Source organism: Heterodontus francisci, chromosome 49 (assembly GCF_036365525.1).
Source record: "Heterodontus francisci isolate sHetFra1 chromosome 49, sHetFra1.hap1, whole genome shotgun sequence".
Taxonomy (NCBI): domain Eukaryota; kingdom Metazoa; phylum Chordata; class Chondrichthyes; order Heterodontiformes; family Heterodontidae; genus Heterodontus; species Heterodontus francisci.
The window spans coordinates 5426176-5498264 of record NC_090419.1 but is presented as its reverse complement, the minus strand read 5'-3'; the positions used below and the strand labels follow the sequence as shown (position 1 = coordinate 5498264).

The window sequence follows — 72089 nt, the reverse complement described above, 5'->3', positions numbered from 1 at the left end:
GATCAGGGGTTTAGTGTGGGTGTTTTGGGGGTAAGTGTTGGATCAGTGATTGATATTTTCAAACTGAAGTGACATTTAATATTATTGAAAAAAATAGTATTAAACACTGACAAACTTTAGAAGCAGGGGAAATGGGATACAGTGTGTGAGGGGACTTTGACAGAATCTCAGTAACAATCCCCATTATCTGCACAGTCCTGTATTGGGGGTTTAGTTTGAGAGTTTAGGCGGCGAGTGTTGAACAGTGTTTTGTATTTTCAAACTGCAGTGACGTTCCAAGCAAGGGCAAGATTTACAGGTTCAAAATTAACCAAGAAATGAATAAAAACATTTCTGTCCAAGGAGAGAGAGATGGTGTTAGAGACAGGGTCATGGAAAGAGGCAGAGAAAGAGGGAGAGGACGAGGGAGAGAGAGAGAGGGAGAAAGATGGGAAGAAACAGACATGAGAGGGAGAGACAGAGAGAGGATGAGACAAGTTGTAACAATCATTAACAATCCTCATTATCTGCCCAGTCCTCTTTTTGGAGGTTAGTGTGAGTGTTTTAGCGGTGAATGTTGGATCAGTGTTTCATATTTACAAACTACAGTGACATTCCCAACAAGACTGTTAAAGTATATAAGAGCAGGGAGGTTATGCTGGAACTGTATAACTCATTGCTTAAGCACCATAATGAGACCTCCCAGGGCAGGTACAGTGTGAGTTTATATACAGAGTAAAGCAGTGGATTTAGAGCAGGAGGGAGAGACGGGCAGAAAGAGTGAGGAGATACGGGGAGGCAGGCAGATTGTAGGAGAAACTTTACATCTCACCACGTTAAAAAAAATAAATATTTAAAAATTTAAATGGATTGCGCACTGAAAATACTGTCCACACAACAACTAAAGTCACACACCATCCTAACTTGAAACTATATCGCCGTTCCTTCACTGTCACTGGGTCAAAATCCTGGATCTCCCTTCCTAACAGCACTGTGGGTGTACCTACCCCACATGGACTGCAGCGGTTCAAGAAGGAGGCTCAACACCACCTTCTCAAGGGCAATTAGGAATGGGCAATAAATGCTGGCCTGGCCAGTAACCCACACATCCAACAAATAAATACGGCAAATAAAAAGTTGACACCAAGTCACTTAAGGAGCTATTAGACGAGACGAACAAAAAATTGGTCAAAGAGGTCGGTTTGAGGGAGCGTCTTCAAAGAGGAAAGAGAGTTAGTGAGACGGAGAAGTTTAGGAAAGGAATTCCAGAGTTAGGGTCTTGGCAACTTGAAGGCACGGCCACCAATGTTGGAACGATTCAAATTGGGGATGTTCAAGAGGCTAGAATTAGAGGATCACAGATATTGGTGGATTGTGGAGCTGGAGGAGATTGCGGAGATGGGGAGGGGTCATTTGTGGAAGACAGTTCCAAACTTCTACCACCCTTTGTATGTAGAAGTGTTTATAAATTTCATCTTTGAAAGGGCTTTCGATTAATTTTTGATTTTTAGACAGTCCCCCCGGTCCGAGACTGCCCCCATCGAATACTCACAGGGCAGGTACGCACAGGGTTAGATACAGAGTAAAGATCCATCTACCAATGCCAGACTCACTGTTCCTCTGTCTCTTTCTCCTCATCTCTCACTGCCTGCAACACCCTTTCTCTGCCTCTCTTTCTCCCTCTTCCCATCCTGAGAGCAAGAGGGAGAGATTGAGATAGTGTGCAGAGGGAGATAGAGAGAGAAAATGGAGAGATAGACTTGGAAAGTGAGTAACAGAGAGAAGAAATAGGGTTTCAGAGAGTAGAAGAGATGGGAAGAGAGAGATAGAGATGGAGAGAGATTACCAGCAAGAGAGTTTACCAGAGAATACCTCTCTCTCAGTCCCCGTCACTCCTTTCCAATTTGTTACCATCTCCATCTATCTTTCTCCCTCTACCCCGATGTTTCACACTCCATGCGTCTCACTCGTATGTCTGTGTATACTTCAGTGAAGGATTACATCAAATTATTATGTTTTACATTTGCTCTTTCAATCTAACTGAACAATCTCTCAGATTGTGAACAGAGGGGCCTTGGAGTGAGGGTAGCAGGGAAAATCCAGGTAATTATAGACCGGTGAGCCTGACGTCAGTGGTAGGGAAGCTGCTGGAGAAGATACTGAGGGATAGGATCTATTCCCATTTGGAAGAAAATGGGCCTTTCAGTGATAGGCAACATGGTTTTCTGCAGGGAAGGTCATGTCTCACCAACTTAATAGAATTCTTTGAGGAAGTGACAAAGTTGATTGATGAGGGACGGGCTGTAGATGTCATATACATGGACTTCAGTAAGGCATTTGATAAGGTTCCCCATGGTAGGCTGATGGAGAACGTGAAGGCGCATGGGGTCCAGGGTGTACCAGCTAGATGGATAAAGAACTGGCTGGGCAACATGAGACAGAGAGTAGCAGTGGAAGGGAGTTTCTCAAAATGGAGACGTGTGACCAGTGGTGTTCCACAGGGACAAAAACAAGAAATGCTGGAATCACTCAGCAGGTCTGGCAGCATCTGTGGAAAGAGAAGCAGAGTTAACGTTTCGGGTCAGTGACCCTTCTTCGGAACTGACAAATATTAGAAAAGTCACAGATTATAACAAAGGAGAAGGTGCAGATTGGACCAGGCCACATAGCTGACCAAAAGGTCACGGAGCAAAGGCAAACAATATGTTAATGGTGTGTTGAAAGACAAAGCATTAGTACAGATTAGGTGTGAATACACTGAATATTGAACAGCAGCAAGTGCAAACCTGAAGAAAAACAACCTGAAAAAAACAGTGGGTAAGCAAACTGAACAAACTAAGATGAAATGAAATAAATGCAAAAAAAGATTGTAAAAAATGTAAAAAGGAATGTAAAAAAAGGAAGAAAAAATAACTAAAAATGAAAGTAAAATGGGGGCTGTCATGCTCTGAAATTATTGAACTCAATGTTCAGTCCGGCAGGCTGTAGTGTGCCTAATCGGTAGATGAGATGCTGTTCCTCGAGCTTGCGTTGATGTTCACTGGAACACTGCAGCAATCCCAGGACAGAGATGTGAGCATGAGAACAGGGGGGAGTGTTGAAATGGCAAGCAACCGGAAGCTCAGGGTCCTGCTTGCGGACTGAGCGGAGATGTTCCGCAAAGCGGTCACCCAGTCTGCGCTTGGTCTCCCCAATGTAGAGGAGACCACACTGTGAGCAGCGAATACAGTATACTACATTGAAAGAAGTACAAGTAAATCGCTGCTTCACCTGAAAGGAGTGCTTGGGGCCTGGGATAGTGAGGAGAGAGGAGGTAAATGGGCAGGTATTACACCTCCTGCGATTGCAGGGGAAGGTGCCCTGGGACGGGGACGAGGTGGTGGGGGTAATGGAGGAGTAGACCAGGGTGTCGCGGAGGGAACGATCCCTTCGGAAACTAGGACCCATGCGGGTACCCATAGCGACACCTTTTACTTGAAGGAAGTGCGTGAACGGAGTGCCTCAAGTTCAGAGTGGGACAGGTTAGAGTGAGTGAGGGGGGCAGAGAAATTGTGATGACCAATGTCTCGCCGACAGTTTTCAATGAAGAGATCAAGAGCGGGTAAGACGCCAGGGGGAGGGGTACAGGTAGAGGGAGAATGCTGGAGGCGGGTGAATGGGTCTGCTGGTCGGGGGGAGGACTCCTGGTCAAAGAAGTGAGCCCGGAGGCGGAGGCGACGGAAGAAGAGCTCAACGTCATGCTGAGCGCGAAATTCATTGAGGTGGGGACGTAAGGGGATAAAATTGAGACCTTTGCTGAGTACAGAACTGCGGAGTAGAACAGCTTTGAGATAAGGTGAGACGGTGCTGCTGGAGAGAGAGGTCCAGTGTGTACATGTGGCGGCGCATAGCACTGAGTGTGGATCTCAGGATGCGGCGAGAGTAGCAGTCCGAGGAACGTTGTATTTCTCGGAGATACCTGTGATCCTGGGTGGTTTCAAAGCATGATGGGTGAAACTGCAGTTGGAATCCACGTGGAATTAGTCGGAGCCGGAGACAGTCACTGAGGAAGGAGATGTGGTTGTGAAAACGAGTTTTGGTAGATACCTTATCAAACGCCAGGAGGGAAATAGAAAGCAATGAAGGTGAACAAGGTAAAAGAGACAAACGAAAATCCCGTCGGAGAGAAGAGCAGAACTTCTTCAAGTTAGGCATTCCTGGAAGAGAAGTGGCAGTGAATTAAACACTAAAATAAAAGCAAAATACTGCGGATGCTGGAAATTAGATTAGATTAGAGATACAGCACTGAAACAGGCCCTTCGGCCCACCGAGTCTGTGCCGAACATCAACCACCCATTTATACTAATCCTACACTAATCCCATATTCCCAACAAACATCCCCACCTGTCCTTATATTTCCCTACCACCTACCTATACTGGTGACAATTTATAATGGCCAATTTACCTATCAACCTGCAAGTCTTTTGGCTTGTGAGAGGAAACCGGAGCACCCGGAGGAAACCCACGCAGACACAGGGAGAACTTGCAAACTCCACACAGGCAGTACCCGGAATCGAACCCGGGTCCCTGGAGCTGTGAGGCTGCGGTGCTAACCACTGCGCCACTGTGAAATGTGAAATAAAAACAAGAAATGCTGGAACCACTCAGCAGGTCTGGCAGCATCTGTGAAAAGAGAAGCAGAGTTAACGTTTCGGGTCAGTGACCCTTCTTCGGGGTCTTCTTCATTTCATCTTAGTTTGTTCAGTTTGCTGACCCACTGTTTTTTTTTCAGGATAGCACTTGCTGCTGTTCAATATTCAGTGTATTAACACCTAATCTGTACTCCTGCTTTGTCTTTCAACACACCATTAACATATTGTTTGCCTTTGCTCCGTGACCTTCTGGTTAGCTATGTGGCCTGTTCCAATCTCGACCTCCTTTGTTATCTCTTGCCCCACCCCCACCTCACCTACTTATAACCTGTGACATTTCTAATATTTGTCAGTTCCGAAGAAGGGTCACTGACCCGAAACGTTAACTCTGCTTCTCTTTCCACAGATGCTGCCAGACCTGCTGAGTGAATCCAGCATTTCTTGTTTTTGTTGCTGTCTATTCTGTTGCTTATCCCATAACACAACTATTTCTGAGTGTAGTCATGAGTCTGCTGTGTGGCATACTTATCGAAGACCTTTAGAAAATTAATGAAAATTGCATGGACTGTTTCACACTTCTCTACACTTTCTTATATTATTCAAGTACGTTGATAAGGTTGGCCACTACCATGTTTCTAGATATATTTTCTGCTAAATCTTTCAATAAATATTCCATAATCTTTCCTGCCACTAACGTTATGCTTTATTGTCTATTGTTCCTTCAACATATTCTATCTTCTATCTCTGGCACTATTCCCACCTCTGATCATCATTAATGAACAGATAATCATGACTCTGTTATCGCTTCCCTATCTTCCAAAGTATGTGTGGATGAAATCCATCTGAGCCAGCCAGTTTGCCCTTTCTTCGATTACATTTATCAAATATCTCCCCACTTTCTACCTTAAATGTCATGAAGTTATTTTTCGAATGTATTCACCATTAACTGACATTAATTCTTCCCCTCAGAGGTCTCTCGCCTTTCTTCGGGAACCGAATCCTAATCCACTGGGTCTTTCTGCCCCAATTGTCCCACAGTGCAGGACACTTTCTTCTTCCCTTCAGAGCTCGGAGCTATGCCTCAGAAGAGCATTTACATTTCTGTACATGTCAGACTTCCCCCCTCTGGTCCAAAGTCCAGTAAAGCCGAGCTGCCCTTCAAATCCCAGTAAAGGAATCTTGCCTGGCAGACACCATGAAGCCTTTTCCCGGACAGTATGCATCCACCATCTCCTGCTGGATCGTTCTGAGAGCCCCACTTCGAACTTATTTGTGCTGTTTCATTCATTCGCCATTCCCCACTGAACTCCTCTCTTCCTCAGCAGTTCTGCTCTTTGAATGAGAATCTTCACAGTATCCTGATCCTGACCCCTGTGCAGGGAGACTGTTGTACATATTAGGTATGTGGACATGTGGTGTAAACATTGGATTATTTAACGCTCAAATGTTGATGCCATGGCAGCATGTACTAGAAATGCTGTCTTTTGTATCTGATACATGGACTATACTTTTCTCAGAACAGTTGTGATGAAAGGTCACAGACCTGAAATGTTAATTTTGCTTCGATCTCTATAGATTTTTCCCGACCTACTGAGTATTCCCAGAACGTTCTGCTTTTATTTCTATTTTGGGCGGCACAATGATGCAGTGGTTAGCACCGCAGCCTCACAGCTCCAGCGACTCGGGTTCAATTCTGAGTACTGCCTGTGCGGAGTTTGCAAGTTCTCCCTGTGAACTGCGTGGGTTTTCTCCGGGTGCTCCGGTTTCCTCCCACAGCCAAAGACTTGCAGGTTGGTAGGTAAATTGGCCATTATCAATTGCCCCTAGTATAGGTAGGGGGAAGGTGGGAATGTGGGAGGAATATGGGATTAGTATCAATGGGTGGTTGATGGTCAGCACAGACTCGGTGGGCCGAAGGGCCTGTTTCAGTGCTGTATCACTAAATAAAAAATACATTTCCAACTTCTGTAGCATTTTGCTACTATCCTGGAGCGTGGGCTCTGTCTCTCCTTATTGTCTGGGTTAAACAATTCGAGCATTTGTTCAGTTACTTCCAGTCTCTTTTCCATTCTCTCTCTTACAGTTAATTTACTGGCGATTGTGATCCTGGCCCGGGGAAAGTGCGGCCTCTCTACCTGCACCACTCGCTACCTGGTGGCCATGGCAATGGCGGATCTACTGGTCATTATCACTGAGGTCATACTGTTCAGGATCAACTATTATTATTTCCCTGAAGTTTTAATTTACATCACGCCTGTGTGTAGTGTTATCATTGTCCTGATTCATGCAGCCACAGATTGTTCTGTCTGGTTCACCGTCACTTTCACCTTTGATCGATTTGTGGCCATTTGTTGCCAGAAGCTGAAAACAAAATATTGCACTGAGAAAACTGCAGTTGTTGTTCTAGCAACAACCGGCATTCTGCTCTGCTTAAAAAACGTCCCATTTTACTTTGCATATGAACCTGCAGAGATCATCGGCAAAGTACCATGGTTCTCGAAAGCCAAGCTATTATACTGATCCCGGATGGTTGGGGTTTGAATGGTTTGATAAGTTTTTAAACCCATTGCTCCCAATCGCTTTAATTCTGTTGCTCAATGCTTTAACTGTCAGACACATTTTGGTGGCCAGTCGAGTTCGCAAGGGACTGAAGGGTCATAGAAAGGGAGAGAATTGCAGTGACCCAGAGATGGAGAGCAGAAGGAAGTCTGTGATTTTACTCTTCACCATATCTGGCAGCTTCATACTTCTGTGGTTGGTATTTGTTATAGAATTCTTATATTATACCATATCAGGAACGGATCACAGGGATTACAGTGATTCGGAATATATATTTCGACAAGTCGGATTGATGATGATGAATTTAAGTTGCTGCACAAACACATTTATTTATGGGGCGACTCAGTCCAAGTTCAGAGAGCAGGTCAAGAGTGCGGTGAAATATCCGGTTAGATCAATTATTCAATTAACCGATAAACAAAAATGACTGCATTCCAGAAGCAAGTCCCAGTGTTTGCAGCCCATGAATCTAATATTCATCCCTGATGTGCAAGAGGTAACCGACAGCTGGATGATCTGAAATACCTTGGCAGCCGGGGGCAGGTGGGGTGGGTCGGTGGGGTGTGATCACACACGCCACCTGCATCGGAGCAGTGGACAAGAGGTGACCCACAGCCAGATGACCAGAAATACAATAGCGGGGGCAAGGGCGTCACACATGTCTAAAGGCTGTATCGCAGAGGCAATGAGGGGACCTTTGGAGGAGCGGAGAGAAAGGGGACAGGAGGAGAGTCAGAGCGTCCCGACGTGGAATCAGCAGCTACTGTCTCTCCAGCACCCCAACTGGGTCAATGGCTGAAAACAAAAGTTATTCTTACAAAATCAAAATGCTGCAGATGCTGGAAATCTACAATTGCCAGTTGATTTTTATTACTTGTTTTAATTTTCGAAAGATATTATTTAGTCCATCTCCCTTAAATTCCCACAACTTGGTCACTGCCAACTCTGTCTCTCTGTCTCTCTCTCTCACTGAGTAAGATGGTGGTCGTTTGTGGTTCGCAAGCCACATGAATTAGAAGAACACAGAGGTCTCAGTGGGTTGTAGGGGCTGTTGGTGTTTACAGATATAGGGTGGGTGCTGGGGCTGAAGGAGGTTACAGAGATAGAGAGGGCAGTCTGTGCTGGAGTAGATTAGAGATAAGAAGGATTGTAGGAGCTGGAGGAGGTTACATGGGTATGAATAACTGTAGGGTCTGCAGGATGTTACATATATATGAAGGGTTGTACAGGCTGCAGGAGTTTACAGAGATGTGGAGGTTGTGGAGGCTGGAGGAGGTTTCATAGATAGGGAGGGTTGTAGGAGCTGCAGGAGGTTACAGTGATATGGAGAGTTGAAGGGAAAGAGGTTACAGTGATATGTACGGTTGTAGTGGCTTCATCGAGTTACGTAGACTATCATGATCCTGTCTTTTCTTTCCCTGGGAAACATGTGGTGTGTCTTTAAGACAGTCAAGGAAAAATACTGCTTTAAGAACAAGCAGGACTCAGGAGTTACCAAAGAGGTGCATTCTCGTGACCTTGGAGACAGCCGCTCGGACTGAGCATCGAGAGACACATTTGTTACAATTTAATTTTGAACTGTCTTATCGTGCAAACAGACTATTCGAACAGAGGAAACAGACACTCATCTATGTGTTAGCACCTGAAAAAATATCAGCCCATTTTAAATTGAAGGAAGAGAATTTAGCCTGTTTATTTATCATTATCTTTCAAAATTTAAAAAAATCAGGCGTAAACATATATCTCTGATAATTTAAACAGAAGGAAGTGAAGCTAGACTTTTATGACTCAAAAACTCTAAAACTAGATTAATTCTATTGAAAGTGGTTATGAGTTGTTGACCTACTGTGGTCATGGCTGGAGAAGGAAAACATCACTTACTGCTGGAATTAGAGGACGGACTGTTCTACTGTTGAAGAATCTATTTTGTCCCCATCCGACGTCTGTGAGGACTTCAAGGAACATTGGACAGCAAAGTTATCTATTTAAAATTTTTATATCTTAGTAATGTTTAAGAATTTTTTTTTTCTTATTGAACTCTTATTTTGTTGATTTAAAGGCACTTGCTTTGGTTAGCTTCATTGGGGGGTGAACAGATGGTACAATTTGGTAGGGTCTTTCTTTAATTTGGAAGCATTAAAATGATATGTTAGGCGATCTGTGGAGGGACGGGACTGAATTTACAGTGCGTTTCTCCCAACACAATCAGAATCATATATTTAGACAGGGGCACTTGTACCGGAACCATTGGTCGTAACAATATATAAAGGGTGAAAGAGGCTGGAGGATGTTACAGAGATATTGATAGCTGTAGGGGCTGCAGGGGGTTTACATAGATAGGGAGGTTTGTAGGACCTGGAGCTGGTTACATATATATGGAGTGTTACACGGGCTGGAGGAGGTTACAGAGATATGGAAAGTTGTAGCGGCTGCAGGACGGTTACATAAATAGGGAGGGTTGTAAGGTCTGCAGGAGGCTACCTATATATGGAGGGCTATAGGGACTGGATGGGTTTAGAGAGATATAGAGTGGTGTATGAGCTGGAGGAGGTCCCGTAGAGTCGGAGGGTTGCAGGAGTTGGAGGAGTTTGCAGTGGTACAGAGGTTTGTCTGGGCTGCAGTGGGTTACATAGATAGAGAGGGTTGTAGGATATGGAGGGGGTTACAGAGATATGAAGGGTTATAGGTGTTGCAGTTGGTTACATAGATAGGGATAGTTGTACGTACTGCAGGAGGTTCCAAATATATAGAGGGTTATAGGGGCTCATAGAGTCATAGAGTCATCGAGTTACACAGCACAGAAACAGGCCCTTCGGCCCACACTGTGCCGGCCATCAAGCACCTAACTATTCTAGCCCCATTTTCGAGCATTTGGCCCGCAGCCTTGTACGCTATGCAGTTTCAAGTGCTGATCTAAATACTTCTTAAATATTGTGAGGGTTCCTGCCTCTACCACCACTTCAGGCAGTGTCTTCCAGATTCTAACCATCCTCTGAGTGAAAAAAATATTTCCTCAAATCCCCTCTAAGCCTCCTTCCACTTACCTTAAATGTATGCCCCCTGGTTATTGACTCCTCCGCTAAGAAAAAAGTATCTTCCAATTTAACCTATCAATGCCCCTCATAATTTTGTATACCTCAACCATGTCCACCCTGATCATTCTCTGTTCTAAGGAAAACAACACTAGCCTTTTCAGTCTCTCTTCATAGATGAAATGCTCCAGCTGAGGCAACATCCTGGTGAATCTCCTCTGCATCCTTTCCAGTTCAATCACATCCTTCCTATAATGTGGTGCCCAGAACTGTACACAGTAATCCAACTGTGGCCTAACTAGCGTTTTATATAGCTCCATCATAACCTCCCTGCTCTTATATTCTATGCCTCGGATAATGAAGGCAAGTATCCTATATGCCTTCATAACCACCGTATCTACCTGTGCTGCTGCCTTCAGTGATCTATGGACAAGTATACCAACGTCCCTCCGACCTTCTGTACTTCCTAGGGTCCTACCATCCATTGTATATTCCCTTGCCTCGTTAGTCATCACCAAATGCATCACCTCACACTTCTCAGAATTAAATTCCATTTGCCACAGCTCCGCCCATTTTACCAGCCCATCTATATCGTCATGTAATCTTTCCCCCTCATTATTTACAGCACCAACCATTTTCGTGTCATCTGCGAGCTTACTTATCCTACCTCTTATATTCACGTCTAAATCATTAATGTACACTACAAACAGCAAGGGTCCCAGCACCGATCCCTGTGGTACACCACTGGTCACAGGCTTCCACTTGCAAAAACAACCCTCGACCATTACCCTCTGTTTCCTGCCACCAAGTCAAATTGCCCTGGATCCCATGTGCTCTTACCTTCTTCACCAATCTCCCATGCGGGACCTTATAAAAAGCCTCCCTGAAGTCCATGTAGACTACATCAACTGCTTTACCCTCATCTACACATGTAGTCACCTCCAGAAAAAATTAAATCACGTTAGTTAGACTCTATCTCCCCTGACAAAGCCGTGCTAACTATTCCTAATTATTCCCTGCCTCTCCAAATCGAGATTAAGCCTGTCCCTCAGAATATTTTCCAAGTATTTTCCCAACCACTAATGTTAGACTCACCAGCCTGTAATTACCTGCTTTATCCCTGCTTTATCCCAGCTACCCTTCTTGAATACTGATACCGCATTCGCTGTCCTCCAGGTCTCTGACACCTCTCCTGTGGCCAGAGAGGATCTGAAAATTTGTGTTACAGCCCCTGTTATCACATCCCTTGCCTCACATAACAGCCTGGGATACGTCTCATCTTGGCCTTGGGATTTAACCACTTTTAAGCCCGCTAAAAAATCTAAAACGTTTTCCCTTTCAATGTCTGGTCGCCACATTACCAAAAGGATGTGGATGCTTTGGAGAGGGTGCAGAGGAGGTTCACCAGGATGTTGCCTGGTATGGAGGGCGCTAGCTATGAAGTGAGGTTGAGTAGATTTGGATCATTTTCAGTAGAAAGACGGAGGTTGAGGGGGGACCTGATTGAGGTGTACAAAATCATGAGACACCTATTCCTGCTGGGGGACTTTAATGCCAGGGTTGGTGCCGACCATGACTCATGGCCCTCCGGCCTTGGGCGCTATGGCGTTGGAAGGATGAATGAGAATGGGCAGAGACTGCTTGAGTTGTGTACCTATCATAACCTCTTCATCACCAACTCGTTCTTTCACACTAAACCCTGTCACCAGGTTTCATGGAGGCACCCAAGATCGCGTCGTTGGCACCAGCTAGACCTCATTGTCACAAGGCGAGCCTTAAACAGTGTTCAAATCACACGCAGCTTCCACAGTGCGGACTGTCACACCGACCACTCCCTGGTGTGCAGCAAGGTTAGACTCAGACCAAAGAAGTTGCATCATTCCAAGCAGAAGGGCCATCCGCGCATCAACACGAGCAGAATTTCTCACCCACAGCTGTTACAAAAATTTCTAAATTCACTTGTAACAGCCCTTCAAAACACTCCCACAGGGGATGCTGAGACCAAGTGGGCCCACATCAGAGACGCCATCTATGAGTCAGCTTTGACCACCTACAGCAAAAGTGCAAAGAGAAAAGCAGACTGGTTTCAATCTCATAATGAAGAGCTGGAACCTGTCATAGCCGCTAAGCGCATTGCACTGTTGAACTACAAGAAAGCCCCCAGCGATTTAACATCCGCAGCACTTAAAGCAGCCAGAAGTACTGCACAAAGAACAGCTAGGCGTTGCGCAAACGACTACTGGCAACACCTATGCAGTCATATTCAGCTGGCCTCAGACACTGGAAACATCAGAGGAATGTATGATGGCATGAAGAGAGCTCTTGGGCCAACCATCAAGAAGATCGCCCCCCTCAAATCTAAATCGGGGACATAATCACTGACCAACGCAAACAGACGGACTGCTGGGTTGAGCACTACCTAGAACTGTACTCCAGGGAGAATGCTGTCACTGAGACTGCCCTCAATGCAGCCCAGCCACTACCAGTCATGGATGAGCTGGACAAACAGCCAACCGAATCGGAACTCAGTGCTGCCATTGATTCTCTAGCCAGCGGAAAATCCCCTGGGAAGAACAGCATTACCCCTGAAATAATCAAGAGTGCCAAGCCTGCTATACTCACAGCACTACATGAACTGCTATGCCTGTGCTGGGACGAGGGAGCAGTACCCCAGGACATGCGCGATGCCAATATCATCACCCTCTATAAAAACAGAGGTGACCGCGGTGACTGCAACAACTACCGTGGAATCTCCCTGCTCAGCATAGTGGGGAAAGTCTTTGCTCGAGTCGCTCTGAACAGGCTCCAGAAGCTGGCCGAGCGCGTCTACCCTGAGGCACAGTGTGGCTTTCGTGCAGAGAGATCGACCATTGACATGCTGTTCTCCCTTCGTCAGATACAGGAGAAATGCCGTGAACAACAGATGCCCCTCTACATTGCTTTCATCGATCTCACCAAAGCCTTTTACCTCGTCAGCAGACGTGGTCTCTTCAGACTACTGGAAAAGATCGGATGTCCACCAAAGCTACTAAGTATCATCACCTCATTCCATGACAATATGAAAGGCACAATTCAACATGGTGGCTCCTCATCAGAGCCCTTTCCTATCCTGAGTGGTGTGAAACAGGGCTGTGTTCTCACACCCACACTTTTTGGGATTTTCTTCTCCCTGCTGCTTTCACATGCATTCAAATCCTCTGAAGAAGGAATTTTCCTCCACACAAGATCAGGGGGCAGGTTGTTCAACCTTGCCCGTCTAAGAGCGAAGTCCAAAGTACGGAAAGTCCTCATCAGAGAACTCCTCTTTGCTGACGATGCTGCTTTAACATCTCACACTGAAGAGTGCCTGCAGAGTCTCATCGACAGGTTTGCGGCTGCCTGCAATGAATTTGGCCTAACCATCAGCCTCAAGAAAACGAACATCATGGGGCAGGACGTCAGAAATGCTCCATCCATCAATATTGGCGACCATGCTCTGGAAGTGGTTCAAGAGTTCACCTACCTAGGCTCAACTATCACCAGTAACCTGTCTCTGGATGCAGAAATCAACAAGCGCATGGGTAAGGCTTCCACTGCTATGTCCAGACTGGCCAAGAGAGTGTGGGAAAATGGCGCACTGACACGGAACACAAAAGTCTGAGTGTATCAGGCCTGTGTCCTCAGTACCTTGCTCTACGGCAGCGAGGCCTGGACAACGTATGCCAGCCAAGAGCGACGTCTCAATTCATTCCATCTTCGCTGCCTCCGGAGAATACTTGGCATCAGGTGGCAGGACTATATCTCCAACACAGAAGTCCTTGAAGCGGCCAACGCCCCCAGCTTATTCACACTACTGAGTCAGCGGCGCTTGAGATGGCTTGGCCATGTGAGCCGCATGGAAGATGGCAGGAACCCCAAAGACTTGTACAGCGAGCTCGCCACTGGTATCAGACCCACCGGCCGTCCATGTCTCCGCTATAAAGACGTCTGCAGACGCGACATGAAATCGTGTGACATTGATCACAAGTCGTGGGAGTCAGTTGCCAGCATCTGCCAGAGCTGGCGGACAGCCATAAAGACAGGGCTAAATTGTGGCGATTCGAAGAGACTTAGTATTTGGCAGGAAAAAAGACAGAGGCGCAAGGGGAGAGCCAACTGTGCAACAGCCCCGACAAACAAATTTCTCTGCAGCACCTGTGGAAGAGCCTGTCACTCCAGAATTGGCCTTTATAGCCACTCCAGGCGCTGCTTCACAAACCACTGACCACCTCCAGGCGCGTATCCATTGTCTCTCGAGATAAGGAGGCCCAAAAGAAGACCTCTATTTATTAATCTTCGGATCCAGTCGGCATTTTTGATCAGCACTCTCAACCCATCCCACTACTTGCAAAGTCTTGTGAACAAAGCTCCCCCTTTTCAGATTTACTGAGAGTACCAGTACTGTGGGAATGCTGCACTGTCCGATGATCAGTACTGAGGGAATGTGCTGTCGGAAGTCAGTATTCAGTGAATGTGGCACTGCTGGAGGGTCAGTACTGAGGGAGTGCCACATTAAGGGAGACTAGCACTGATGGAGGTGCAACAAGCAAGTGATGCTGTGTCAGAAGGGAACGAATGTGGGAGCACTGCGTTGTCAGACTGTAAGTACTGAAGAAACGCTGCACTGTCTGAAGCTTAGTACAAAGGGAGTGCTGCACGGTCAGAGTCAGTATTGATGGAGTGCTGCCGTGTCGGAGGGGAGGTAATGAGGGAGTGCAGCAGTGTTAAGATGCTGTTTAGGATGAGACCTTATAATGATATCCCTTTTCCCCTCTCAGTTGTATGCAAACAAATCCACGCCCATCTCCCTACCAAGCAGCCCTCTGTTGCGTTAAAGCTCTCATCTTTTTATTTTGAGACACAGCACTGAAACAGGCCCTTCGGCCTACCGAGTCTGTGCTGACCAACAACCACCCATTTATACTAATCCTACAGTAATTCAATATTCCCTGCGACCTACCTACACTTGGGGCAATTTACAATGGCCAATTAACCTATCACCTGCAAGTCTTTTGGCTGTGGGAGGAAACCGGAGCACCCAGCGAAAACCCACACGATCACAGGGAGAACTTGCAAACTCCGCACAGGCAGTACCCAGAATTGAACCCGCGTCCCTGGAGCTGTGATGGTAACCACTGCGGCACTGTGGCGCCCCAACTATGCCCCAACTTCCTTCTTTCCCGTGAAACGTCCATGAAAAGACAGAATCGGCTCGAGGTAATGAATGACCTCCTCCTGTTCCTGCATAATACACTCAAGGGTGTATTGTCTCGTCCTGTTTCTGTGCAAAAGCCTCGAGAGGACTGAATGGCTTCCTCTTATTTCCTGTGTAACAGGCTTGAGAGGGTGCACGGTCTCCTCCTGTTCCGATGGAATCGGCTTGAGGGGCTGATTGGAACCCTGCTGTTTCTGTGCTTGCTATGATATTCTGTGGCAGTGAACTTTCCTCTCTGGTTAACCCTCTGCCTGACCTTTGTCTCCTCCTACATCTCCTCTCCCCAGGAATAGTTGAAGGCAGCTGCCAATGAGATGGTGAAGGACTCCCCGAAATTTTAGCCATAGCAGTCAGACTTCTCCCCATTTTTACAGTGAGGAAGGTCCAGATGGATGATGGCTGCTACCTGCCCTTCACCACCCGAACCACAATTGAGTGAAGGACAGCATTGAAACAACATGCGATCTAGAGGTGTGACAGATGGTGTTTGAAAGAACAACCTTGCTGCTCAGAGAATACAACATCAAACTTTCATTAGTTATATGATGTGATGAGAATTTTCCAGTCTTTGAGGTTTGCCAATACAATCTCCAAAATAATTATATTCTATCACAACACAGACTGACCTTGACGTCGTAATCTGTTTGTTCAATTTAAAAACAAACGGTTTGAACAAACTGGCAACATCAATAATCCATGGAGATCCCACAGACTATAAATAACAGGCTCTGCGAAAGTATTGCCTGACAGTTTAATACAGAGCGATTACCTGTAGCAAGAAGGAACAGATCACTTCACAAAGAAAATGATTAAAACATTTTATAGTATCTTGAAAATATATTACTTGATCCTTGGCATCATTGGTGTTCCTGGTAAGTTGTAAATCTGAGTGTGAGCTGGCCTATGATTTTACTCTTTGTCAGATAATATTACATACTGATCTAGTGGTCACCGATATACAGACATCTGATATGCAATATAAGTTTCTTCTGTCAAATATCCGAAATTATCCCTCTAGTTTTATTTCATTGTCTGAGCTGACAATAAACCTCTGTTTCTAACTGACAGGCTCTCTCAGTCATCATATTATTGTATTTATGGAATATTGTGCAATGTTGACTTGGAGCTCAGTAAAAACAACTCTAAGAGTGAAGGTACTAGTGGGAGTATCACTTGGTGTAAAATCGAAATGAGTGTAGGTCACTGATTGTAGTTGAAAACAAGACCCAGTGGCCAATTCTTACTGGGAGTAACCGTCATTGTAGAATTTTACTGAGTGTGGGTTACTAACTGGAGTGGAGCACCTGATCCCAGTGCTGATGTATTACTGGGAGTAACTGTCACTGGAGAATTGTACTGAGTGTGGGTTACCAACTGGAGTGGAACACCTGACCCCAGTGATAATGTATTACTGGGAGTAACTGTCACTGTAGAATTGTACTGAGTCTGGGTTACTAACTGGAGTGGAGCACCTGATCCCAGTGATAATGTATTACTGGGAGTAACTATCACTGTAGAATTGTACTGAGTGTGGGTTACTAACTGGAGTGGAGCACCTGATCCCAGTGATAATGTATTACTGGGAGTAACTGTCACTGCAGAATTGTACTGAGTGTGCGTTACTAACTGGAGTGGAGCACCTGACCCCAGTGATAATGTATTACAGGGGGTAACTTTCAGTGTAGTAGTGTACTGAGTGTGGTCACTAACTGGAGTGGAATACCTGACCCCAGTGACCATGTATTACCGGGAGCATCTTTCAGTGTTGTTTTGTATTGAGTACAATTGTACAATCCGATTCTGTGTTGAAATCATTGTTTCCGGTGACTGATCTCTCCTTTCCTTGGAGTTGTCTGTGTGATTGACGCAAGTCATTGATAGCAATGGGGACGATTTTCGCGGATGTCTGCTAATAAGTGTATACATTGAAATGTATCAGTATTGCTCTGTCTTCCATTGAACTGCCCCAACAGAATCAGATATTAACTACTTCCTTACAGTTACACAGCAGAGAAGCATTATTAAAGCATTCTAATCCTCTGTAAAATTACGTTTCGTATTCTGATTATATTTATTGTGAACACTTAAGTATTTTTAGTGTTGATTAATGCATTGCCCCAAAACGGTTCTGAGAATCTGTATGTCAAAAGTGTTGCTTTTTACGATCGTGCTAATACACAGAATGAATATCGAAATCCAGTTATTCAAACATGCACTTTTGCAAATGACTAAGGTTCTTTCAATCAGTTCTTATGCCTGGTTTAGCGTCTCGACACATGTAAACTGTAACAATTGCTTCCCTGAGCTCAATGAGGTGTGTCCCAGTGAGGAGAGACAGCAATATCGAAGTATCTCACATATCAGATTTTCATGACAGATATCAGACCAGGGGCATTGAGTAATAATATTAGTGAACTGTTAATGATGAAACGAATAGTACACTTCTCTCTGTCTTACTATCGTCCTGGTTAAAAAAAATTGCACCTTCTCGGATAAATCAAGAGCCTTTTTGTCACATGGAGTCCAGGATTGTACATAGAACGCTAATTGTGGAATGAAAAAAACTTTCTATATGAGTTTAATATCAGTGCTCGGCTGTTACAACTTCTTTCTCAGGAAATGAACTCAAATGCTTTGTTAGTATTTTATGGCCGTGTTAACCCAGGATATGATTTCTGAATCTAAACCCCTGAACCCCTTTTCCCTTCGAAACCATTTGGACTCTTATCTTCCAAAGATTATTTGGGAAGCTTATTTTTCTGACCAAAATCCAACACCTCAGACTTAGCTGCAGTGAAAACATTTGCTATTTAAATTCCCATTGTGCAAATCTGTTAACTGTTATTAATGATGTTTTCAGTTATTTTGTTGCATTCTTCCTCTGCATTAACTGTCCTCTCAATTTGGATTTTTCTGCGGATTTTGTAATTGTGCTACTGCTTCCCGAGTTGATATCATTTCTGTAACTGTTGAATGACAGTATTCCTAGGACTGATCCTTGTGGAAACCACTTCCCAACTTCTGCCAATCTGACGAACTACCTTTAACCCATATTCCATGTTTCCTATTTTTGGAGTCAGCTTGCTCTCCATTCTGCTGCTTGTCCCATAACATAACTATTTTTGACAGTAGGCATGAGTCTGCTGTGTGGTTGCTTATCAAAGGCCTTTGGAAAATTAATGTCAATTGTATGGACTGTTTAACACTTCTCTACTCTTTCTGATATTATTCAAACACGTTTATAATAATAATAATTAATAATAATACGACACTGCTAGGTGTTTCTGGATGTTTCACTGTTAAATCTTTGAATAAGTATTCCATGATTATTCCTACGACTAACGTTATGCTTAATTGTCTATCGTTCCTTCAACAAGTTATATCTTCCGTCTTAAATACAAGAATCACATTAGCTGTCCGTCAGCTCTCAGGCACTATTCCCCACTCTGATGAACATTAATGAACAGATAATCGTGTCTCTCTTATCGCTTCCCCATCTTTCAAAGTATGTGTGGATGTAATCCATCTGAACTAGACAGTTTGCCCTTTCTTTGATAAATTTATCAAATATCTCCCCACTTTCTACCTTAAATATCATGAAGGTTTTTTCGAATGTATTCACCATTAACTGACATTAATTACTCCCCTCAGAGGTCCCTCTCCTTTCTTCAGGCACCGAATCCTAATCCACTGGGTCTTTCTGCCCCAATTGTCCCACAGTGCACGACACGTTCTTCCAGAGCTGTGCCTCAGAGGTTCTTTTACATTTCTGTACATGTCAAAGTCCAGTCAAGCCGAGCTGTCCCTCAACTCCCAATGAATGAGATCTTGCCTGGCAGACACCATGAAGCCGTTTCCGAGACATTATCCACTGACCATCTCCTGCTGGATCGTTCTGAGAGCCCTCACTTCTAATTTATTTGTGCTGTTTCATTCACTCACCATTCCCCATGTTTCTCCTTTCTTCCTCAGCAGCTCTGCTCTTGGAATGAAAATCCTCAGAGTATCCTGATCCTGACCCCTGTGCAGGGACACTATTGTATATGCTAGGCATGTGGACATGTGGTGTAAACATTGGAATATTTCACACTCAAATGTTGATGCTGTGGACGCATGTACTAAATATCCAGCCTTTGTATCGGATACATGGACTATTCTTTGCTCAGAACAGTTGTGATGAAACGTCACAGACCGGAAACGTTAATTCTGCTTCCAGCTCTACAGATTCTGCCCGACCTGCTGAGTATTTCCAGCACTTTCTGCTTATATTTCAGATTTCCAGCATCTGCAGCATTTTTCTCCGATACCGGAGCATGGTCTGTGTCTGTGCTTACTGTCTGGGTCAGACAATTCGAGCGTTTGATTGGTTACTTCCACTCACTTTCTCATTCTCTCACTGACAGTTAATTTACTGGCGATTGTGATCCTGTCCCGGGGAAAGTGCGGCCTCTCCACCTGCACCACTCGCTACCTGGTGGCCATGGCAATGGCGGATCTACTGGTCATTATCACTGCGGTCATACTGTTCAGGATCAATTTTTATTATTTCCCAGAAGTTTTAATTTACATCACGCCTGTGTGTCGTGTTATCATTGTCCTGATTCATGCAGCCACAGATTGTTCTGTCTGGTTCACCGTCACTTTCACCTTTGATCGATTTGTGGCCATTTGTTGCCAGAAGCTGAAAACAAAATATTGCGCTGAGAAAACTGCAGTTTCTGTTCTAGCAACAACCGGAATTCTGCTCTGCTTAAAAAACGTCCCTTTTTACTTTGCATATGAACCTCCAGAGATCATCGGCAAAGTACCATGGTTCTGTTATCAAAAGCCAAGCTATGATACTGATCCCGGATGGTTGGGGTTTGACTGGTTTGATAAGTTTTTAAACCCATTGCTCCCAATCGCTTTAATTCTGTTACTCAATGCTTTAACTGTCAGACACATTTTGGTGGCCAGTCGAGTTCGCAAGGGACTGAGGGGTCAAAGAAAGGGAGAGAATTGCAGTGACCCAGAGATGGAGAGCAGAAGGAAGTCTGTGATCTTACTCTTCACCATATCTGGCAGCTTCATACTTCTGTGGTTGGTGTTTGTTATCGAATACTTATATTATACCATATCAGGAACGGGTCACAGGGATTACAATGATACGGAATATATATTTCGACAAGTCGGATTGATGATACGGGATATAAGTTGCTGCACAAATACATTTATTTATGGGGTGACTCAGTCCAAGTTCAGAGAGCAGGTCAAGAGTGCGGTGAGAGGTCCGGTTAGATCAATTATTCAATTAATCAGTAAACAAAACTGACTGCAGACCAGGGGCAAGTCCCAGTGTTTGCAGCCCATGAATCTAATATTCATCCCCGATGTGCAGGAGGTGACCGACAGCTGGATGACCAGAAATACAATAGCAGGGGGGCAGGGGCGTCACACATGTCGAAAAGCAGCAGCTCAGAGGCAATGAGGTGACCTTTGGAGGAGTGGAGAGAAAGGGGACAGGAGGAGAGTCAGAGCGTCCCCCGCCGGAGAGACGTGGAATCAGCAGCTACTGTCTCTCCAGCACCCCAACTGGGTCCATCGCTGAAAACAAAAGTTACTGTTCCAAAATCAAAATGCTGCAGATGCTGGAAATCTACACTGGTCTGTTCATCACTAATATTTGCTTTCATTTCCGAGAAATACTACTTAGTCCATCTCCCTTACTTTCCCACAGCTTGGTCACTGCCAACTCTCTCTTTCACTCTCTCACTGAGTCAGATGGTGGGCTGGTGGAGGTCATTTGGGGTTTGCAAGAAGCATGAATTAGAGGATCGCAGAGGTTTTAGCGGGTTGCAGAGGCTGTTGGTGTTTACAGGTGGAGGGTGGGTGCTGGGGCTGGAGGAGGTCGCAGAGATAGGGAGGGTGGTCTGGGCTGGAGTAGGTTAGAGATAAGAAGGATTGTTGGGGCTGGAGGAGGTTACATGGACAGGGAGGGTTGTAGGAGCTGCAGGAGGTTACGGAGACTGTCATGATCCTTTTTATTCTCTCGGGGAAATATGTGGTGTGTCCTTAAGACAGCAAAGGAGCAATACTGCTTTAAGAACAAGCAGGCCTTCGGAGTTACTGAAAAAGTGCATTCGCTTGACTTTCAAACAGCCATTCATACTGAGCATCGAGAGACACGTTTGTTACAACTTAATTTTGAACTGTCTTAGAGTGCAAACAGAGTATTCTAACAGAGGAAACAGACAGACATCGACGTGTTAGCACCTGAAAGAAGAGTCTTAGCCCATTTTAGAGAGGAGGAAGAGAATTTAGTCTGTTTATTTATTATTATCTCTCAAAATTTAAAAAAAAAATCAGGCCTAAACAGATATCTCTGATAATTTAAACAGTAGGAAGGGAAGTTAAACTGTGACAATCTTTTATCCCTCAAGCACTCTAAAGCCAGATTGATTCTATTGAAAGTGGTTGTGAGTTGTTGATCTACTGTGGTTACCGCTGGAGAAGGAAAACATCACTTACTAATGGATTTCGACGACAGACTGTTTTACTGTTGAATAACCTATTTTGTCCCCATCCAACGGCTGTGAGGACTTCAAGCAACATTGGGCTGCAAATTTGCAACGACTATACTTTTTCTATTTTAAATGTTGTTTATGTCTTCGTGCTGTTTACGAATTTACATTTTCTAATTAAACTATTATTTTGTTGATTTACAGACATGGAGGTTTGCAGCAGCTGCAGGAGGTTAGGTAGATAGGTCGGGTTGTAGGAGCTGGAGGAGATAACAGAGATATGGAAGGTTGTAAGAAATGGAGCTGGTTACAGAGATGTGGCAGGATGTCCGAGCTAGACGGGTTTACATAGATAGGAATGGTTGGAGGAGTGGTCACATATAGATGGAGGGTTTTTACGGCTGGATGAAATTAGAGAGATATGGATGTTTGTATGAGCTGCAGGAGGTCCCTGAGAGTGGGAGGTTTGTAAGAGCTGGGGGACATTGCAGAGATAAGGAAGGCTGTAAGGGCTGCAGGAAGTCACATTGATGGGTGCGGGGTTTATGAGCTGGAGAAGGTTTCAGAGATATACAGAGCTGCAGGGGATGCAGGGGGATGCATAGATAGGGAGCGATGTAGGAGCTGGAAGATGTTACAGCGATTTGGACGATTGTCGGGTGCAGGGTGTTACATATATATGGAGGATTACAAAGTTTGCATGAGGTAAGAGAGATATGGAGGGTTGTATGAGTTGCAGGAGGACCCTTGAAGTAGGAGGGTTGTAGGAGCTGGAGGAGGTTGCAGTGAAAGGGGGGTGTGTCAGGGCTGCAGTGGGTTACATAGATCGAGAGGGTTATAGGAGATGGAGGGCATAACAGAGATATGGAGGGTTCTAGGGTCTATCGGTGCTGACATAGATAAGGGAGGGTTATAGGGGCTGGAGGAGGTTACAGAGATATGGATGGCTGAAGGGCGGCACAGTGGTGCAGTGCTTAGCACTGCAGCCTCACAGCTCCAGCGACCCGGGTTCAATCCTGGGTACTGCCTGTGTGGAGTTTGCAAGTTCTCCCTGTCTGCGTGGGTTTCCTCCGGGTGCTCCGGTTTCCTCCCACATGCCAAAGACTTGCAGGTTGATAGGTAAATTGGCCATTATAAATTGTCCCCAGTATAGGTAGGTGGTAGGGAAGTATAGGGATAGGTGGGGATGTGGTAGGAATATGGGATTAGTATAGGATTAGTATAAATGGGTGGTTGATGGTCGGCACAGACTCGGTGGGCCGAAGGGCCTGTTTCAGTGCTGTATCTCTAATCTAATCAAATAATCAAGGGGAAGCAGAGGGTTGCATAGATAGGGAGGGTTGCAGGAGCTGGAGGAAGTTACAGCGATATGGATGGTCATAGGGGCTGCAGGAGGTTGCACAGAAAGGGATGGTCGTAGGAGGTGGAGGGGGTTAGATCGATATGGAGGGTTATAGGGGCTGGTGGACGTTACAGAGACATGGAGGGTTGTACAGCTGCTGCACGTCCCACAGATTGCGAGAGATGCAGGAGGTTGTAGTGATATGGATGTTTGTAGGGGCTGCAGGACTTTACATATATATGGAGGGTTATAGGGTCTGGAGAATGTTAAAGAGTTATGGAGGGTTGTAGGAGATGCAGGAGGTCACTTAGATGGCTGGCACGTTGTAGGAGCTGTAGAAGGTTTCATAGATATGGAGGGCTGCAGGGAGTTACACAGATAGGGAGGATTGTAGGAGCTGGCGGATTTTACAGAGATCTGGACGCTTGTAGGGGCTGCAGGGGGTTACATACATATGAAGGATGAGAAAGGTTGGAGGAGGTTGCAGAGGTAGAGAGTGTTGTAGGAGCTGAAGGAGATTACAGAGTTATGGAGGGACCTAAGGGCTGCAGGGGCTTGCATAGATAAGGAAGTCTATAGGAGCTGGAGCAGGTTACAGTGATGTGGAGCATTGTTGGGCTGCAGGGTGTTACATAGATAGAGGGAGCTGTAGAAGCTGTCGGAGGTTACAGAGATAGGGAGAGTTGTAAGTGCTGCCGGAGGTTACATATATATGTGGACAATTATAGGGGTTGGATGACATTACAGAGATATGCAGGGTTTTATGCGCTGCAGGAGGTCCCATTGATTGTGAGGGTTGTAGGAGCAGGAGGCGGTTGCAGTAATGTGTAGGTCTGCATGGGCTGCCGTCGTTTTCATAAGTAGGGAGGGCAGTAGGAGCTGGAGGAGATAACCGAGATATGGAGGGTTTTAGTCGCTGCTGGGGTTTACATAGATAGGGAGGGTTGTAGGAGCAGGAGGAAGTTGCACAAACATGAAGGGTTCTGGAGGTTGCAGGGGGCTACATAGATAGGGAGGGTTCTAAGATTTGGATGGGTTTGAGAAATATGCAGGGTTGCAACATCTGCAGAAGGTCACAGAGATGGGCAGGGTTGTAGGATCTGGACGAGCTTGCAGTGATATGGAGGGTTGTATGGGTTCCAGAGTGTTACATAGTTATGGAAGGTTGCAGGATCAACAGCACGTTACATATATGTGGGTGGCTATAGAGGCTCTGTGAGGTTTGAGAGATTTGGAGGGTTGTATGATCTGCAGGAGTTCCCACAGATTGGGAGGCTTGTGGGTGCTGGAGGAGATGGAAGGAATATGGAGGTTTGTAGGGCTGCAGGGGGTTACATAGATAGGGAGGTTTATAGGAGCTAGAGGAGGTTACAATGATATGAAAAGTTGCAGGGCCTGCAAGGGTTTACACAGATAGGGAAGGTTGTAGTGGCTGCAGGAGGTTACATATATATGGAGGGTTATATGGGCTGGATGAGCTTAGAGAGATATGGAGAGTTGAATGAGCTGCAGGAGGTCCCTTATAGTGAGAGAGTTGGAGGAGATGGAGGAGGTTACAGAGACATGGACAGTTATGGGGCTGTAGTGTATTACATAGATAGGGAGGGTTGTAGGATCTGCTGGACGTCAAATAGATGGGCGGGGTTTCAGGAGCTGGAGAACGTTTCAGAGATATGGAGGGCCGCAGGGGCTGCAGGTGGCACATAGATTGGAGGGTTGTTGGAGCTGGAGGAGGTTACAGAGATTTGGACTGTTGTAGGAGTGCAGGCTTATACACAGATATGGAATGTTATAGGGGCTGGATGAGGTTAGATATATATGGTTGTATGAGCTGCAGGAGGTCCTTTAGAGTGGGAGGGTTGTAGGAGCTGGAGGAGGTTGCAGTGATATTGAAGTTTGGAGGGGCTGCAGAGTGCTACATAGATTGGGAGGGTTATCGCAGATGGAGAAGAGAACGGAGATGTGGAGGTTTCCAGGGATTGCTGGGGTTTGCATAAATAGGGAGGGTTGCAGGTGCTGAAGTGGCTATATAGATCGGAGGGTTGTAGGGGCAGGAGGAGATTCCATGTATATGTGGAATTATAGGGACCGGATGAGCTTAGAGAAATATGGATGGTTGTAGGGTCTGGATGAAGTTTAAACGATAGGGAGGGTTATAATGGCTGGAACAGGTTACAAGGCTATCGAAGGTTGTAGGAGCTGCAGATGTCATACAGATACTGGGGTTGTAGGAGCTGGAGAAGGCTGCAGAAATATGGAAGGTTCTAGGGGCTGCAGGGTCTAACATGGATAAGGAGGGTTGTAGGAGCTGGAGGAAGTTACAGAGAAACGGAGGGTTGCAGGGGCTGAAGGAGGTCGCATAGATGGCGGGTTGTAGTAGCTGGAGAAGGTTTCAGAGATATGGACGGCAGCAGGGGCTGCAGGGTGTTGCATAGATAGGGAGGGTTTTAGGAGCTGGAGGAAATTATAGAGTTACATAAATAGCGAGTGTTGTAGGAGCTGGAGTAGGTTACAGAGAAACGGAGGGTTGCAGGGGCTGAAGGAGGTCGCATAGATGGCGGGTTGTAGTAGCTGGAGAAGGTTTCAGAGATATGGATGGCAGCAGGGGCTGCAGGGTGTTGCATAGATAGGGAGGGTTATAGGAGCTGGAGGAAATTACAGAGATATGGATGGTTGAAGGGCCGCAGGGGTGGCATAGATAGCGAGGGTTTTAGGAAGTGGTTGAGGTCACAGTGATTTGGATGATTATAGGGGTTCAGGGGTTTACATATATATGGACGATTATAGAGGCTAGTTGCGGTTACAGAGATGTGGAGGCTCTTATGAGCTACAGGAAATCCCTTAAAGTAGGAGGGTTTTATAAGCGGGAGAAGGTTGCCGTGATATGAAACATTGTTGGGGCTGCAGAGGGTTACAGGAGATGGAGGAGATAAGAGAGAAATGGAGGGTTCCAGAGGTTGCAGGGCTTACATAAACAGCGAGGGTTGTAGGAGCTGGAGTAGGTTACAGAGATAAGGAGGGCTGTAGGGGCTGCTGGAGTGCATAGATAGGGAGGGTTGTAGATCTGGAGAGGTTACATGTGTATGGAGTGTTATAGGGGCTGGATGAGATTAGAGATATCTGGAGGTTTGTATGGACTGGAGGAAGTTAAAGAGATAGGGAGGGTTATAGGGTTGGAGGAGGTTCCAGGGTTATGGAGTGTTGTAGGAGCTGCAGGTGGTCACAATGTTTGTGGGGAGGGATGGTGCGGTGCTCTCAAAGCTGGAGAGGTTTGCCTTGTTACGGAGGGCTGCAGGGGTTGCCGAGGGTTACATAGATGGGGAGGTTTATAGGAGCTGGAGGGCATGACAGAGATATGGAGGATTGTCGGGGCTGCAGGGGGTTCCAAAGATTGGGAGGGTTGCAGGAGCTGGAGGGCCTTACAGAGATACGGAGGATTGTAGGGGCTGCAGGGGGTTACATAGTTAGGGATGTTTGTAGAATCTGGAGGTGGTTATAGAGATAAGGAGGGTTGTAGGAGCTGGACGACGTTCCAGCGATACAAAGGATTGTAGGGGCTGCAGGGGGGTCCAAAGATAGGGTGAGTTGTGGGAGCGGGAGAAGGGTACAGAGATATGGATGATCGTGGGGGCTGCAGGAGGTTGAATAGCTAGGGATGTTCGTAGGAGCTGGAGGTGGTTAGATCTAAATGGAGGGTTATTGGGGCTGGTGGATGTTATAGATACACGGAGTGTTGTACAGCTGCAGGAGGTCCCGTAGATTGGGAGTGCTGCAGGAGATGGAGGAGGTTGTATTGATATGGAGGTTTGTAGGGGCTGCAGGGGTTTAGATATATATGGATGGTTATCGGGTCTTGAGAAGGCTGAAGAGTTATGGAGGGGCTTTGGAGCTGCAGTAGGTCACAGGGATTGGGGCGGGTTGTAGGAGCTGGAGAAGGTTGCATAGATATAGAGGGTTGCAGGGGCTGTGGGGATTTACATAGATAGGGAATGTTGTCGGAGCTGCAAGAGGTTACAGAGATATGGACGCTTGTAAGGCTGCAGGGGGTTACATATATTTGGAGGATTATAAAGGCTGGAGGAGGTTACAGATGTAGAGAGGGTTGTAGGAGCTGGAGGAGGATGCAGAGATATGGAGGATTGTAAGGGCTTCAGGAGTTTACATAGATAGGGTGTGTCGTGGGAGTTGGTGGAGTTTGCTGTGATTTGGAGGGTCCTGCGGGCTGCACGTGGATACATTCATCGGGATGGTTATAGGTGTTTACATTTAAATGGGGTTTTATAGGGACTGGAGGATGTTACAGAGATATGGAGGGTGGCAGAATCTGCGGGAGGTCCCATAGATTGGGAGAGTTGTAGGAGCTGGAGGAGGTTGCATATATATGAAGAGTTGTAGAGGCCAGATGAGATTACGGAGATATACAGGGTTATATGAGCTGCAGGAGGTCTCATAGATAGGGAGGGTTGTAAGAGCAGGGGGAGGTTGCAATAATGTGGAGTTTTGTCAGCGCTGCAGCGGGTTACATAGATTGGGAGGTTTGTCGGAGCTGGAGGAGGTTACAGGGATATGGAGGTCTGTAGGCGTTGCAGGGGGTTACATAGACAGGGAGGGTTGTAAGAGCTCTCGTGGGTTAGGAAATATGGAGCGTTGTTGGCGCTGGATGGGGTCTGAGAGATATCCAGGGTTGCAGAAGCTGCAGGAGGTCACTGAGATTGGGAGGGTTGTAGGGGCTAGAGGACTTTACAGAGATATGGAGAGTTGTCGGACTCCAGGGAGTAAAACAGATAGTGAGGGCTGTCGCAGCTGGAGAAGATTATAGATTTATGGAGGGTTGTAGCGGCTGCATGAGGTTACATATATGTGATGGTTGTTGGAGCTCGAGGGGGTTACAAATATATGGAGTATTATAGGGACTGGAGGAGGATAGAGAGTTATGGTAGGTTGCAAGAGATGCAGGAGGTATCAGAGATTGGGACGGTTGTAGGAGCTGGAGAATTTTACAGAGACATGGACGATTGCAGGGTATTTCATAGATAGGGAGGGTTGTAGGACCTGGAGTAAGTTACAGAGAGTTGTAGAGGCTTCAGGAGGTAAAATAGATAGGGATGTTTGATCGAGCTGCAGGTGGCTATATATATCAGAGGGTTACAGGGTCTTGAAGCGGTTAAAGAGATATGGTGGGTTGTCAGGGCTGGATGAGGATACTCAGATAGGGGGTGCTGTAGGTGCTGGAGACAATTGCAGCGATATGGAGGTTTGCAGGAGCTGCACATGCAACACTCACACGCATATATACATTTAAAGTATGTAGATACAATCCCTCAGCACCCCATTGGAACTGGAAAAGGCCATTCAGCCCACTCTAGCCTGTTAAATAGCAACAGCAGGAGGTCATTCAAACCCCTTGAGCTTGTTACACACGAAGAGGAGCGGATCAGTCAGTACCTCACACGGCGAGATCGGATAACTCAATATAGGCTGGCGGGATGAAGCCTGGGATCTTCCTGCTCTATGCATGCGGGGCTCAGTACACACCTCACAGCCCCAAGTAAGCAACGGTTAACACACGGAAAGGAAAAAATAAATGAGAGATTTCTGGTGAGCAATCAATAAACCAAAACTCATTCAGAGACTGATTATTTTACTTTATTTTCGTATCGAAGCAGGAGGGTTTATTCCAGGCCCGTAACTCCTCTCACTAACACACCAGCTCTCAATCTGTTTGGTCACCGGTAGATTCATTCAGTATCACCCCGTCATTTACTTTGCAGAGCAGACTCGCTGGACCTACCATTATAGAGAGTTTGGGGTTGGTGCAGAATGAACCGATCATCTCTCCGACTCGAGGGGGTTGAATGGCATTCAGGAGAAGCTTCCTTACCCAGTGAATGTTGAGAATTTCGGATTCAATAGCGCGGGCAGTGGTTGAAGTAAATGGTGTAGATGTATTTTGGGGGAAGCTGGATAAACACATGAGGCAGAAAGGAATAGAAGGATATGTCGAACGGGTGAGATGAGGAGCGGGTGGGGTGAATGCTGGGTATTTCCTGCTCTGTGCTACCCCTTAACACTGCCAACAGTTGCGGCCGGACCATGTGGTTTGTTCTTCTTGCTCGGAGCAGACAATCCAGGTTCCACAAATTGTGGTTGATGAACTAGGCTGCAACCATTCCATTTTCTGTCTTTTTGGGATTTTGCGCTGGTTAAGATAATTGGAACTGGCCTGAGGCAAAGCACAAACCTCCAGATGAGAATCAGAGTGAAAGCGAGGGAGAGAGAGAGAATTGGCCATTAGAAGGAAATCCATCAATGGCAGATCAAATCACAAAAATGATGCAATCGGACCATACCCATTAGGAATGGGATGCACCGGCGGGCACAGTCCTGGAGCCATTTACGGCATAGAAGGAAGACATTCGGCCCATCGAGTCTATGCCAGCTCTCCATGAGCAATCCAGTCAGTCCCACTCCCCTGGTTAATAACCGCAGCACTCCAAGTCTCTTTCGTTTAAGCGCCCATCCAATTTCTATAGAAAACTTCAATTGTGTCCACTTCTACCACGCTCAAGTGCAGCGAGTTCCAGGTTATTATCACTCACTGGGTAAATAAAAGTTATTCTCACATCCTCGGCATTTTTTGCGTTTGCTAGCTCTTATACCATTAGTTAATAGGAACAGCTTTTCCTTGTCTAACGTATCGAAGAATATCATAACCTTGTACACCTCTATCAATTCTCCCCTCAATCTCCTTTGCTCCAAGGAGAACAAAGAAAAGTTTTCCAACCTCACCTTGCAGCTAGCAATCCCCTCATCTGGAACCATTCTGGTAAATCTCCTCCGCACCCTCTCAGGGATCCTCATATCCTTCCGAAAGTGTGATGACCAGAAATGCATACACTAATCCAATTGGGGCATAACCAGATTGTTATAAAGTTTCAACATAACTTCCCTGACTGTTGCACAATGCGTCTATTTACGAAGTCAACAATGCCATATGTTTGGCTACCACTCCCTCAGTATGTCCTTCAACTTTCAAAGTTCGATGTACAAGCATCCCCAGGTCTCACTGTTCCTGCACACGTTTTGGAACCGTGCCATTCGGTCTATATTGCCTCTCCCTATTCCTTCTGCCAAAATGCATGACCGCTTACTTGTATTAAATTCCATCTGCCACCTGTCTTTCCATTTTTCTAGCACATCTATGTCCTGTTGTAGGCTGTTCATATCATCCTCACTGTTTGCCACACCTCCAAGGTTTGTGCCATCGACACATTTCGAGATTCTGTATTCCAAGATGTAAGACTTATATATGGCAAAAAATTGCTCCTCGCACTGACCCTTGGTGAAAACTATTATCTACCATCCACCAGTCTGCAGAAAAAAACAACCATTTAGCATGGCTCACTGTTTTCTGTCTTTTATATATTTTTTATCCAATTGGACTATAATTCCGGTGGGCATAGTCCTAGAGCCATTTACGGCATAGAATGTAGACATTCGGCCCATCGAGTCGATGCCAGCTCTCCATGGAGCAATCCAGTCCGTCCACTCCCCTGGTTGATAACCGTAGCCTGCAAGTCTATCTTCTTCAAGTGCCCATCCAATTTCCTTAGAAATCTTTATTTGTTTCCACTTCTTCCACACTCATTGCAGCGAGTTCCAGGTTATTTTCACTCACTGTGTAAAAAAAAAAGTTCTTTCTCACATCCCCCTGCATTTCTTGCTCGAATCTTTCACTTTGCACTCGCTAGCTCTTCTACATTTAGTTAATAGGAGCAGCTTTTCCCTGTCGAATTTATCTAAGAATATCATAACGTTGTACACCTCTATCAATTATCCCTTCAATCTCCTTTGCTCCAAGGAGAACAAAGAAAAGTTTTCCAACCTAACCTTGCAGCTGGGAGCCCCCTTATCTGGAACCATTCTGGTAAATCTCCTCTGCACCGTCTCAGGGACCCTCATACCCTTCCTAATGTGTGATGACCAGAAATGCATGCAAAAATCCAATTGGGGCATAACCAGATTGTTAGACAGTTTCAGCATATCTTCCCTGACTCTTTGCTCAATACATCTATTTACGAAGCTGACAATGCCATATGTTTTGCTACCACTCTCTCAATATGTCCTCCAGTTTTCAAAGTTCGATGTACAAGCATCCCCAGGTCTCTCTGTTCCTGCACACGTTTTGGAACCGTGCTATTCGGTCTATATTGCCTCTCCCTATTCCTTCTGCCAAAATGCATGACCTCACACTTGTATTAATTCCCATCTGCCACTTGTCATTCCATTATGCTAACCCATCTATGTACTGTTGTAGGCTGTTCATATCATCCTCACTGTTTGTCACACCTCCAAGGTTTGTGCCATTGATAAATTTCGAGATTCTGCATTCCAAGATGTAAGACTTAAATATAGCAAAACAAAATGCTCCGTGCACTGACCCTGGGAGAAAATTACTATCTACCATCCGCCAGTCTGCAAAGAAAAACAACCATTTTGCATGGCTTGCTGTTTTCTGTCCTTTAGATAATTTTGTATCCAGTTGGACACTGGTTCTCCTTATTCCATAAGCCTCAATTTTGTTAAGCAGCTTATTATGTGGTACATTATCAAACTCATTCTTAAAATCCATATCAACAACATTCATTGCATTTCCTTCCTCAACCTCATCTGTTAAACATCATACAATTCAATCCAATTAGTCAAGCATGATCTGCCTTTTACAAATCCGTGCTGGCTATCACAAATTAACTGAAACCTCTCCAAGTGCTGGTTGATTTTTCCCTGATTCTTATTTCTAAACTTTTATCCACCACTGATGTTAGGCCAACTGCCTACAATTGCCAAAATTGTCCTTGCACCCTTTTTTGAATAAGGGATTCACTTTGCCACTCTCTAATCCTCTGTCACTTCCCTCATATCGAGGGAAGATTGCACGATTATGACACGCCCTTCTGCGATGTCTACCCCCACTTTGTTTAGTAACCTGTCATGCAGTCCATCTGGATCAGGTGACTTATCTACCCCTATCACAGCCAGCCTTTTCAGCACCTGCCTCTCTCAAATTTTACCGTATGCATTGGCTCAACTCTCCGCTTCTATTGATATTTTGTTAGATTCATCTTCCTTAGTAAACACTGATACTCATTATCTATTCTAGCCTTTATGTTACTGGAAACGCTACTTGCATCCTCCAATTCTGCTGAACACAAAGTATCCTTCAAGTGTGTCACCTGGAATTCTGTGCTTTCCAGTCGCTGCCCTGCATGCTTCGTGATGAACCCAGAGCACTCTCTCAATCTGAGTAATACACCTAAATTCACAATCATAAAGCACAGGAGGTCATTCAGACCGTTGTCCTTGTGCTGGCTCTTTAAGAGTGATCCACTTAGTCTCACACTCCACCGATCTTCCTCCATAGCTCTGTACATTCATTCCCTTCAAGTATTTATCCAATTCTCCTTTAAAAGTTACTCTTGAATTTTCTTCCAGCACCTTTTCAGGCAGTGCATCCCAGACCACAACAACTCACTGTGTAAAAACATTTCTCATTGCCCCCTCTGGTGCCATAGTCAATTATAATAAATCTTTGTCAATTGGTTACAGACCCTCCTGCCACTGGAAACATTTATGCATATTGACTCTATCAAAAAATTGTGTGACTTTGAAAGACTTGATTAAATATACTCTTAAGCTTCTGTGCTCTAAGGAAAACAATCCCAAATTCTCTCGTTTCTCCAAATTAACAGAACTCCCTCATACCTGTGGCTATTCTGGGAAATAACGTCTTGCACCCTGTCTAATACCTTGACATCTTTCTGAAACTGCGGTGCCCAGAACTGGAGAAAATATTCCATTTGGGATCTAATTAGCGTTTTATAAAGGTTTAGTGCAATGTCCATGTATTGTAGGCTGTGCCTCTCAGTATAGATCCCAGGATCCAGTATATGTTTTAATCAGCCCTCTCAAATTGCCCCGCCAGAATATCTTGTGAACAAGCATCCCCTGTTTCGGATTTATTGGCAGTACCAGCATTGAGGGAGTGCTTCACTGTGGGATGGGCAGCTCTGAGGGAGGGCGAGACTGTCAGAGGAGCAGTACTGATGGTGCACTGCAATGTCGGATGATCAGTACTGAGGGAGTGCTGTAACAGTCGGAGGAGCAGCATTGAGGGAGCCCTTCAATGTCGGAGGGGCAGCACTGAGGGAGCACTGCACTGTCCGAGGATCCGTACTGAGGGAGTGCTGAGACAATCAGAGGAGCAGCACTGAAGGAGTGCTACAATGATAATGGGGCAGTACTAAGGGAGCACTGCATGGTCGAAAGGTCAATACTAAGGTAATGCGGCACAATCGGATGGGCAGTACTGAGGCAGTGCTCCACTGTTGGAGGAGCATTACTGAGGGAATGCTGTCCTGTCGAAGAGGCGTTTTGAGGATGCACTGCAATGTTGGACGTGCTGTTTGTTTGGATGACAGGTTATGCCTCGGTCCCGTTGGCCCACTTAGGTGGAGATAAATACTTCCAGGACCCCGTCTCCTGCTGAGAGAGCCTCTGCTACGTTAAAGCAGTCAGCTATTGCCCAGTTACCACCTTCCGCACCACAACTGCCATCTAATGGCGGAAAGGCCCGAGGATGCCAAATGGACTCCTCCTGTTCCAGCATAACAGGCTCGAGGAGCTGAATGACCTCCTCTTGTCCCTGTGTAACATCCTCTCGGGGGCTTAATGGCCTCCTACTGTTCCTGTTTATCAGTCTCAAGAGGGTTTAATGGCATCTTCCTTTTCCTGCATTTCCTCTGATTGGTCAGTCATGGCGATGGACAGTAAATCTCTATGTCTGATTAAAACTGTCCTTGTATGTTGTCTCGTCCTCGCTCTCCCATCCCCAGGAATAGTTGAAGACTCTCGCCAATGAGACAGTGAATGACTCCTCAGAGTTTCACTGCCTGCCATTCCAATTCTCCATACATCGCAGTGAGATCCTGCAGCTCAAGGCCCAGATGGATGATGGACACAATCTGCTCTTCCCCGTCTGAACCACAATGGAGTGAAGGACCTCACTAAAACAACATGAGAGCGAGGGAGCGATCTCAGGGTGTTGGGAAGAACACCCTCATTGCTGGGAGAATGCAGCTCCGCATTTTCATTCGTTAATAAAACCTCTGTTTGCAACTGACAAGCTCTCTGAATTATGAAGTTATGGCATTTTGTGGCATTTCATGTAATGTTGAATTGGAGCTCAGTGAATATAACTCTTCGAGTAAGATTTTTAGTGGGAATACCAGTTAGTGCAAAATCATACTGAGTGTGGATCACTAACCAGAGTGGAACACCTGACTCCAAAGATCATGTATTACTGACAGTATCTGGCTCTGCAGAATTAGATTGAGTTAAGTTCACTAATGATAGTGGTACAAAGAACAAAAGAATACAGAAAATTACTGCACAGGAACAGGCCCTTCGGCCCTCCAAGCCTGTGCCGATCCAGATCCTCTATCTAATCATGTCGCTTATTTTCTAAGGGTCTGTATCTCTTTGCTTCCTGCCCATTCATATATCTGTCTAGATACATCTTAAAATACGCTATCGTGCCCGCGTCTACCACCTCTGCTGGCAACGCATTGCAGGCACCCACCACCCTCTGCACAAAGAACTTTCCACGCATATCCCCCCTAAACCTTTCCCCTCTCACTTTGAACTCGTGACCCCTAGTAATTGAATCACCCACTCTGGGAAAAAGCTTCTTGCTATCCACCCTGTCTATACCTCTCATGATTTTGTACACCTCAATCAGGTCTCCCCTCAACCTCCGTCTATCTAATGAAAATAATCCTAATCTACTCAACCTCTCGTCATAGCTAGCGCCCTCCATACCAGGCAACATCCTGGTGAACCGCCTCTGCACCCTCTCCAAAGCAACTACATCCTTTTGGTAATGTGGCGACCAGAACTGCACGCAGTATTCCAAATGTGGCCGAATCAAAGTCTTATACAACTGTAACATGACCTGCCAACTCTTGTACTCAATACCCCGTCTGATGAAGGAAAGCATGCCGTATGCCTTCTTGACCACTCTATTGACCTGCGTTGTCACCTTCAGGGAACAATGAACCTGAACACCCAAATCTCTCTGTACATGAATTTTCCTCAGGACTTTTCCATTTACTGTATAGTTCACTCTTGAATTGGATCTTCCAAAATGCATCACCTCGCATTTGCCCTGATTGAACTCCATCTTCCATTTCTCTGCCCAACTCTCCAATCTATCTATATTCTGCTGTATTCTCTGACAGTCCCCTTCACTATCTGCTACTCCAGCAATCTTAGTGTCGTCTGCAAACTTGCTAATCATACCACCTATACTTTCCTCCAAATCATTTATGTATATCACAAACGACAGTGGTCCCAGCACGGATCCCTGTGGAACACCACTGGTCACACGTTTCCATTTTGAGAAACTCCCATCCACTGCTACTCTCTGTCTCCTGTTGCCCAGCCAGTTCTTTATCCACCTAGCTAGTACACCCTGGACCCCATGCGACTTCACTTTCTCCATCAGCCTGCCATGGGGAACCTGATCAAACGCCTTACTGAAGTCCATGCATATGACATCTACAGCCCTTCCCTCATCAATCAACTTTGTCACTTGCTCAAAGAGTTCTATTAAGTTGGTAAGACAAAGATCCCAGTGGTCATGTATTAATAGGAGTATCTGTCACTGTTAAGCTGCACTGAGAGTGGGTCACTAGCCGGAGTGGAACACCTGATCCCAGTGATCATGTTCTACTGGGAGTATCTGTCTCCGTGGAGTTGTACGGAGTATAATGGTAGAGCATGGTTCTATTTCGAAATCATTTATCAGGTAAACTAAAAGCAACATACTACGGAAATCTGAAATAAAAACAGCTGGAAATATGCAGCATGTCTGGCAGCATCTGGGGAGAGAGAAACAGATGTATCTTTCAGGTCTCTGACGTTTCGTCAGAACTGGAAATGATTAGAAATGTAATTGGGTTTGTGCGAGTGAAAGGGGAGGGGGAAGAAAAACAAAATGGAAGTTGTGTGTTGGGGCGGATGGAAGGAGAGATTAAATGACAAAGATGTCATGGGATGAAAGGCAAATGGATTAGGAATAGACGTACTAAAAGGCAAAGCATTTGTCCAGAAAATGGTAACTGTAGCATTTGCAGATGCATTACATGGTCTACAACAAATAAACTTTCCTCTAAGATACAAAAGCCAAACAGGAAAGATGATTTAACCGTGGCCAGTAAAATTTAAAGATTGCCTAGATCAAGATAAGTGGCTTATCAGGCCGTCAGAAAAATGGGTAAACCCGAGGATTGTGAGCAATTTAGAATCCAGCAAATGATGACCAAGAAATTGATAAGAAAAGGGAAACGATGATACGAATGCAACATAGCAAGAAACATAAAGGTGGATGGTAAAAGTATATTTAGGTATGTGAAAAGGAAAAGATTAGCAAGGACAGACCTATTGCAGGTGGAGACAGGAGAATTATTAGTGGAGAATAGGGAATGGGCAGGCAAAATAAACAATTACTTTGCATCTGTCTTCATGGAGGAAGAAACAGAAAATGTCCCAGAATACTAGGAAACCAAGGGACTTTCAAAAATGAGGAACTGAAAGAAATTAGTATTAATGAAGAGTTAGCACTCGAAGGGTTAACCGGAGTGAAGGTTGAGAAATCTACGGGATCAGATGAGCCACACCCCAGACTGTTGATGGAGGTAGCGAAAAGAGAGGGAATGCACTGGCGGTTATCTTTCAATATTCTATCGATTCTGGAAAGGTCCCTTCGGACTGCAAAGTAGCAAATATAACCGCACTATTGAAGAAAGGAGGCAGAGAGAAAACGGGTAACTACAGACCTGTGAGTTTGACGTTGGTAGCATGGAAAATGGAAGAATCTATTCTAAAGGATGTGACAACTAGACAATTAATAAATCATGATATGATTTGAAAGAGTCAAAATTAATTTATGGAGGGAGATCATGTTTGACAAAGCTGTTGGAGTTTTTTTAGGATTTTACTTGCAGCATAGATAAAGGAGAACCAATGGATATGGTGTATTTGAATTTTCAGAAGGTATTTGATACTGTCCCACACAGGAGGTTAGTAAACAAAATTAGAACACATGGGATTAGGGTTAATATACTGCAATGAATTGTGAATTGGTTAACAGACGGAATAAACTGGCCATTCTCAGGATGGTAGCTTGTTGCTAATGGGGTACCACAGGAATCAGTGCTGGGGCCGCAGCCATTCACAATCTATGTAAATGATTTGGATTTGGCGACCGAATGTAATATTTCCAAATTTGCTGATCACACAAAACTAGGTGGGAATTTGAGTTGTGAGGAGGATGCAAGGAGGCTTCAAGGGACTTTCACAGACTAAGGGAATGGGAAAGAACATGGCAGATCGAATGTAATGTGAATAAGTGTGATGTTATTTTCTTTGGTAGAAAAACACAGAAAAAAACAGACTATTTCTTAAATGATCAGAGATTGGGAAATGTGGATGTCCAAAGCTACCTGCATGTCCTTTTTCATAAATCACTGAAACCTTGCATGCAGCTGCAGAAAACAATTAGGAAGGCAAATAGTATGTTCAGCTTAATCAAAGGGGGTTTTAGGTGGAGAAGTAAGCAAGGCTTGCTGCAATTTTCTAGAGCCTTGGTGAGACCATACCTGGTGTATTGTGTCGTTTTTATCTCCTCATCTGAGGAACAATATACTTGCCATGGAGGGAACTGAGCCTGTATTCTCTCAAGTTTCGAAGAATGAGATGTGATCTCATTGAAACGTTAAAAAATCATAAACGGCGTGCCAAAAGTAGATGCAGATTCGATATTTCGCCTGGCTGGTGGGTGTAGACCAAGGGGGCAAAGTCTCAGAATAAGGAGTAAGCCATTTAAGACTGAGGAGGAAGTTCGTCACTCAGCGGTTGGTGAATCTTTGGCATTCTCTACCCTAGAGGACCGTGGAAGCTCAATCATTGAGGATGCTGAAGACAGAAATCTACAGATATCCAGATGCAAATGACATCCAGGGATGTGGGGATAGCACGGGAAAGTAGAATATCAGCCAAATTTAATTGAATGGCGAAGAAGGCTCCAAGGGCTGAATGGCCTACTCTTGCTTCTATGTTCCCATTTTCCTATGTTCATATCATGAACAGTTCTGTCTGAAAGCACAACCATGAAAAAACGGAGTTTGAGACACCCATTAAACTGCACCGACAGAAACGGATGTTAATTAATTCCTGACATTACATAGCATTGTCACAGCATTCTAATTCTCTGTACAATGAATTTCTTGCTCCGAGTACAGTTACTGTAAGCACTACATTTACTTTACTGCTGAGCATCGCCTTCCCCCCCCCCCCCCCCCCCAGATGGGTCATAAAAATCTGTGTGTCAGGAGTGATGAATTTTATTGTCTTGCTATTACATAGGAAGAATATTGGACTGTGTTTATTGAAACGACATATTCTCGAACTGCTTAAGATTTGATGGATATATTGTTACATATGATTAAGAGTCTCTACACGTGTAACCTGTACCACTGACTGTTCTGAGCTCAGTGCGGAGTGTCCCTGTGAGAAGAGTCACAGAGAACTGAGGAGTATACATATCTGGTTTTCATAATGCGAAGATCAGACAGAGGGAAATAAATGATAGCATTAATAAATGGTGAACAATGAAATAAATAGCGCATTTCTCTCAGTTCTGGAATCATCCTGGTTAAAATAAGTGCATATTCTCCAGTACATCAATATCGTTTTTGCAATATGGAGACCAGAACTGTACATAGCACGCTAAGTGTTGTGTAACCAAGGTTCTGTATTAGTTTAATATCAGCTCTGCTTTTTCAATTCCATTTCATTCGAAGAGAAATCCAGTTCTATAAACAGAAAGTCCTGGAAATACTCAATAAGTCTGGCAGCATCTGTGGAGTGAGAAAAAGAGTTAACTTTTTAGGTCTGTGACCTTTCATGTTTGCTCTTTTAAATTTTAATTTGAACTCTTTATCTCTGATTACCTGTTCCTCTCTACCCTATTCATGCAATTATGTTCTAAGGTGCATTTCAGAACCTGATTCTTCTGACCAAAAGTCCTCACATATAATTATATTGAAATTAATTTGCTGTCTAATTGTCCATTCTGATCGTTTATAAACAACCTTTTTCAATTAATTCGCTACTTTGTTGCATTCTTCCTCTTTATTAACTATATTCTCAGTGTGGATTTGTCAGCAAAGTTGCAAATTATGCTTCATTTTTTATGTAACTGGTGAACGATACTGTTCCCAGCGTTGGTCAATGTGGAACACCACTCCCCACCTTCCACCGGTATGACATAACACCTTTTACCTCATACACACTGTTTTATGAGTCTGTAGCCGGCTTGCTGTCCATTCTTCAGCTTCTCTCCTCCAGTCCACCAGTCCTCTGCTGCCTCCTACAGCCAAGGACGATTGACATTTTCTATCTGGTGATTCTGCTGTTTCCACCATTCCTTCACTGAGCAACTGTCATACATCCCATGTGGATTGGGTAAATATTTTACTTTATTGAGTGACAAAAGGAAAGGCAAGGGACGAGATTTCAGGGGCTCTGACAGAAATTTTCAGATCCTCTCTGTTCACTGGAGTGGTACAAGAGGTTTGATAAGGTTCCCCATGGTAGGCTCATTCAGAAAGTAAGGAGGCATGGGATTCAGGGAAAGTTGGCTGTCTGGATACAAAATTGGCTGGCCCATAGAAGTCAGAGGGTGGTAGTAGATGGAAAGTATTCAGCATGGAGCTCGGTGACCAGTGGTGTTCCACAAGGATCTGTTCTGGGACCTCTGCCCTTTGTGATTTTTATAAGTGACTTCGATGAGGAAGTGGAAGGCTGGGTTAGCAAGTTTGCCGATGACACGAAGATTGCTGGAGTTGTGGATAGTGTGGAAGGCTGTTGTAGGTTGCAACGGGACATTGACAGGATGCAGAGCTGGGCTGAGAAGTGGCAGATGGAGTCCAACCTGGCAAAGTGTGAAGTGATTCATTTTGGAAGTTTGAATTTGAATGCAGAATACAGGCTTAAAGACAGGATTTTTGGTAGTGTGGAGGATCAGAGGCATCTTGGGGTCCATGCCCATAGATCGCTCAAAGTTGCCACCCGAGTTGATAGGGCTGTTAAGAAGGCGTATGGTGTGTTGGCTTTCATTAACAGGGGGATTGAGTTTAAGAGCCACGAGGTTATGCTGCAGCTCTATAAGGCCCTGATTCGACCACACTTTGAATATTGTGTTCAGTTCTGGTCGCCTCATTGTCGGAAGGATGTGGAAACTTTAGAGAGGGTGCAGCAGAGATTTACCAGGATGCTGCCTGGACTGGAGGGCATGTCTTATGAAGAAAGATTGAGGGAGCTAGGGCTTTTCTCACTGGAGCGAAGAAGGATGAGGGGTGACTTGATAGAGGGGTACAAGATGATGAGAGGCATAGATACAGTGGATAGCCAGAGACTTTTTCCCAGGTTGGAAAGGGCTATCACAAGAGGGCATAACTTTAAGGTGATTGGAGGAAGGTTTCGGGGAGATGTCAGAGGTAGTTTATTTACACAGAGAGTGGTGGGTGTGTGGAATGCGCTTCCAGCGGTGGTAGTAGAAGCAGATACATTAGGGGCATTTAAGCTACTCTTGGATAGGTATATGGATGATGGTAGAATGAAGGGTAGGTAGTCAGTTTGATCTTCGAGTAGGTTAAAGGTTCGGTACAACATCGTGGGATAAATCAGGTAATTAAAGGCCGGTGAGTCTAACATCAGTGGTTGGGAAACTACTGGAAAAAGCTCTGAGGGACAGAATTAATCTCCACTTGGACAGGCAAGGATTAATCAGGGATAGTCAGCATGGCTTTGTCAGGGGATATCTTGTCTAACTAACTTGATTGAATTTTTAGAGGAGGTGACGAGATGTGTAGGTGAGGGCAAAGCAGCTGCTGTAGTCGACATGGACTTCAGTAAGGCGTTTGATAAGGTCTCACATGGGAGATTGGTTAAGAAGATAAGAGGTCATGGGATCCAGAACAACTTGGTAAATTCGGTCCAAAATAGGTTTAATGGCAGAAAGCAGAGGGTTATTGTCGAGGGTTGTCTTTCCGAGTGGAAGACCGTGGCCAGTGGTGCACCATAGGGATCGGTGCTGGATCCCTTGCTGTTTGTAGTGTACATTAATGATTTATGCTTGAAGACAGGTGGTATGATCAATATGTTCACAGATGGCAAGAAAATTGGTGGTACTGTAAATAGTGAGGAGGAAAGCCTTAGATGCAACACGATATAGATTGGCTGGTAAAATGGGTGGAGCAGTGGCAAATAGAATATAATCCTGAGAAGTGTGAGGTGATGCAGTGTGGGAGGACTACCATGTCAAGAGAATATACAATGGGTAGTAGGACCCTAGGAAGTACAGAGGGTCAGTGGGACCTTGGTATTCTTGTCCTTAGATCAATGAAGGCAGCAGCACAGGTAGATAAGGTGATTAGGAAAGCATATGGTTACGTGCCTTTATTAGCCCAGGCATAGAATATATGAGCAGGGAGGCAATGAGGGAGCTGTATAAAACGCTAGTTAGGCCACAGCTGGGGTACTTTGTGCATTTCTTGGCCCCACGCCATAGGAAAGGTGTGATTGCACTGGAGAGGGTGCAGATGAGATTCTCCAAGATGTTGCCTGGGCTGGAGAATTTCAGCTATGTAGAGAGACTGAAAAGGCTAGGGCTGTTTTCCTTAAAGCACAGTAGGCTGAGGGGAGATATGATATAATTGAAATAGCTATATGCTTGATGGCCGGCACTGACACGAATGGTCGACCGGCCTCTTTCTGTGCTGTATATCTCTACAACTCGATGAAAATGTGTTGCATTGAAAGAGATTAACTGAACTTGTTTGTTCAGTGACTGTAATTAATATCTGTCTCCATTGTCGCTAATGGTATCACTGGGGGGATTCCATGTTCCATTAATAAAGGACTCTTTGCAATGTGTTATCCCATTGTGTCAACGTTAGCATCATCCCCGGTGATAACAGGGTTCAGTGGCTACAGAGAGAGGGAGAGGATAGGTCAGGATCTGAGAAGAATATATTGGATTATTGCGACAATGGGCCAGGATCTGGGAACAATGGACTGGAATGCGACAACAATGGACCCGAATCTGGGATCGGAAGTCTGGAAAGTTACAACAGTTGATCAGAATCTGAGAATGGAAGATTGGAATGCGGCAGCAATGAGCAGAAGTATAACCAATTGGTTTTATTTTCTTTCTGCACATTTTCATTGGCTAACATTAGAATTCCGGATCAAATATGCACTTGTGATTATTCAACACATTTACTATCCCATCCTTGCTATGGTTGGTGTCCCTGGTAAGTCTCTCAGTCCAGTTATTATATCTATAAACCACGATTCATTCTATTACAAATCTTTGTTATTTCAATATTGAGGAAATGGAAGTCATTTCTTTGATTCCTGGTACAAAGTCAACATGTTAACCAAAGATTCAATCCCCCTCACTTGACAATATCTGAGGCTGGAGCAGCTGTTTGCAACCTGGGCAATCATTTTGACCCTAAGCTGACTTCAAATCACATATTATGGCCGCCATCAATACTGACTCCTACTACCTGCACAATATCGCACTCCTGCTCAGCCCATCCGTTGTATAAACCCTTATCATTGCTTTTCTTAAATCCAGATTCGCCTATTCCAAAACTATACTGGTGAGACTCACAGTTACAACCTCTCTTACACCACAGGAGATTCAAATCTCTAATACTAAATCACACCAAATCACATACACCCATCCACATGTTCTCAGCGAAATGCATTGGTTCCTGGTCGAGCAGCACCTCCGTTTTCCTATTCCCATCCTTGTGTTTGAACCCCTCCATGTCCTCGCCCCTCCTATTACTCCTATACCTCTGTCCATTTCCCATATCCCTGTGAGTTGTTCCTTTTCAGTATTTATCGCAAATCTCTTTTGAAAGATAACTTCTTTTCATCTGTATCTCTCCATGGCCATGATTCTCGGCTTCATTGAAGGATGAATCTATTTTGCTGGTGCTGCAAAGATTATAAAACACAATATGGTGCAGGACAAGCTGCCAGCCACTTCTGGTGTATCCGTGTGGGTCTCCATGTTGGGCAGGGTGTTCAAACAACTTTGATGCACATCTTTGAAATTTGGTCTGTCTCTGCATGTCCACCGAACGCCCGTTCCAGGCATACAGCTCACAGGTGAGGAGCTATTGACTTACCTTTGCTAATGCCAAGTTATTTAAGGTGCTGTAGATTTTTTTCTGGAGGTTGGTTTGTGAGCTGCTGCATACATTCAGGGAGGGCTGAGGAAGTGTTGGCCCAACTCTGGATGAGATATGGAGACAATTGTTACAGCGCTCATTGATCTGCAAGAAATGGAGCAGAAGCTGCAGAAAAGGGAAGCTCTGCGAAGAGGAAGGCGTTGGCGGGATCTGCGCTGGACAACCCGAGATTTTCAAGAGCACGTTTCCTACCAACACCTAACACAAGATTTGTACGCGTGGTAACTCCGATTCAACAAGGAGGTGGTCACAGAGATGTGCAGCCTCCATCAACATAGTCTGGAGTCTCACACCAAAGCCAAGACAGAGCTGTCAGTGGCAGATAAGACCATTCTCTGCATCGACATCTTTCCAGGTGGTGGGGGAGCAACATATCCAACACCTCCCAATGTGTGTACATTGATGCATTCGGGAGATGACAGAGGGCATCCAGGCCAGGTGAATAGAAAAAATCGTTTTATCCCTCACAGAGAATACAGGATAAGAGATCCCATGGTTTTGCCAAAGCAGTGGAGTTCCAGATGGTTCATGTGGCTCTGAGGAATCCAATGTCAAAGTGGAGATTTAAAGGAAATGAACAACTCTTATCGATTAATGTGCACTTGATTTGTGACTGTGCAAACGTTGCTGAAAGTTGCTGAATGTTCACTATCCTGGCTGTAGCTGCAGCAGCTTCAATCTGAGGCAGTCAGCCATTCTCACCATCTTTGCACCTCCAGAGCGAACCAGAATGTTGCTTATCGAGGGAGAATGCTATGCTGTCATTGAGTGATAGTATCTTTTACTGCACAAAAGCAGACTTGTCCGCCCATCGACCCCATGCCAGCTCTCCACGGAGCTAATCAGTCTGTCCCACTGCCCCATTCAATTCCTCTAGCCCTGTAGGTCTATTTACTTCAAGTGGCCAACCAATTTCCTTTTGAAGTCATTAATTGTTTTATTGTTTTGGCAGCAATACGTTACTAGACAAGCTTGAGTTCAATGGTAAATAAATTGTGGATGTTTTATTGTGAAGTAGCTCTAAGGACAGCAACTCTAGCCTATCCAGTCTCTCTTCACAGCTGAAATGCTCCAGCCCAGGCAACATCCTGGTGAATCTCCTCTGCTCCCTCTCCAGTGCAGTCACATCCTTCCTATAGTGTGGTGCCCAGAACAGTACACAGTACTCCAGCTGTGGCCTAACTAGCGTTTTATACAGCTCCATCATAACCTCCCTGCTCTTATATTCTATGCCTCAGCAATTATCCCATATGCCTTCCTAACCACATTATCTACCTATGCTGCTGCCTTCAGTGATCTATGGACAAGTACACCAAGGTCCCCCTGACCCTCTGTACTCCCTAGGGTCCTACCACCCATTGTATATTCCATTGTCTTTTTTGTTCCCCCAAGTTGCATCACCTCACACTTCTCAGGATTAAATTCCATTTTCCACCGCTCTGCCCATCTGACCAGCCCATTTATATCGTCCTGCAATCTAAGGCTTTCCTCCTCATTATTTATGACACCACCAATATTCGTGTCATCTTTGAAATTATTGATCATACATCCTATATTCACATCTAAAACATGAATGTGCAGTACAAGCAGCAGGGGTCCCAGCATCGATCGTGTTTATGTTTAATTTAATACTGCTATTTTATTTCCCATTAATCCATTCCTGATTCCACATTCAATCCATATTTTAACTCTATTTCCGAAACAAATCAGGATTATTTCATTTAAACCCTATCTCTGTCACAGGAACTAAAGACGGTCCACCACTGATAGTGATCACTGATGCTCAAATGTCATACTAAACTCCTTTCAACTGTTATTTTTACTCCCTAGTTTACAGTTAATTTAGCGACAATTCGGATTAATTGTTTTGTTGATTTTTTTTAGTGGACTCATGTCCAATTATTGTTTTGGAATAAGTGAATTATATGCTGCCTGTCACAGATGAGGGAATCTCTCAGTCAGTCCAACATTTAACTTTATGTACAAGATTGCTGCAGAAGCCACAAATCTGGAATAATAACAGAAAATGCTGAAACGACTCGACAGGGCTGGCAGCATCTGTGGAGAAAGAAACAGGAAAATGTGTTTTAGATCAGTGAAATTCGCTGGAACTTGGACTGTTTTTAAACTCGGCATGGGAAAGGAGGGATTGCAGGATTTTGATCAATACTTAGTTCAGCAATTTCAGTTCAGCATAACCCCTTTCCAATTTAATCTCTTCCGCCTTCCAGCCAATAAGAACCATTCAGTTTTTTTTTTTACGTATACCCATTTAAATGCACCATTGGGCACAGGAACACATCTGTAACTCTCGATATGTATTCAGTCAAAAATGTTAACTTTGCTCCCAGCCTGATGTATAATTTCTCGGTTTGTTTCACTTCCTCACAGTTAACTTGTTGACGATTGTGATCCTGTCTCGGGGAAAGTGCGGGCTCTCCAAATGTGTCACTCGCTACTTAGTGGCCATGGCAGTGGCGGATCTACTTGTCATTATCCTCGACCTTATATTGAGGCACATTCCCATTGTTTATCCAAAACAGTTTCAATTCCTGTTGGCCATACGCATGTGTAATATCCACGCTGTCCTGCTTCATGCAGCAACAGACTGTTCTGTTTGGTTTACGGTCACCTTCACCTTTGATCGATTTGTGGCCATTTGCTGCCAGAAGCTGAAAAGTAAATATTGCACCAAGAAAACGGCGGCTGTGGTTCTGGGAAGTGTGAATGTGCTGAGCTGCTTAAAGAACATTTTCTGGTATTTTATGTTGACAGGTTGGTACTCGAAGGCGAACAGACCCTGGTTTTGTCATGCAAATATGTACGTTTATTTCTCTCATGTCTGGGCAACAGTCGAGTTCCTCCATCACATTCTAACCCCATGTGTCCCGTTTGTGGTGATTCTGCTGCTCAATGCTTTCACCATCAGACACATTTTAGTGAGCAGCAGAGGTCGCAGGAGACTCCGAGCCCACAGCAGTAGGGAGTGTCGCAGAGACCCAGAGTTGGAGAATCGAAGGAAATCCATAATTTTGCTGCTCCTTATCTCGGCCAATTTCATACTCTTATGGGCTGTGTTAATGGTGAATACGATGTGGCAAAGAATGCAGGATTTGGAGCCGGTGGCTCCATCAGTACCCGTTTATCTGATACAATTGGGCTTCATGCTGCAGCTCCTGAGTTGCTGCACAAACACAGCGATTTATGCACTGACCCAGACTCAGTTCAGAGAGCAGTTGAAGAATGTGCTGACATATCCCTTTACTCAAATTGTTCTATGAATTAAATAAAGAAATGACTGGTTATTTCCAGCAGCTTGTCATTTTCTTTTACACTTCCACCAACTATTGCCAGAGTCTGCTGCCATGATGCCGATCGAGGATGGAGGCTATCGCTGTGGTGCCAGAGCCAGGGGCAGAGCCCGTTACTTTGGTGACAGAGCAGGGTCATGTTCTTCCACCAAGGTGATGGAGCAGTTGCGGTTTGTGTCTCTATGATGAGAGTGCTGTGAGTGCCCTGTCCGCCTTGTTGAAGAAGCAGTTTGGCCTGTCCCCCATGGTGACGTCTCAGGGTGGGCAGGGCCTGTTCCCTAGTGTGACGGATAATTGGGAGCTGTGGGAAGTCGCTATAGTGATGAGGGACTTGTAGCAGGGCCCATTCTCCATGGATACAGCCGGGGGAGGGCGGGGGGTGGGGGGGTGGGGGGCGGTGTGGCCTGCTCGGCATGGTTATGATGGAGTGGCGGCAGAGCCTGTTCTATTAGTGGGTGGGGTGTGGTGGTAGGGCTTCTTTCCCATGGTGGAAATTGAGTGGGGAGGGGACCTATTACCCATGGTGGCCGGGGGAATGAAGCTTTGCAGAGTTCCCCGTGGTGACTGGGATTTGCCGAGGCCTGTTGCCCTGCTCAATGAAGAGAGAGTAGGTGCCTGGACCCACGGTGACTGGAGATTCTGGGCGGTGCCAGTTTCACATCACAGCGGATGTGTGGGAGCAGGGTCTCTTCATCATTGTGACTGGGATTGGGTGGGGTCTGTTCCCTATGGTGACTGTGAAGTGGTAGCAGAGGCTGTTCCACATGGCAACGGCACAATGGACGGGGGCAGTGCCTGAGGTTCTCCAGCCTCGCCCACCATGCACAGCCAATGATGCAGTGGAAAGCATAAGGGAAAAGCACCACCAGCAGCCCTGTCCATTGGCGGTCTCCATCTCGACCAGGATAGCAACATAAAGAACAACAAAACCAAGAAGACCGAAGATGGTGTGAAGACTGAGCCTGAATTCTTTGTACTCCTTTATAACCATTTTTTTCTGATTGATTATAGTTTTTAATAGAATGTTATAGTATTTATGATGCTCAGTAACCATTCATCATCCTTTATAACACCTTATAATCCTTTGAAACTTCATCAACTTTATCATCCTTCATAATAATATAAACACCTTTATAACAAGATATGACACTTCGTAATCTTTCATGAACTTTTGGATTGTTTTTATAATCGACTGCAAACATTGTACTCTTTATCATCTTTTATAACACTTAATGAAATTCATAACACTTTAAAACCCTACTCAATAGCTTCTTTTATTCATCCGTGACCCGTGAGTGGCCTTTTTGGCCTGCTGAAGTGCTGATGTTTAGGTACACGTGTTAGGAAGGGCGTTCCAGGAATTTCACCCAGCGGCAGTGAAGGAACAGCAATATCGTTCCAAGTCAGAATGGTGTGTGGCTTGAAGGGAAACATGTTCTGCCCTTGCCCTTTTAGGTGGAAGCTGTTGCCTAAGGAGCCTTGATGAGTTTCTGCAATGCTTCTTTTCGATGGTACAGACTGTTGCCACTGTATGTCAGTAGTGAACAGAGTGAATGTTGCAGGTGGTAAGTGGGCTTCCAGTCAAAAGGGTTGCTTTGTCCTGGGTGGTGCCGAGTTTCTTGTGTGTTGTTGGATCTGCTCTCATCCAGGCTCGTGCAGTGTATTCCATCACACTCCTGATTTGTGCCTTGTAGATGATGGACAGGCATTGAGGAATCATGAGTTGAGTTATTCACTGCAAGATTCCCCACCTCTGACCTGCTTTGGCATTTTTGTGGTTCGTCAGGTCAGTTTCTGATTAATGGTAAGACCAGGATGTTGATAGTGTGGAATTCAGTGATGGTAATGCCAGTGAACTTCAAGGGGTTAGATTCTCTCTTGTTTGAGATGGTCATTGCCTGGCAATTGTGTGGTTCGAATTCACTCAAGCCTGGATGTTGTCCAATTCTTGTTGCATCTGGACATGGGCTGCTTTAGTATCTAAGGAGTTGTGAATAGTGTGGAAAACTGAAATCATCAGTCAACATCACTAATTCTGATCTTACGATGGAGGGATGGTCATCCCCGGGGCGGTATTCAGTTGGCAGTCTGCTCCCGGGGGGTTATTTCGATGGGAGTCTGTTCCTGGGGATGTATTTCGATGGGAGTCTGTTCCTGCGGGATATTTAGAATGCCTCCTTTTTCCTTTTGACTAGGCTCACAATATCCCGTGTTATCCAAGGTTCCTGAAACTTGTCAAACTTATCCTTCTTCCTCACAGGAACGTGCTGGTCCTGGATTCTATATATCTGATGTTTGAAAGACTCCCACATGTCAGATGTTGATTTACCCTCAAACAGCCGCCCCCAATCTAAATTCCTCAGTTCCTGCCTAATATTATTATAATTAGCCTTCCCCCAATTTAGCACCTTCACCCAAGGACTACTCTTACCCTTATCCACAAGTACCTTAAAACTTATGGAATTATGGTCACTGTTCCCGAAATGCTCCCCTATTGAAAGTCGACCACCTGGCTGGGCTCATTCCCCAATACCAGGTCTAGTACGGCCCCATCCCTCGTTGGATTATCTACATATTGTTTCAAGAAGCCCTCCTGGATGCTCCATACAGATCCTGCCCCATCCAAGCCCCCAGCACTAAGTGAGTCCCAGTCAATATAGGGGAAGTTAAAATTACTCACCTTTACATCTTTCCAAATTCTGTTCACATATCTGTCGACCTCCCGCTGGCTGTTGGGAGGACTGTAGAAAACCCCCAACATCGTCACTGCACCCTTCCTATTCCTGAGCTCCACCCATATTGCCTCGCTGCACGACGCCTCCGAGGTGTCCACCTGCAGTACAGCTGTGATACTCTCCTTAACAAGTAATGCAACTCCCCCACTCCTTTTACATCCCCCTGTATCCCGCCTGATGATTCTAAATCCTTGAATATTTAGCTGCCAATCCTGTCCTTCTCGCAACCGAGTCTCTGAAATAGAAACGACTTCATAGTTCCAAGTACTGATCCAAGCTCTAAGTTCACCTGCCTTACCTGTTATGCTTCTCGCATTGAAACAAATTCACTTCAGCCCACCAGCCCGCAACATCCCCATGCCTGCTTTTCCTCTTAGTCTTACTGGCCTTATTTACCTGCTCTGGTTCACACCCTCCTGCCACATGAGTTGAAACCCTCCCGAGTGACGCTAGCAAACCTCGCAGCCAGGATATTTGTGCCCCTCCAGTTTAGAAGCAACCCGTCCGTCTTGTACAGGTCCCATCTGTCCCTGACGCGATCCCAATGCTCCAGATATCTGAAATCCCCCCTTCTAGAATTTTATAAGTTGCTATGAGATCCCCTCTCACTCTTCTGAGCTCCAGCGAATATAATCCGAACCGACTCAATATCTCCTCATACGTCACTCCCGCCATCCCAGGAATCAGTCTGGTAAAACTTTGCTGCACTCCCTCTATAGCAAGAACATCATTCCTCAGATAAGGATACGCAAACTGCCCACAATATTCCAGATGTGGCCTCACCAAGGCGCTGTGTAGCTGCAGCAAGTGATCCCTGCTCCTGTACTTGAATCATCTCGCTATGAAGGCCAGCATACTATTTGCCTTTTTTACCACCTGTTGCACCTGCATGCTTACCTTCAGCGACTGTGTATGATAACACCCAGATCTCGTTGTGTATTCCCCTCTCTCAGTTTATAGCCATTCAGATAATAATCTGCCTTCTTGTTTTTGCTACCAAAGTGGATAACCTCACATTTATCCACATTATACTGCATCTACCACGCATCAGACCACTCACTCAACTTGTCCAAATCATCCTGAAGCCTCTCTGCATCCTCCTCACAACTCACCCTCCCACTCAGTTTTGTGTCATCTGCAAATTTGGAGATATTACATTTAGTTCCTGGATCTAAATCATTTTTGCATATTGTGAATAGCTAGGGTCCCAGCACCGATCCTTGCAGTACCCCACCAGTCACTGCATGCCATTCAGAAAAAGACCCATTTATCCTTGTTATGGGGTTTACCTAATACAGTTTTTTTTCTAAAAAGGGTTTAACATTGGTAAATCACTGCCTTCTGGCACCTCTTCCATTGCCAAAAGGTGATTGAAAGATTATCACAGTGTCACTGCAATTTCCACCATTCTTTCCCTCAGCAACCTTCATACATCCCAAGCATATTGCATAAAAGTTCGACTTAATAAAATTAAAGAAAAGGTTTTGAATTGAAAGGGGTTAACTAAACCTGTTTGTTCAGTGACTGGAATTAATGTCAATCTCTGCGGGCAAGTCATTGTGTCACTGGAGGATTTCCCACTTCTATTAGTAAGGGACTTATTTCAATGTGTCAGCGTGAACATCACCTCTAGCACTAACGGGGATTGCGGCTCCAGAGAGAGGGAGAGGATAGACTGGAATTTCAAAACAATGGATTGGAATGTTACAATGATGGATCAGAAGCTGAGAACCATAGATTGGAATGGAACAACAGTAGTCAGGAATATATTGGTTTGGTTTCACCTATTTACTGAAGATGATGATCGGCGATCATTAGATCGACGGATCTATTTCGGACTGAAAATGATTCAGTACAGTTACTATCCCATCCTTGCTATCATCGGTGTCCCTAGTAAGTCTTTCAATTCAGATATTAATTCTATAAACAAGGTTTAACCATGTTACTGCTTTTGTCACTTATTCTCTCACTTTGTTGCAGTTGGTATTTTTGGTAAGACCTTGTATGCAGCTATTAGAGCAATAAATCATTTCTAACTTTATGACTGCAGAGGTAATTTGCTCTTTCATTTTTGCTGTTTCTGGGGTCCCTGGTAATTCGCTATATCCAGCTATTAAATCGATACATCTTATATCACTATACTAGTGCTCTTGTCATGTCAACATTGGAAAAAATGAAATTAACTTCAGTTCCCAAAACCAACGCTGCACCGTGTCTACCGAATCTATTCCCCACTCAGGCTGTTGTCTGAGGCTGACCCTGACTGTTCACAAACTCACGGACTCTTTCACCCTGAGCTGAGTTCTGATTCAACATTCTCTCCCTCACCCATCATGCTGACGACCACCTCCATAATATTGCCCTCTGCCTCCACCCATCTGCAATATAAACCCTCATTTGTGCCTCTGTCAAATCCAGACTCGGTTGCCCTAATGTTCCACCCTTCATTTGCAACATTTAATAGACCAAAACTCATCCAAAGCTGCTGCCCATATCCTAACTAGCGCCAAATCCCATTCAAAACCCCATGCTCACTGAACTACATAGGTTTCCACTCTGGAAATCCCTTAATTCTAATATTTTCACCCGCTTCCATGGCCTCAACCCTTCAGTTACTCCCATTCCCATATTCCTGCAGCTTGTTTCCTTTCACTCGTTATCTAATTCATTTTGTAAAGAACATTTCGATTCCTCTGTATCTCAGCCTGGCCGCAATTTGTGGCTCTGGAGATCCACTGGTGTCAGTGCTATAAAGCTGGAAACACATCTAATGGTGCAGGGCATGCTGCTGTTCACTTCCAGCGTGCCCCAGGTGGTCCTCCATACTAGGAAAGGCGATTCAGCAGCTTTTGAGGTACATTTTGGATCAGCTGAGCATAGGCTCAACAACAATGTCCTGTGCCACATTGGAGTTGGACACCTCCATGCTCCTGTTTAGCTACAGCAGATGTTTTTTTTCTCACCTGAGTCCCATGTATTAAAATTCGCTTGTGATATCGTCCCCTGATGAAGTGGCCCACGAGCTATACATTCCTTCCGGCCTGTCTGCACACCACTTGTGCTCTGTCCCACACCACGTGAAGATTCGGACTCTATACTGGCCTCTAAGGAACATGCAATTTGAGTTGATGGCTGAGAGCATCAGACAAATTGACGGGGCTTCATCATCAGTGTTGTGTTATTGCTCTCTCTCTCTCTCTCCCTCTGTCTCTCTCTGTCACTTAGTCTCTCTCAATCTATCTATCTCTCTGTCTTTCGGACTCCTGGAGCTCATGCAGCGAGGAACATGACAGTTTTGGATTGTCAATGAAAATAATAAATTCAGAAGGGAAGGGCTGGTGTGAGGAACTGGGGATAGGACGCAAAATATTCATGCTTCTACTGTCGGCAACTTGCACATCATTCAAGATATCAGAATGAAGGTGAGCTGGGGCTTTAGAAGTGCATAATGCAGGAACATGGCGTCATCCTGAATGCTCTCGGTGATGCTGAGTGTTACGTGCTCTATTACAGCTGGCCTCAGAATGCAGAGAACCATCTCCTCCCTCAGGCTAGGGGATGAAGTTATGCTTGACCCACATTGGTTCATTATGGCTGCCTGCTATTATAGGCCACTTTTCCCTGTAGGAGAGAGGGAATAATATCAGTGTTTGTTTTGCACAGTTTTGGTGACTAACTGGAGGCATGTGGAACTAGTGAGAGGTAGGTGTCCGGCTGGCAGAGTTAGAATGTGTGTGAAAGTGTAGTGCATCGAGCAGCACGAAATATTGATGGTGTGGAGGTTAGCAGATGCCATGTTTTTTTAATTCATTCATGGGATTTGGGCGTCGCTGGCCATTTATTGCCCATCCCTAATTGCCCTTGAGAGGTGGTGATGAGCTGCCTGGTTGAGCTGCTGCTGTACATTTGGGGTAGGTACACCCACAGTGCTGTTAGGAAGGGAGTTCCAGGATTTTGACTCAGCGACAGTGAATGAACGGTGATATAGTTCTAAGTCAGGCTGGTGTGTCACTTGAAGGTGAACGTGCAGGTGGTGATGTTCCCATGCATTTGCTGCCCTTGTCCTTCCAGTTGGTTGAAGGTTTGGAAAGTGCTGACTAAGGAGCCTTGGTGCATTGCTGCAGTGCATCTTGTAGATGGTACACACAGCTGGCGCTGTGCGCCGGTGGTGGAGGGAGTGAATACTTGTAGATGGGGTGCCAATAAAGCGGTATGCTTTGTCCTGGAAGGTGTCGAGCTTTTTGAGTGTTGTTGGAGCTCCAACCATCCAGGCAAATGGAGAGTATTCCATTACATTCCTGACTTGTGTACCATCCTTCAGTCTGAGCAGAAACATTTTACTCCAACTCGCTTTTCTTCTGTTCTTGAGTCACATGTGTATCCAACATGATAGTGTTGCCTCCTATTCCAAAAACCTTAATTTTGTGAACCAGCCTTTCAGATGGCACCATCTCAAAAGCTTCCTCAAAATACATAGAAACAACATCAACCACATTCCCTTCATCAATCTTCTCTCGTATTTCAACGGAAATTAATTTAGGTCAGTCAAGCATCATCTGTCTTTTACAAATCCTCGCTGACTATCATTTCCAAGTGTCTGTTCATTCTTCCCGTATAATTGTTTCCAATAACTTACTTACCACTAGCATAGAACATAGAACATAGAACATAGAACAGTACAGCACAGTACAGGCCCACGATGTTATGCCGAATCTTTAACCTACTCAAGATCTAAGTAACTAACGTTAAACCTAACTGACCTGTAGTTGCTGTGACTGTCGCTACACCTTTTCTGGAATAAGATAGTCACATTTTCCAATCATCAGGCACCTCCCCCACATCCAGGAAGATTGGATGGTTATGGCACGCCTTTCTGCTCTCTGCATCCCCACTTCCTTTATTAACCTTGGATGCAAGCCATCCAGACAAGGTGACATATCTACCATATGCATAGACTGCCGTTTTAGTCCTCCCACCTCTTAATTTTGACCCAATCTAACGCCTCTACCCTCTCTACTTCGACAGATGTTTTGTCAGATGCCACTTCCTCAGTGAAAACTGATACAAAGTACTCATTATATAAATTAGCCTGTCGCTGCGCCTCCAGGCAGATATTAGTCTCCCTGTCCTTAAGCACTCCAATCCACCTCTTACTACCAACTCTCCATTTACACGCCGGTAGAAGATTGTTCTGCTTTTCTATTCTCATATTCTCTGTTTGACAGTCTGACCTTCCTCGTCATCTTCCCTCTCAATAGATTGTATTTGGCCTGCTTCTCACTTGATGAGTTTAACTGACATATATCATACAACCACTCATTATTTCATCATAATCTCTATCACCCTCGTCATCTAAGGAGCCTTGTTGCTGGTCTCCTAACGTCTTGGCCTTATTTGAATGTGACTAGATTGTAGCTGAAGGCACTCTTCCTTGAAGACGACACTTTGTCTGCCTGTTAGTTTTTGGTTCCATTTGAGCCTGGCTGGATCCCTTTCATCTCACTGAACGTTGTCCTCTTCCACTCCAGACGTTCTACCTTAATTCGTTCAGGGCGCTTCTGCATTAATGGTCAAAATCCTTGCATGTGATGATCACTCTCACCCAAGTTCTCCCCCAAAGACACTTGGTCCACTTGTCCCACTCATTATGCAGCACCAGATCTAACACTGCCTCCTTTCTAGTTGGGTGGAGAACATACTAATCGAGGGACCTCTCCTGAACGCATTTCAGGAATTCCTCCGCCTCCTTACCCTTCACTCTCGAATTATCCTAATAGATATTTGATTCCCCCATATCACCATCTATAATTTTTGCGCATCTCTGTGATTTTCCTGCAAACTTAATCCTATCTCAATCTCACAATTTAGACGCCTATCGAGTATCATTATTTGTGTGTTCATACACTTGTGGCTTCTTAATTCTAACCAAATAAAGCCTGTCCTTTCTCCCTCAAGGGCATCCTCCCTTTCCTAAACTGCAATGTCTCCCCTAATCACTGCTGCCATCCCACCTCTCTTTCACTCCTTCCCTAACTTTTCTGAACACTTTATATCCTTGCATATTAAAGCGCCTGGTGCTCACCATTTCGAAATCATGTTTCCATTTTTGCCACACAGTCTTATTCCCGAACTGCTTTTTGTGCTTGTAATTGACCAACCTTATTTACCACACGTTTGGTGTTTACAAACTTACATTGTAATCCTGGATTCACATTCCTCATAGTCCTTCTTAGTCCAATCCCATCGAGGACGGAAGCATTTCCTTCTATATTACTGTCCAACAGTCTCACAATATGCACCCTATTCCTCCTTTCTACGTCTACGTGTTAGTGCCCATCCCCTGCCAATTTAGTCTAAACAGTCCCCAATCACATTAATGAATCTCCTCACGAGGATGTTGGTCCACTCCAGTTGAGGTGCAACCTGTCCCTTGTGATTAGGTGCCTCCTTTTTTTTTAAAGAGATACAGCACTGAAGCAGGCCCTTCGGCCCACCGAGTCTGTGCCGACCATCAACCACCCATTTATACTAATCCTACACAAATTCCATATTCGTACCAAATCCCCACCTGTCCCTATATTTCCCTACCACCTACCGATACTCGGGACAATTTATAATGGCCAATTTATCTATCAACCTGCAAATCATTGGCATGTGGGAGGAAACCGGAGCACCCGGAGGAAACCCACGCAGACACAGGGAGAACTTGCAAACTCCACACAAGCAGTACCCAGAATTGAACCCGGGTCGCTGGAGCTGTGAGGCTGCAGTGCTAACCACTGCACCACTCCTGCCTCATTACTGGTCCTAATTACCTCAGAGTTTGAAGCCTTCCCTCCTACATCATCGTCAAGCTACGCATTGATACACCTAAACTTCTACTTCTACTCTCACTAATATGTGGGACTGGGAGGAAGCCAGTGATGTTTGCCTTCGAGGTCCTCCTCTTTAACTTCCAAACTAGTTCCTGACCTAGGACTTCAATACCTACTCTCTCTGTGTCATTGGCACCAAAGTGTATCATTACATCTGCCTCATTCCCTTCCTCTTGTCGAAAGTACTGCATGCTTTCTGTACGTCCTTTATCCAGGCACCAGGCGTGCAAAATACTCTTTTGAAACCATGCTGACTGTCACGGGTCAGAGAATCTCTCTGTCAGTCTTTTTATACGAGAGCTAAGTGCTGTATTATCTGCAAATCTGAAATAATACCAGAAAATGCAGGAAACAATCAGCAGGTCCAGCCGTATCTGTGGAGATACAAATAGAGATAACGTTTCTGGTTGATGACCCTGCGTTAGAACTGGGAGTACATGGAGATGTCACAATTTGTGGGACACGCAGCCAAAGGTGGACGGGAGGATTATGATCAACAGTAAGTTCAACAATTTAAGTATCATTCGTTTGCCATTTAACTTCTCTTGCCGTCCACCAGATCCCTGACCTTCCCCTGTGTTCTTACAGGTATAATCATTTCAATACATCAATGGGGAGAATAAAACATTTGCCTAAAGCTGGTTCCCAGCCTGACGTATAATTTCTCTTTTTATTTCCCATCCTCACAGCTAACTTGATGACGATTGTGATCCTGTATCGAGGAAAGTGTGGTCTTTCCAAATGTGTCACTCGCTACCTGGTGACCATGGCAGTGATGGATTTACTGGTTGTTTTCCTCGACCTGATATTAAGGCACATTCCAATTGTTTATCGGGACCATTTTCGTTTCATGAATTACATCCGTGTGTGTAATATCCACGCCGTCTTGCTTTATGCCATTACTGACTGTTCTGTCTGGGCCACTGTCACTTTCACCTTTGATCGTTTTGTAGCCATTTCTTGCCAGAAACTGAAGAGAAAATATTGTACTGAGAGAATAGCGGCTGTGGTTCTGGGAACAGTGATTGTACTGTGTTGTTTAAGTAACATTTTCTGGTATTTTGTGTTCAAAAATTACTATCCATTTATCAATTTCCCCTGGTTTTGTTTTATGCCAATTGTTGTTATGAGATCTTTCTTCTGGTTAATAGTGATATCCATTCATCATCTTCTGAACCCCGCTCTCCCATTTATTTTGATTCTGCTGCTCAATGTTTTCACTGTCAGGAACATTTTAGTGAGTAGCAGAGCTCGCAGGAGACTCCGGGGGAAAAGCATTGGGGACCGTCCCAAAGACCCAGAGATGGAGAGTCGAAGGAAATCCATTATTTTATTGTTTGTTATCTCGTGGAATTTCATATTGTTATGGGCAGTGTTTGCATTGCATTCAATACGGTACCAAATGTTTGTTTTTGGCTATGATGAAATATGGCCACCTGATACATTAAACCAACTAGGGTCCATGCTACAACAGCTGAGTTGCTGCACAAATACTTTTATTTATGCCGTGATGCAAACTAAGATCAGGGAGCAGATGAAGGATGTGGTCAAGTATCCCCTTAAACTAATTGTTAAAGTCATTAAAATGTGAGAAGAATTGAAACTCGTTCAACATCAGAACTCCTTCCAACATTATATTCTGAGAAAGAGTCCTTTCCTGTGGGCCCATTGATTTACATTAATATTGATACACATACTAACACACCAGTCAAACATCCAGAATACTCAATGCCCTGGGTCACTGACCCTGAACCTGAATACCCTGAGAATTCAGCCTCGAAACCAGAATGTCCTGTGGCATTAAACCTCAACGCTCACTTCCCTGATCAATGACCCTGCACCAACAAGGCTCTGGGTCAGTGACCTAGCACCTGTAACGTCTGAGTCAGTGACGCTGTATCTGTAAAGCCCTGGGTCAATAACCCTGCGCCAACAAGGCCCTGGGTCAATGACCCTGAACCTATAATGCCTGGAGCAGTGAGGCTGAACTTGTAATGCATGAGTCAGTGACTCTCCGCCAACAATGCCTCGGTCAGTGATCCTGAAACTAAGCCCTAGGTCAGTGACTCTGAGGCCACACTATCCCGTGTCAGTTGCAATGAGCTTCAATGCTCTGGATCATTGACCCTGAACCACAATACGTGTAACACTCGATGCCCTTGGCTAGTGACCCTAAACATCTAAGCCCTGAGCCAATGACCCTGAATCCATGATGCCTGGCTCAGTGTTTTGCCTCTTCGATGTTATTACAGCTTTGTACTCAAAGCCGGTGGGTTGTTGATCACCTCAAAACTCCATGCACTCATCTTACGGATTTGGGAGGACAATAACTCCCTACAACTTCAGGAATGTGATATTGCAACTATCTTCAAGAAGGGATAGAAATCATGCAGTGGAAAGTTTGCAGTATTTCCCTCTTGTGCACAGCAGGGGAAATCCTGACACTCATTCGCCTGAATCATCTACTTCCTGTGACGGAGGAAATCTTCCCAGAGCCAAAATGTTACACTCGACTTTCCAGAGGAACCTCCAACATGGTCTTTGTTGCCAGGCAAATCCAAGGACTGGGTTCCAGCGATGCACTGTGATAGTCCCCATACTATTTGCAATCTTCTTGACTGTGGCTATTCACCTCAACAAAGATCAGCTGCCCTCTAGTGTGAGTCGTAAATACCACCTAGATGGCAAACTCTTTAACCTCACTCACCTCCGTGCTTAAACTAAAAAGTGACCACCATAGGCATGCAGATCTACAGTTTGTGGATGACTGCAGTGTCGTTGCCCACATTGCACCAGATTTTCAAGCTGCGTTTGATCTCTTCAATTCTGTATGCAGGAGGTTTGGCCTATCCTTGAAATTTACCAAAACAAACCTGACTTTTTTTTTACCGACACCTGGTCGGCCAAATAATCCACCTCCCATCTAACTTGAAGGAGAGACTTTGGAAAATGTTGAGCACTTCCCATAACTTGGCAATCATCTTTCTCAAAAGGCCACCATTGATGAGGGGATCAAACACCGGATCAGCTGCGCCAGCTCAGCCTTCTAGAAACTATGGCCGGGGGTGTTTGACAGCAAAGGCCTTTGCAAGTCAGATAAAGTCCTAGTGCACAGAGCAGTTGACAGCACACTCGTGTACTGCAGTGAGACTTGGACTATACAGCAGAAAGACAGAAGAGTGTTGGAGCAATTCCAGCTGAAATGTCTTTGTCAGACACTCTGGATTCAATGGGAGGACAGTTGGACAAACTCTCGTGTACTTCTTGAAGCCAGATCCACAAGCATTCAGGCAAAATTCCTGAAAAACCAACTTCGATGGACTGGACACTGTAAAGATGACTGAACTGCGTCTCCCCAGCCAGGTCCTGTTTTGCCAACTCTCAAATGGCTAGGTTCCATGGAAGGACAAAAAGAACCCTTCAAGGAAAATCTGAAGCTCACTTTGAAATGCGGCAGCATTGACATTGATGGCTTGGAGGAGCTTGCTGAGACTGGTTCAATATGGCGACAACCTGTCCATCAAACTGCGTTATTCTTTGTGTCCAAACGCTTTAATGATGAGACAGAGAAGCGGCAGAGAAGGAAAGAAAAGGAAGCAAATCCTACATCTAGTCAGCCATTCTTTTTTCCCAATTCAGTAAATGACTGGATACGCAAATACCTACACTCCTGAAGGTTCACTTCCGATGTCACATGCCCTCAGATCCTGCTTATTTGGAATATATTTTTAAAATTAGAAGCAGCTTTCTTATCATTCCTGACCGGCTCGTCAGTTGTTGGATGTCGGGGTGTGAGAGTCAATTACCCTTCAATTATTCTTTTGCACTATTGTTCCAAATTCTGAAGTGACTCGAATATAACAGTGGTTATATTCTATTCACTACAATTATGACTTCACACATGCAATGAACAGCAATATCAAAGAACAACAGTAATACCATTAAACACTGCGTAGAAGAGTGATCTCCATGTAATACTCGCTGGCCCTGCCCCAGGTACATTATGTCATTCAATGTGACACAATATCGCTACCATGCCTGGGCACACGAAAATTCCTTATGTTTTCTTTACACAATAAATGCTATGGAGACCGATTTACCCCAATCACTTTCTCAAACCTATTACCTTTCTATCATTTGACAGCTCTGATGATAGATCACAGACCTGAAACGTTAACTCTGTTTATCTCTGCACAACTGATGGCAGACCTGCTGAGTATTTCCATCATTCTGTGTTTTTAATTCAGCTTTCCAGAATTTGCAGCATTTTGCTTTTATCTTAAACAATCATTATCTCGTAATTACTTGAATGGCTCAATTACAAACAAACAAACAAAATTGAACCATCTGTCATCCCGGGTCAGGTCAAACACTCACGGTTTCCCACGCAATGACCCAACTCATAAATAATCCAATGTTAAGACTCAGGCAACGGAAGGAAAGCATGGCAGAATAGGCACCCAGGATTAGGACGACTGCTCATGTGGAGGATAAACATCAGTAATCCCTCAGAGAATCAGAACAGACCAGCGAGACTCAGAAAAGGAAACTTGTGTTGAATTTGTGAGCCTCGCCTTCTGGAATGTTTTAGTATTTGGTGAGAATGTTGAGCCAGTGAAATTTTGCCCCAGTGGGATGAATAGATACTATATGACTTTATTACAACAGTAAGGTCCCGTGTGTACTGTAAATATGGACTGAAATCACAATGTAACTGATCAATTTTCAGCTGAATACTATGACTACAGTTATACCTGCTATCCTGTTAGAATGTACATAAGACACGATGGGATGAAGTCAAAGTGGACACTGTTGAATTTGCTAGCTTGATCTTTGTGGGAACACAAGGGTTAACTAAGTTAAAAATATTAAATGGTCAATTCACTTGTACAAGTAAACACTCAACAGAAATGGGTCTGGAATGTCCTATGTGCTGCATTCCTAAGACAAGATATCGACAGTAAATGACCAAAGACCTGGAAATTACAAGAAGGCAGGATATGGAGAATAAAATGGAGTCTTTTAATTACAAGAAACTAAGTATGGGTGAGGCTTGGAATGTAGAAACAAATGTGTGTGTGGGGTGGTCCAGGCAGTATAGGAAAAGATATTGATCACACACAGTGATTGATCATGCAGGGAAAGACCCTAACACTGAGCCCAGTGACATGGTGCACGAGGGGAGAGTGAGGGTCAGTCATGGATATAAGGGGGTCCCTTTCCTTTATCTGACACTGCAGTCCAGATAGCTGGGCCAGCTATTGGAAGAAGATCCCTCCTGAACGACTGATCATCAATCAGTGGGAATAATTGTTTTTAAGTAGTTTTTCCGGCAGTACGAGTGTAAATCGATTTGCAGCATCCCATCATATAATGTACACTCCTGTCGATATTGTCTGAATACAGACACAAAATAGTCACAAATTTTGCTATTTATACCGGGGCAGACAGGTGAAGTGTTTATTTTGTCTGTGATTTAACTCAACCCCCAAAGATAACCAACATGGTGGGAGAGAGTGATAGACAGAGAGAGGGACAGAGGTAGAGTAACAGAGAGACAGGGAGAGATAGAAACGGAGAGAGAACAGAGAGATAGTGAGGGATAGAGACAGAAGCAGAGAGATAGAAAGTGCCAGGAGACCCTGAGACACTTTAGAAGCAGGGAGACGGGGAGACAGGCTGTGTGGAGACCCTGGGGTAACATTATGGGACTAGTGACAGAGACACACACACTCTTCCCCTCTATTTATAAAATGGTGGGAGGAAGAGAGAGAGAGAGAGAGATGGGTGAGGGAGAAGGAGGAGGAATAAGAAGTCCAAAAGGTGTTACACAGGGTGCATTATAAAACAAAATCTGATGCCAAATCCACATGAGGAGAAATTAAGGATGATGACCAAATGTTTGGTCAAAGAGGTTAGTTTTAAGGAACGTCTTTAAGCAGGAATGAGAGATAGAGACAGAGAGGTTTCGGGAAGGAATTCCCCAGTGTTAACAGGCAGTGACATTAATTCCTGATTGTCGGTAGACATTTGTTCAGAAAGGGTATTAATGTTTACGGAGCCGAGACAGCTCAATGTGGAAAAGGAGCAAATCAGCCATGACCTGAGCGAATGGGCAGGATAGTCTCGAGGGGCCGAATGGCCTCCTTCTTTCTTCCTCAGGGATTTAGTAATATCACTGCCAATGTACTGATGGTTTCCTGTTTGAAAAAAGCTGACCAGGTCAGGGTTCTCTCTCGTCTCCCCTAAACCCTCCCGCCAGCCTTGGATCGACTCATAGATTCATGTCTAATGGAACTGGTCAATGGAGAGAATGTCTGTCTTTGCTGATGGGTTAATAAAGCAGATGGGATCCTGAGCTTTATAAACAGGTATAGAGTGTAAATGTCAGGAAGTGATGCTAAACCTTTATAAAATAATAGTTTGTCCTCGGCTGCAGTATTGTGTCCAATTCTGGGACCACACTTTGGGAAGAACATGGAGACTTTGGTGAATGTATAGAAGAGATTTACTGGAACAGTTCCTGGATGAGATTATTACAGTTACACTGATAGACTGGAGAAGCTGGTCTTGTTCTCCTTAGAACAGAGAAGATTAAAAGGAGATTTCCCTTTCGTGAAACCATGTTGACTTGGTTTGATGACACGATGACATATTTCCTAAGAGTGTGCAGGTACAGAGGGAGCTGGAGGTTCACGAGCAGTGATCTTTGAAGGCAGCAGCATATAGTAAGAGAGTAATTAGTAAAACATATGCGATCTTGGTCTTCAGAGAGACAGAGCGAGAGAGAGGGAGGGAGAGATGGGCAGAAAGAGGGAGGGAGAGATGGGCAGAAAGAGTGAGGGAGAGACAGGCAGATTGTAAGAGAACATTTACATCTAACTGCGATAATATCACAAATTGAAAGCAACAGTGCACTGAAAAAGCTGGCCACGGACAACAACAAAAGTCACTCACCATCCTGACTTGGAACGATATTGCACTGGGTCACAATCCTGGAACTCCCTTCCTAACAGCACTGTGGGTCTACCTAACCCACACGGACTGCAGTGGTTCAAGAACATGGTTCACCACCACCTTCTCAAGGGAAATTAGGGATGGACAATAAATACTGGCCTTGACAGTGACACACACGTCACTCGAATCAATTTAAAAAAATAAAAATTCAGCACCGAGCCACTTAAGGGGATATTAGACTAGACGACCAAAAACTTGATCAGAGGTTGTTTTGAGGGAGTGTCTTTAAATAGGAAAGAGAGTTAGTGAGACGGAGAGGTTTTGGAAATGAATTCCAGAGTTAGGGCCTTGGCAGCTTGAAGGCACGGCCAGCAATGGAATGATTCAAATTGGGGATGTTCAAGAGGCCAGAATTAGAGGATCACAGATATTGGTGGATTGTGGAACTGGAGGAGATTGCAGAGATAGGGTGGGGTCATTTGTGGAAGACAATTCCAAAATTCCACCATCCTTTGTGTGTAGAAGTGATAATAAATTTCACCCTGGGAAGGGTTTTCGACTAATGTTTGATTTTTCGACTGTGCCCCTCATCCAAGACTCCCACAACTAGTGAGAAGATTTTCTCCTTATCTACCCAATCAGTTTCCTTTATTATCTTGTAAACTTTGATCAAATCACCCCTTAACCTTCTAAATTCCAGGGATACAGAGTAAAGCTCTGTCTAGACTTTCCCATCAAATGCTGCCAAGCCAAGTACAGAATGGAGTTATCTACAGCGCAAATCTCTGTCTTCTCTGTTCTATCAAACACTCCCAGGGCAGGTACGGTGTGGGGTTAGATACAGAGTAAAGCTACCTCTATATTTGCCTCTCTTTCTCCTCCTCCATCCAGATGGAGAGAGTAACAGTGAGAAAGACAGGGATAGATATAGAGAGAGAATAACAGAGAGAGGGAAGCATAGCAATGGGGAGAGATTACCAGAGAGAAAGAGGAAGAGATTGGGATGGAGAGTGTCGGTCAGTGTTCCTGTAAAGCTGTGTGCAGCAGCCTGGAAGGTACCACGCAGGTCCTGTTCCGTGATAAATAACACACGCCTGCAAAGATTCTTCAAATATTTAAAGGGACAGCGCACGAAAAAAATAACTGGCCCTGCACAACAACTAAAATTTCTGGGAACATTGAAGCCAGATGTAGCTCAGTGGGTAATAGTCCTGCCTCTGAATCATACGTTTGTGGGTTCAGGTCTGAACATAAAATCTAGGCTGAAGCCACCCAACAGAAAATCAGAACAGACCAGCGAGACTCAGAAAAGGAAACCTGTGTTAAATTTGTGAGCCTCGCTTTCTGGAATGTTTTAGTGTTTGGTCAGAATGTTGACCCAGTGGAATTTTGCCCCTGTGGGATGAGAGTTATCTGAATAGAGATTATAATATCTTATTGCAACATGAAGGTACCGTGCGTCCTGAGTATATCAACATTTGCAGCGTCCCATCATGTAAAATACTTTACTGGGTGTGGGATCAGGGTTTGATATTTCCAAAACACTGGGGTAAACTCCAACTTTTAATCAGCCTTGGTGATGACGAATTGAAGGAAATTAGTATTAGTAAGAAGGTTGTGTTGGATAAATTAATGGGACTGAAGTTCCCAGGACCTGATATTCTACATGCCAGAGTGTTGAAAGAGGTCGCTATGGAGATAGTCAATGCATTGGTGAGCATCATTCAAGGACATAAAGGGATATGAGGATGGTCTGGGGAAAAGGCATTGAAGTGGATGATCAGCCATGATAGTATTGAATGGTGGAGCAGGCTCAATGGGCTCAATGGCCTACTCCTGTTCCTATGTTCCCAAGCTGTTGAAATAGTTTCTCCCAAACGACCCCATCAGTTCCCCTTAATATCTCAACAACTTTGATCAAATCACCTTGATCCTCCTAAATTCCAGGGAAAAAATCCCCAGTTTGTGTAATATCACCTCGTAATTTAACCCTTGGAGTCCAGTTATCATTCTGGGAAATCTACACTGCACCCAAATGGACATGGACCCCCCCCCCCCCCCACCCCACCCCCAAGTCTCTTTGGGCCTCCAGTGTTTCTATCTTTTCACCATTTATAAAGTACTCTGTTCTAGTCTTTTTTACTGACATTGAAATCTATCTACCAAAGTTTGGCCCATTCACTTCAGATATTAATATGTCTTTGTAATTTGATACTTCCAGCTACACTGCTTACAATGCTGCCTATTTTTGTGTCATTGGTAAACTTCCAGAGATATGTTTTTTCTTTTGGAAAAAACAGAATTCAAATTCACAACAGCCCAGTGTGGGATTTGAACTCCTGCTTTTACAATCATCAGCTCAGTCCTTCAAATTAAAACCCATAAAAAGAGATTCATTTCCCTACTGCTGTTGTCTGACTGTCTCAGGTTTTATATATTGTTCCCTTCTCCTCTTCTTCCATGTGTCTGAAGTCTTTGAAGTTTATCAGACATTGGTAAACTACTTCATGTGGTGTTCTGTAAATACCTTCAATTCTGTGTATCTGCAAGGGACACAATTCAAATTCTCACCTTATTGCATCAACCAAAAGCTGCAGATCCATTCAAACACCCCTATTTCCTGTCTCACCCATTTTAACATTGCACCATTTAGTTTATATCACTTCTCCTCAGCCTTCCTTCCAAAATGCATCATTTGATATTTCTCAGCATTGAAGTTAACCTGCCATCTGTCTAACCATTTCACCAGACTGCCTCTACCCTCCTGAAGTCTACTACTATTCCCTTCCCTGTTTATTACATTGCAGTTGGCACATTGTTGAAGTTATGCCCTGTAAACCCAAGTCCAAGTCATTAATATATATCAAAAAGATCAGTGGTCCTAATCCAAACCCCTGGGGAATACCCCTGTACCACAATGTACACTGTATACAGTGAGTACAAAAGCACGGAGGTTATGCTGAACATTTATAAAGCTCTGGTTGGGCCCCAACTGGAGAATTGTGACCAGTTCTGGTCACCACACTTTAGGAAGGAGGTGAGGTTCCTTGAGAGGGTGCAGAGGAGATTTACCAGAATGGTTCCAGGGTTCAAGGATTTTAGCTACAAAGTTAGGTTGGAAAAGCTGGGTTTGGTCTCCTTAGAACAAAGGAGATTGAGGGGAGATTGAATAGAAGTGTATAAGATTATGTCAGGCATAGATACCGTCCTCCAGTCTGAACCAACCATTCACCACTACTCTCTGTGTTCTGTCCCTTAGCCAATGTCGTATCCACTCTGTCCCTGTCCCGTTCATTCCATGAGTATTCATTTTGCTAACTAGTCAATTATGGGGCACCAGTCTGACCTCCCCATGAGGAAATTTGTCCCAGAGCACAGAAAAACACACACACAGAAAAAAACACCGACAGGCAATGACCATCTGCAACAAGAGAGAATCCAACCACCTCCCCTTGGCATTCAAAGCATTATTCCATCGCTGAATCCCCCAGCATCAACATCCTGGGGAAACATTGACCAGGAACTGAGCTGAAGAAATCACATCAATACTGTGGCTACAAGTGGCTCACCCCCTGACTCCCCAAAGCCTTTCAACCGCCTACAAGATGCAAGTCAGGTGTGTGATGGTATCTCTCCACTTGCCTGGATGAGTGCAGCACCTACAACACTACAGAAGATCGACACCATCGAGGACAAAGCAGCCCACTTGATTGGCACCCCATCCACCACTTTAAACTTTGATCAGATCACCCCTTAACCTTCTAAATTCCAAGGATACAGAGGAAAGCTCACTGATGTTCACTGATTCCTGAGGCTGACAGGACAAGTGGATATGCTGGTTAGGAAGGGATAAGGGAGACTTTCATTTCCCGACCAGCGGAAATAATCTCTCAGTGTCGACCCTATCCAGTCCCTTTAGAATCTGATGTGTTTCAATGAGATCACCTCTCATTCTTCTAAACTCCAGAGAATACAGGTCCAATTTGTGTCTGTTTACATGTTCTCTATCATGCTCTGTAATCTTCCTTGAATCATGTAACACTGCAGTTTATGGATCATTTCACTAATCGCTGTTGAGCTGATGAATTTGTTTGATTGGCAGTGATAATATTTTTGGATCATTGTATTGAGTCCAATGGGTTACAACCAGGATTACTGGGTGATTTCTCTCCGCAACTTTTATCTGGGTTATCTGGGCATTAGCCTGCAATCTCTTTTTATATGTCTGACTCCATTCATTCGCCCAGGGATAAAGTTACTTTTGTCTGGTTGTGCACCCAATTAAATGAGTGTGTGACACCGCAAGACATTTTTTTTACTGTGAACGTGTGCTGATCTCTCTCTCTCACACACAGACACTCACACACAGACACGCACACCCAGTCAGACACACAGACAGACAGACACACAGACACACAGACAGTCACTCACACACACACACACACACAGACACACACAGAGCCGCAGACACACTCACACTCACAGATGCAGACGCACAGACACAGACGCAGACACACACACACTATCTGCCTCTCTCTCTGCCCACGTCTATCCCGGACTTTCCCTCTCTCTCTGACGGGCACTCTATCTCTCATTCATTTTTCACTCTTTCTGTACACCCTGTGTCTGCTCTTTTCCTCTAATTTCTCATTTACCTTCCCACTCTCTCTCCATCCCTCTCTCTCTCTCTCTTTCGCTCTTTTACTCTCTCCTCACCTTTATCTCTCCATTTATCTGTTTCCTCACTCTCAAACTCTACCTCTCCCTCACTCCCCACCTTCCTTTCTCTTTGATCTCTCTTCACATCCCTCTATCACTCTCTCTCCATCTCTGTCCAATTGAGGAAATTCTCCCTCCCTTTCTCACCATCTCTTGCTCTATCACTCTCTCCCTATCACCTATTTACTCTCAGTCTCTCCATCCCTCTATTATTCTTTCAAACTCATTTCTCTCTCTCTCCATCACTCTCTTTTATTTCCCTCTAACTCTCTTGCTCTGTCTGTCCATGTTGGGTCCCTTTAAGAGTGTGGGACAGTTCTGGCGGTGCAGGGTCCCTTTAAGAATCTGGTGCTGGCCCCTCCCCCACCCCAGGAGGGGTCACAGGTCGCTTAAACTGCGGCTGCGCGGAGGCTGGAGCGCCAGTTGACCTCTTTGAACTCCAAACACGTGGAGAAGCGCAGCCAATCAGAGCTCAGGACACAGTGGTTGGGACGGGGCGTCATCAGCCGCCATGTTTGCGTGACGTCGCCCGTCGACCGTTTGTTTCCGCAAAAAGCAGCTTAAAGGAAAAGCCGAAGCGGCTTCAGTCGTCAATCTCAATGAAGGAAACTTGAAAGTCTGAGCCGCGGGAGAATGAAATAAAGCGGCGGTTAATGCGCATGTGTGGAAGCTCCTCCCAGAGTGCAACGCGGCCTGGACCACAGATCGGGGCCTTTCTCAGTCGCGGGGCATTATGGGAGCCGCAGGAGGCCATTGCCCCTCATTAACTCAGTCAAAATCAACTCATTCCCTCTCAGCTTTGCTCTCTCCTTTCGATTTTTCAGGCTGAAACGGGCTTTGTTGCTAACAATTACACCATCCCGGCTGTGATCAGATACTCTGGCCCTTCGTAAACGATTTCCCGTCCCTCAACAGCTTGTGCTTATCGGTGTGAATTTTTCCCCCTTCTGATGTTGTTGAATTTGTTGATGTTTTTCCACTGTTGAGGTTGTTGTTGGATTTGTTGGTGTTTTTCTCCTGTTGAGGTTATTGTGGCAACAGTGTGGCACTCCTTCAGTACCGACACTCCGAGAGTGCAGCGCTCCCTCAGTACTGCCCCTCCCAAATGCAACACCTTCTCAGTACTGACCCTCTGACAGTGCGGCGCTCCTTCAATACTGACCCTCTGGCAGTGCGGCAATCCCTCAGTACTGACCATCTGGCAGTGCGGCAATCCCTCAGTACTGACCCTCTGGCAGTGCGGCAATCCCTCAGTACTGACCATCTGGCAGTGCGGCGCTCCCTCAATACTGACCCTCTGGCAGTGCGGCAATCCCTCAGTACTGACCATCTGGCAGTGCGGCAATCCCTCAGTACTGACCATCTGACAGTGCGGAATCCCTCAGTGCTGACCCTCTGACAGTGTGACAATCCCTCAGTATTGACCCTCTGACAGTGCGGCAATCCCTCAGTACTGACCCTCTGACAGTGCAGCAATCCCTCAGTACTGACCCTCTGACAGTGCAGCAATCCCTCAGTACTGACCCTCTGACAGTGCGGCCCTCCCTCAGTACTGACCCTCTGGCAGTGCGGCAATCCCTCAGTGCTGACCCTCTGACAGTGCGGCAATCCCTCAGTACTGACCCTCTGACAGTGCGGCAATCCCTCAGTATTGACCCTCTGACAGTGCGGCAATCCTTCAGTATTGACCCTCTGACAGTGCAGCAATCCCTCACTACTGATTTTCCGACAGTGCAGCACACCTTCAGGACTGACGCTTTGACAGAGAATCGCTGCCTCTGTACGAACTGGAGTTTTACTGAGGTTCTGAGAGAGGAGAGAGAAACAGGCATAGATACACACACAGACAAACACACAGACAGACAGACACACACACAGAAACAGACTGCCCAAGGGACAGAGAGTGACAGAAGAATATTTCAATTTCCAAAAGCCATTCGAGAAGGTCAATGTTAGATTTAAAAATGAACAATTGATTTAGCATCAATGTTCGTTTACAGAAGACTGTTCCAAACTAATTTTTTTTTTAGATTTTTTAGATTAGAGATACAGCACTGAAACAGGCCCCCTCGGCCCACCGAGTCTGTGCCGAACATCAACCACCCATTTTTATACTAATCCCATATTCCTACCAAACATCCCCACCTGTCCCTATATTTCCCTACCACCTACCTATACTAGTGACAATTTATAATGGCCAATTTACCTATCAACCTGCAAGTCTTTTGGCTTGTGGGAGGAAACCGGAGCACCCGGAGAAAACCCACGCAGACACAGGGAGAACTTGCAAACTCCACACAGGCAGTGCCCGGAATCGAACCCGGGTCCCTGGAGCTGTGAGGCTGCGGTGCTAACCACTGTGCCACTGTGCCGCCCCAATAATACCACCTTTAGTCTGTTGTGGCGTTTCCTAACTTCACTCCTGAAAGGTCTGCCTCTAATTTTGAGACTATGCTCACTAGTCCCAGAGTCCCCCAAACATAAAAACAGACTGTAAAAGTTTCTATCTGTACGTAAAAAGGAAACGTTTGGCTGAGACAAATGTGGGTCCATTACAGGCAGAGTCAGGTGAATTTATAATGGGGAATAGAGAAATGGCAGTGAAGCTAAATGATGACTTTGTGTCTGTCTTCACTGAGGAAGATACAAGAAATCTCCCAGAATTAGAGATACAAGGGGTTAGGGGGAATGAGGAATTGAAGGAAATTAGTATTAGGAAGAAGGTTGTGTTGGAGAAATTAATGGGGCTGAAGGTTGATAAGTCCCCAGGACCTGATATTCTACATCCCAGAATGTTGAAAGAGGTAGCTATGGAGATAGTGGATGCATTGGTGATGATCTTCCAAAATTCTATAGCTTCTGGAACGGGTCCTGCAGATTGGAAGGTCGTAAATACCATCCCACTATTTAAGAACGGAGGGAGAGAGAATTACAGACCTGTTAGCCTGACATCAGTCATTGGGAAAAGGCTGGATTCTATTTTAAAGGATGTGATAAATGGATACTTGGATAATAATGATCGGATTGGGCAGAGTCAACATGGATTTATTCAGGTTAGATGAACCTTTTGGAGTTTTTTGAGGATGAAGGGGAGTCGGTGGACATGGTACACTTGGGATTTTCAGAAAGCTTTTGATAAAGTCTCCCGCAGGAGATTGGTTAGCAAAATTAAAGCAGATGGGATAGGAGGGAATATACTGGCATGGATTCAGGATTGGTTAACAGGCATAAAACAGAGAGTAGGAATAAATGGGTAATTTCATTACTCAGAGAGTTGTGAATCTTTGGAATTCTCGACCCCAGAGGGCTGTGGAAGCTCAGTCATTGAGTAAGTTTAAAGCAGAGATTGACAGATTTCTAAATACATAAAGGGATATGAGGATAGTCCGGGAAAAGACATTGAAGTGGATGATCAACCATGATAGTATTGAATGGAGGAGCAGGATCGATGGGCTGAATGGCCTACTCCTGTTCCTATGTTCCCAAGCTGCTGAAATAGTTTCCCCCAAACTACCCCATCAGTTCCCCTTAATATCTCAACAACTTTGATCAAATCACCTTGATCCTTCTAAATTCTATAGTTTCTGGAACGGGTCCTGCAGATTGGAAGTTAGTCAATGCTATCCCACTATTTAAGAAGGGAGGGAGAGAGAAAACAGGGAATTACAGACGGAGGTGACGGAAGAAGAGCTCAACGTCATGCCGAGCGTGAAATTCATTGAGGTGGGGGCGTAAGGGGATAAAACTGAGACCTTTGCTGAGTACAGAACGTTCAGCATCAGAGAGGGGGAGGTCAGAGGGTATAGTGAATACACGGCAAGGGGTC

General features: G+C 44.9%; 3 protein-coding genes across 3 annotated transcripts; all 3 read left to right on the top strand.

Moving 5' to 3' along the window:
* Window positions 1-6770: 6770 nt before the first annotated feature.
* On the top strand, window positions 6771-15054 carry LOC137358354 (probable G-protein coupled receptor 142). Its single transcript, XM_068024296.1, has 3 exons — window positions 6771-7117; window positions 7224-7557; window positions 14998-15054. Exons 1-3 carry the CDS (start codon window positions 6771-6773, stop codon window positions 15052-15054), a joined length of 738 nt encoding a protein of 245 aa, XP_067880397.1.
* A 27414-nt stretch (window positions 15055-42468) lies between these two features.
* Window positions 42469-51022, top strand: LOC137358353 (probable G-protein coupled receptor 139). The gene is made up of 3 exons (XM_068024295.1): window positions 42469-42712; window positions 46058-46938; window positions 50924-51022. Exons 1-3 carry the CDS (start codon window positions 42469-42471, stop codon window positions 51020-51022), a joined length of 1224 nt encoding a protein of 407 aa, XP_067880396.1.
* A 6262-nt stretch (window positions 51023-57284) lies between these two features.
* On the top strand, window positions 57285-58178 carry LOC137358352 (probable G-protein coupled receptor 139). Its single transcript, XM_068024294.1, has one exon. It carries the CDS (start codon window positions 57285-57287, stop codon window positions 58176-58178), a length of 894 nt encoding a protein of 297 aa, XP_067880395.1.
* The last annotated feature ends 13911 nt before the right edge of the window (window positions 58179-72089 follow it).

Coding starts and splice junctions, on each gene's coding strand:
- LOC137358354 (XM_068024296.1), top strand. CDS start 6,771: ATGGCAATGGCGGATCTACTGGTCATTATCACTGAGGTCATACTGTTC. Junction 7,118..7,223: donor CCATGGTTCTCGAAAGCCAA/GCTATTATACTG, acceptor TTTAACTGTCAG/ACACATTTTGGTGGCCAGTC. Junction 7,558..14,997: donor AGAGTGCGGTGAAATATCCG/GTTAGATCAATT, acceptor TTCCCCTCTCAG/TTGTATGCAAACAAATCCAC.
- LOC137358353 (XM_068024295.1), top strand. CDS start 42,469: ATGGACTGGAATGCGACAACAATGGACCCGAATCTGGGATCGGAAGTC. Junction 42,713..46,057: donor TGCTATGGTTGGTGTCCCTG/GTAAGTCTCTCA, acceptor ACTTCCTCACAG/TTAACTTGTTGACGATTGTG. Junction 46,939..50,923: donor CATATCCCTTTACTCAAATT/GTTCTATGAATT, acceptor CTAGGGTCCCAG/CACCGATCCTTGCAGTACCC.
- LOC137358352 (XM_068024294.1), top strand. CDS start 57,285: ATGACGATTGTGATCCTGTATCGAGGAAAGTGTGGTCTTTCCAAATGT.